Raw genomic sequence first — 68695 nt, 5'->3', positions numbered from 1 at the left:
TGAGCCTGTACCCAGACCACACGGTTCTGCATTGCTGGAAAGCAAAGATAGGAGCATGCATGACCCATTAAAATGTTCTGTTTTTTGGGGAGCAGTGTGGGATTTGCAAAGTAGACGAGAGACAAAAGGCAAAAAAGGGAGGCGGAAATAATAAATAACAGCACGGTCTGTTTTGCTGGTCTTGAACATGCATGCATATTATTGCATCAATTGCTGCATGCATGCATTAATATATCATTATTAGGGTGCAATAGCCACGTTGCAATCAGGTGTCATTTTTGGAAAGAGGGTTTTTTGGGGGTGGTTGGGGGTAAGGAGGGACGCCAAAGGGGTTGCAAGTAATGTGGAGTTTGAAAAGTGAAGGGTGAGGGGAAGCGAAAGAGGCGTGTCTTTGGCCTGAGGATGCCGTGCAAGAAAAGTAATGCAGGGATGTACCAAAATATGGAACGCTTCACGAATTTGCGTGTCATCCTTGCGCAGGGGCCATGCTAATCTTCTCTGTATCGTTCCAATTTTAGTATATGTGCTGCCGAAGCGAGCACAAATCTACCTCCGTTCCGTCTGGTATATAAAGGCTTCCTTAAAGAGAACTTCAACGTTATGGTGAACTAAAATGAATTTCCCTTTTATTTATTTACTAAATCTTTTGCTTATTTTATTATTATTTTTAAATCATCTTCTCGCTTCCGAAAGATAACTTGGCGCTTTGTTTCCAACTCATATGTGAAGCATGGTACATTCCTAATGGTGTCCAACCGCATTGAATTGTGGGGAGGGCAGTATGCAAATGAAGCCTGCTGTCGTCACCTCTCCTATGGGAACGCCCATTGGCTGGAGCTTTGGGGAATCCCTGGAGTCCTGCAATGTCTGCAGGGGCTTTTGGTTGGGGCTGTCAATCCTAATGCAAGACAGACCAGGCACTCATGCAGAGACGCAACAAGGAGTTTCCTTTGCAGCTGGTGCAACTGGGGAAAGCCTCTGGTGCAGGGATGGGGATGCAAGGGTCTTGCAAGAGGTTGCTGGACTCCCAGCAGCCCTGACCTTTGTGCATGCTGGGAGTAGGGAGTCCGAACAACAGGGCTCAATTGTAACTCCCCTCGTCCCTGACCACTGGGCATACTGGCTGGGGATTTGGGGCCAGAAACATCAGGAGGTCCCTGCAGCAGCCACAACTGCCGATCTATTGCAATGCTGTACGGTGCACAAGCACACCCACGCATACCGTTGCAGTAGAATGCAAAAAAAGCCCTTTGCAGTGCAATGCGAACACACACTCAGTGCAAGGCACACACATACTACGCACAACGCAAACACACTCCATGCAATGCTAACACACACCCTGCGCAATACACACACGTGTGCAATGCAAGCACACTCCGTGCAATGCACACACGCGTGCAACACAAGCACACACTCCGTGCAATGCAAGACACACTCCATGCAATGCACACACACCCTGTGCAATACACACACGTGTGCAATGCAAGCACACTCCGTGCAATGCACACACGCGTGCAACACAAGCACACGCTCCGTGCAATGCACACACACACTGCGTTCAATGCAAACACACACTCCTTTCAATGCACACACACACTCCGTGCAATGCAAATGCAAAACTCTCACGCGCTGCAATGCAACGCCACGCAAACACGTCCCGCGCAGCGCCGCGCCCTGCAAAGCCCGGAGCCAACTGCATCTTGCAAACGCGGCGTTCGTTGCATCAGCTTTTGCTTTTTTGCAAGGGAGGCTGAACTCCATCCCGGCCCGTAGCGCCGCCTCTTCCTCCAGCCCTTTGCTCCCCTCCTCCCCCCGGAGCTGACGCGTCTTCCTGGGGCGGTGCAGCCGGGGAGGCGGCTGGGCCGGGTGCCTTTCCAAAAACCTGGGGTGGTATCCGGGTCCCGGACATCAGGATCTTGTTGGCTTGGGGTTGCAATCCGGGCGAGCCATGGTGGTGCTGAAGGGGACAGATCCTGGCGGTGCAAGAGGAGGCGGCCACCAGGAGCAACCAGGAGCCCCCCTAAACCAGCCCTATGGGTGAGTAAGGGGAGCAGCCTTGGCACTGAATATCTGTGGCTATTATTTGGGGGGGGGGAGGAGATTTCAATTGATTTCTTTAATATAATAAAAGCATGGTGGGTTCAGCAACCTTTGCAAGAAGCTTGCAAGCAAACAAGGAAATGCAACAGCTGTTTCCTTCCGGGAGCAAGCAAGCTGATCCATCCCCTAAGATAGACTTCTCCTGTAACTGGAGGTTCCATTGCGGCGGCACAACTCAGGAAACGGGGTGCGGAGAGCCCTGCCGGATCAGACCCCGTTTGGGGGTTCCTGATTTGGAGAAGGGTACCCCATCACCTCCTGGCAAATAGAAGGGGAAGAAATGGAGGCAGGGAGAGATTTGACTTTCTTGGGCTCCATGATCACTGCAGATGGTGACAAATTAAAAGATGCCTGCTTCTTGGGAGAAAAGCAATGACAAACCTGGACAGCATCTTCAAAAGCAGAGACATCACCTTGCCGACAAAGGTCCGTATAGTTCAAGCTCTGGTTTTCCCAGCAGTGATGTATGGAAGCGAGAGCTGGACCATCAAGAAGGCTGATCGCCGAAGAATGGATGCTTTTGAATTCTGGTGCTGGAGGAGACTCTTGAGAGTCCCATGGACTGCAAGAAGATCAAGCCTCTCCATTCGGAAGGAAATCAGCCCTGAGTGCTCACTGGAAGGACAGATCCTGAAGCTGAGGCTCCAAGACTTTGGCCACCTCAGGAGAAGAGAAGACTCCCTGGAAAAGACCCTGATGTTGGGAAAGATGGAGGGCGCAAGGAGAAGGAGGCGATGGAGGACGAGATGGTGGGACAGTGTTCTCAAAGCGGCCAACATGAGTTTGACCAAACTGCGGGAGGCAGTGGAAGACAGGAGGGCCTGGCGTGCTCTGGTCCAGGGGGTCACAAAGAGGCAGACACGACGAAACGACTCAATAACAACAACAGCAACCCCTGGGGAGACCGTGAGCTTGGTGCGCGGGACGCAACGCGCAAACACACGCACACACCCGGCCGGTTTGGCTTACCTGACATTTCGAAGGCGCCTCGGAGCTGGAGGTTCTGCTTGGCAGATGGAGCCCTTCCTCATTGCCTGGCCTAAGAGGTACTGAAACCGTCTCTTGTGGCGGGTAGTTCCGCCGGCAAGACGGTACGTTGCAGGCAGCCTTTTGCCATGGTTTCACCAGAGCTGATCGGGGTTGTTAGATAACACAAACAAACAAAAACATACACAAAATGTATCTGGGAGCGACAGAGGAAAACATGACCTGCCTCGCTTACTCATCTCTGAATAAACTTCTTTGAATGATGTCAGCCGTCAGAGCCTTTAAAATACCTGCAAATGCCAGTTTTGGGGGAGAGCTTTGCGGCATCTAGTGGACTGCCGCAAGAGCTGTAAATTCTGCAAACCTGATCTTTATCCATAGAAATTGCAGAGTTGGAAGGGACCACAAATTTTGGCTCGAAGCATCCGTGAGGCTGGGTACGGCTGTCCTTTCCTTTGACGAAGTTCCTGCTTCAGGCCGGTAGTCAAACTGGTCGTGCCTCTTATTTGCAAAGTTGTTTGTTTGCATTCCTAAAAAAGGCTGAATCAACTTGACCTCTGTTAAACTAGCCAAGATTTACCATAACTGTGATAATTTATTATTATTATTATTATTATTTATACCCCGCCCTCCCCGGCCAGAGCCGGGCTCAGGGCAGATAACACCAATAAAATCACAGTAAAAACATAATAGGGGAAAAAGAAAAAAACCAATTTAAAGTACAAGTTAAAATACAATTTAAAAAATTTATGTTGGAAATGTAAAGAAAAGGAAGGTACTTTTTATCATGTGTGGTGGACCTGTCCCAAGGTAAAAGACTTCTGGGAAAAGATTTATAATGAATTAAAAGAAAATGATGAAATATACATTTATAAAGAAACCAGAGGCCTTTCTCCTTGGAATATTAGGTTCTGAACTGCCCAAGAAAGGTGCAAAGGTATTTTTGTATGCCACAACTGCTGCACGAATCTTAATAGCCAAAAAATGGAAAACACAAGAATTACCAACTGTGGAAGAATGGCAGATGAAGATGATGGACTTTATGGAGCTGGCTGAACTCACGGGGAGAATCTGCGACCAGAAGGAAGAGGAATATTAAGAAGACTGGAAGAAATTTAAAGATTATTTGAATAAATATTGTAACATTAAAGATTAGTAATTACTAGAAAGCACCAAATAGGCCTAGGATTAAATTAGGATTAAATAAATAAATGAGAAATAGAATGTTAAGAAAAGTTAAGAAATTTGATTATAATTAGAATATTGTTTTTGGAATAATAAATTGGAAAACTGCTACATTCAATTACAAGGAAATTCAGATGGAAGAGATTAGAGGAAGTCAAGTAATTTGTTGGATTTTTAATTGATTAATTAATTTTTATTGTCTATATGTTTGTGGTTGTATTTTTGGTTATCATTTGCTATATTTGTTTTATTTCCTTTTCCTTTTTGTTTCATTGATTATATTGTATGTGTGGCATTTGTAGGAAACTTAGTAAATATTATTGGGGGGGGGAAATAAATAAAAAAGGCTGAATCACTTGAGCTCAGTGTGTTTGGCAAGGTGGAACGGCGCTCGCTCCTAGAATACGACGCTTGTTTGCAATAAATCGGATTATTTCTGCTCTTTGCATTGATAAAAATGGATTGATGCAGGTCTCTTGAATTTGGGGGGGCTCTTTTATTTATGTGGGTCATGGCTGCAGAGAGCCTGCTGGTTTTTAAAACCAGTGAATTTTTAGAACCAGTGAAGGCGGTGAAGGTCCTGTGTGAGTGCCTGGAGGCGGTTGGAGGATGGATGGCGGCTAACAGATTGAGGTTTAATCCTGACAAGACAGAAGGACTGTTTTGGGGGGACAGGGGGCGGGTGGGTGTGGAGGATTCCCTGGTCCTGAATGGGGTGACTGTGCCCCCGAAGGACCAGGTGCGCAGCCTGGGAGTCATTCTGGACTCACAGCTGTCCATGGAGGCGCAGGTTAATTCTGCGTCCAGGGCAGCTCCATCTGGGACGCAGGATGAGACCCTCCCTGCCCGCAGACTGTCTGGCCAGAGTGGTGCATGCTGTAGTTATCTCCCACTTGGACTACTGCCATGCGCTCTACGTGGGGCTGCCTTTGAAGGTGACCCGGAAACTGCAACTAATCCAGAATGCAGCAGCCAGACTGGGGACTGGGAGTGGAGACTATATAACACCGGTCCTGAAAGACCTACATTGGCTCCCAGGATGTTTCCGAGCACAATTCAAAGTGTTGGTGCTGACCTTGAAAGCCCTAAACAGCCTCAGCCCAGTATATCTGAAGGAGCGTCTCCACCCCCATCGTTCTGCCCAGACACGGAGGTCCAGCTCCGAGGGCCTTCTGGCGGTTCCCTCATTGCGAGAAGCCAAGTTACAGGGAACCAGGCAGAGGGCCTTCTCGGTGGTGGCGCCCTCCCTGTGGAACGCCCTCCCATTAGATGTCAAAGAGAACAACAACTACCTGACATTCAGAAGACATCTTAAGGCAGCCCTGTTCAGGGAGGTTTTTAATGTGTGACATTTTAGTGTATTTTTGGTCTCTGTGGAAGCCGCCCAGAGTGGCTGGGGAAACCCAGCCAGATGGGCGGGGTATAAATGATAAATTATTATTATTATTATTATTATTATTAAAAATGCTTCGCTTCCCCTTTTTGCAGAAGGATCGAGGATTGTCTCCCGCCGCTGGCCAGCCCCACCACCAAGAGGTTTTCCCCGGCGAAGCGAAAGCAGTACTACATCAATCAAGCCATACGCAACTCGGATCTCATCCCCCGGGCCAAAGGGCGCAAGAGCTTGCAGCGCCTCGAGAACAGTTGAGTTCCGGGTTGGGGGCGCCTCTCTCTGCCCAGTGGGATCGCAGAAGAGTCGCGAGGGCTCCGGGGGTCATCTAGTCCAACCCGCAGGGGTCGAACCCTGGACCGAGCTGCTCTGAGCCGGGGAGAGCTCGGTCCGTAGAACACGAGGCTGTTATAAACACCAGGTTGCGGGTTCGAGTCCCCCTTGAGCTAAAAAGCCCCAGGCCGCTGCAATCGCTTGAGCCTGAAACTCAGGTTGCGAGTTCGAGGTTCACCTTGGGCGAAAGATTCCCGCATTGCACGGCGTTTGGCTACAGGACCCCCAAGGGGGGGGTCTCTTCTCCTCTCCTCGCAGTTCCCCTAAGCTAAAAAGCCCCAGACTGCTGCAATCGCTTGAGACTCCTAATCTCAAGGTTGTGGGTTCGATTCCTGCATTGGATCCTCTCCAATTCTGCGATTCTGCCAACTGAGCCGTGTTGCATCATGATAGGGGAAGCATTTTCCGGCCAGGGGGCCGAAGTCCGTTCTGCGGACGGGGCACCGGCCAATGGGGGCGGGGCCAGCTGCAAAAGTGGGAGGAGCAATATATGCAGATTTCGGCTTTGTACGGTAGACCCATTGCTAACCTGCAGAGGTGTATCGTGAATTCTGCTTTCCCCCTCCAGCACGTTATCTGATGACTCTCCTGGAGCAAGACGAATGCACAGGGGAAGACGGGGAGATCGTGCATCCGGCCAATCCGAGCATCTTCACCGAAGCCTGCAACAACAAGACGTACGTCAAGGTACGCGTTGTGGTCTCTTTTCGTTAAATTCCAGCTCTCTTCCTTGAGAGGCACAGCTCAGCTCAAGACAGAAGGACTGTTTTTGGGGGACAGGGGGCGGGCGGGTGTGGAGGACTCCCTGGTCCTGAATGGGGTGACTGGGCCCCCGAAGGACCAGGTGCGCAGCCTGGGGGTCATTTTGGACTCGCAGCTGTCCATGGAGGCGCAGGTCAATTCTGTGTTCAGGGCAGCTCCATCTGGGATGCAGGATGAGACCCTCCCTGCCCACAGACTGTCTGGCCAGAGTGGTGCATGCTCTGCTTATCTCCCGCTTGGACTACTGCCATGCGCTCTCCATGGGGCTGCCTTTGAAGGTGACCCGGAAACTGCAACTAATCCAGAATGCGGCAGCTAGACTGGGGACTGGGAGCGGCCGCCGAGACCACATAACACCAGTCCTGAAAGACCTACACTGGCTCCCAGTACGTTTCCGAGCACAATTCAAAGTGTTGGTGCTGACCTTGAAAGCCCTAAACGGCCCTGTATACCTGAAGGAGGGTCTCCATCTCCATCGTGCAGCCTGGACGCTGAGGTCCAGCTCCGAGGGCCTTCTGGTGGTTCCCTCATTGCGAGAAGTGAGGTTACAGGGAACCAGGCAGAGGGCCTTCTTGGTGGTGGCACCCGCCCTGTGGAACGCCCTCCCACCAGATGTCAAAGAGAACAACAACTACCAGACTTTTAGAAGACATCTGAAGGCAGCCCTGTTTAGGGAAGCTTTTAATGTTTGATGTATCACAGTATTTTAATATTTTTTTGGAAGCCGCCCAGAGTGGCTGGGGAAGCCCAGCCAGATTGGCGGGGTATAAATAATAAACGAGTCTGCATTCTGAATTCCGAAGTCTTTTTTCCGTGCCCGAGTCCGGAATTCGTCTTTCGAACTCGGGTTCCAGTTGGGAGTGACGGTGCGAGTTAAACGAGGGTTGTTGCTGTTTTAATAGCATGTATCAGATATGACACCTTTTTTTTTACATATTGCAACTTGTTTCTGCAAAACCTCAAAAGGTTTTTGCGTACAAAAGCGATCTTTTAATTGTTTCGCCTTATGTATCAAATCGTGTGAGCTGTTTTTATCGCTCGTGTCTTTTTAATTGCGAAATTATTTCGAGTTACCTTACAGGGAGCGATTGCCGAAAAGACTTAAATTGCACAATTGCAACCCTTCTTAAAAACCACCCACAATTGAACAACTCTTACTGTCAGAAAGTTGTTCCTGGTGTGCAGTTTGCAACTCATTCCTCATAACTCAGCCAACCTAAATAAATACATAAACCCTATTTTTAAATAAATACACAGACCCTATTTTAAATACAGTGGTACCTTGATTCTCAGACTTAATCCATTCCAGAAGTCTGTTCCAAAAATCCAATTTAAATCAAAAGCAATAACATTACAGCATATGTATCCTTGTTTGTTAAAAGCATTTAAAAACCAAACAACTTAGACTGAGTTTTAGCACATACGAAAAACTTAAAACTTATTTCCTTTGGACTTTAACTTAAATAGAAAACTACGTTTAGAAAGATTTTTCCTCCAAAAGCATTTTTAAAAAATAAAATAATCCGATTTAAATAAAAAAATAATAATGGATTTTTATGCATACCCTGGATAAAACCCACAAAACCCTGATATTCAGAGTCTTAAGTTTCACTTGGAACCCGCACAAACCACACTTTGGGTTCTCCAGCTTTCCCCCACTTAATCAACTCGAAAGTGGATTGATCTTCCGACGGGAAAATAAAAGTTAACGGCCCTGCGAAACGCAGCTCTTTTTCCCACTTCAGTCGCTGGGTTTTTGACTCGGGATGGGCAGAGAGGGTTGTGCGTTAATGGGATCCTCTCGTTTTTGTGTGTGTCTCTCTCGGCTAAGATTTGGAACGACTTCATGAACCGCTCCGGCGAGGAACAAGAGCGGGTTCTCTTGTATCTGGAAGAGGAGGCAAAGAAGAAGCAGAAGAGCAAACTGGCCGAAAAGGCAGATGTCAAGTGGAAAGGTACGGAGGGTTTGGCCTGGCTGTCTTGCAGGGTTGTTTTGCATTTCTGGTGCAAAAAAACCCCTTCCTTCCTTCTCTCTCTCTCTCTCTCTCTCTCTCTCTCTCTCTCTCTCTCTCTCTCTCTTCCTTCCTTTTCTCTCAGTTTCTTTTTCCTTCCTTCCTTCTCTCTCAGTTTCTTTTTCCTTCCTTCCTTCCTTCCTTCCTTCCTTCCTTCCTTCCCTCTCTTTCTCTCTCTCTCTCTCTCCTTCCTTCTCTCTCAGTTTCTTTTTCGTTTCCTTCCTTCCTTCCTTCCTTCCTTCCTTCCTTCCTTCTCTCTCTTTCGCTCTCCTTCCTTCTCTCTCAGTTTCTTTTTCCTTCCTTCCTTCCTTCCTTCCTTCCTTCCTTCCTTCTCTCTCTCTCTCTCTCTCTCTCCCTGCCTCCCTCCCTCCCTCCCTTCCAGTCAAGTAGGCACCTGTCTTCCCAACTCAAGTTTCCAGACCATCTTTGCTCTTGAAGGGCGTTAGAGAGATTTCTGCTTTCAGCCGAACCTCCATATGCAAGAGCAGTCTACCGTCGAACGCTCCCTGTTCAGGAGACTCCCTACCCTTCCTGGCAGTGCCGGATTTCCGTATAATCTAAACAAGGTAGAAGCCCCTGGCCCCTGTTCTTCCCCTTAGAACCGCCAAAGTGCAGAACTGGAAGGTACACCGCAGGGTCATCCATCTCAACCTCGCGCGATGCAGAAACCGCAGACCTGTTTTGCTCCTCTTTCCGTTGCAGAACACGCCGCTTACACCCCGCAAGAGTGCTTCCAGCGCATCAGCCGGCGCCTGAGGACCACGCTGAAGCGGAGCCGTATCCCGATGGTAGGTTTCGAACGCGGGGCCGAGGAAGAAACTGGCGCCTGGGAACCTTTGCTGTTGCAGCTTTGCCTGGGCGTGGGGTACAAATAATAAATTTGCTTTTTTGTTATTTGCCACTGCTTCTGTTTTTCCCGCAGGGGACCCTGGAGTGCTTCGAAGATGAGCTATTGGCCTTTTTCTCGACCAGCCCTCGTTCCGTCTACACGGCAATGATGGACAACAGGTGACAAAATGGTTTTCGCGCTGGGCGCCGCAGCCAGATGGGAATTGTAGTACAGAAGGCGATGCGCCACGTGGTGTTTGGGGTTCTTTTTCGTACTGATAAAGCCAACAACTGTTGGGAATTGGAAGTATCGAGAGTAAAGGATCTATATAGGATGGAAAATAGGAAATTAATTTCCTATTAATTATTTCCTATTAATAATTTCCTGTTGTATTATTTTATTGTTGTTAGCCGCCTTGAGCCCGGCTTCGGCTGGGGAGGCGGGATATAAATAAAATTATTATTATTATTATTATTATTATTATTATTATTATTATTATTATTAAATTTCCTGGCTTTCAATTGGAACTTAGCCTGATCTCTTATTCGCCTTCCTTCCCTTTTTATGAAGATTCCCCGCTCTGGGATCCCTTAGCTAATTCTCCCCTGGTCTCCTCGCTGGCCAAATAGGACCAATTTAGCCAGCCAGCTATTGTTTATTGAATGGGTTTCCCCCCTATATTGATTTTTGAATTCTGAATTTATTATTATTTATGCTTTATACTGTATTTTATGCTGTTTTTTGTTGCATCACAATTAAGTGTTTTAAATTTGTTGTGAGCCCGGTTTTCTGAACCGGGAAGGGCAGGATATAAATAAAAATATATTATAATTATTACATAGGATGGAGAGTAGGAAGTTAATTTTCGGGGGGGGGGGCGGGAAGTTGCCCAATGCAAGATGATAAGAAAGAGAAGTCAATATAGAAATAAGTAATGGTTTAAAACAGGCGGGGGGGGGTGTGATGCTGCAAATTCTTCCGTTCGCGAAGGTATATATCATATCGTTTTGTAAACGTACGGGCAAATCGACGTAACGGGAATTGAACGTAAGGGAAGAATTGGGAACGTAAGGGAAGAATTGGGAACATAAGGTAAGAATGGGGAACCAGAATTGTGAATTGAACCTAAGGAAAGAATTGGGAACATAAGGGAAGAATTGGGAACCAGAATTGTGAATTGAACCTAAGGAAAGAATTGGGAACATAAGGGAAGAATTGGGAACCAGAATTGTGAATTGAACCTAAGGAAAGAATTGGGAACATAAGGGAAGAATTGGGAACCAGAATTGTGAATTGAACCTAAGGAAAGAACTTGCAGAAAGGGATAAAAACGTGTTTTTTCAATCTCTTTTCTTGCAGCTTCGAACGGCTTCTCCTTCACGCCGTCTGCCAATACATGGACCTCGCTTCTGCCAGTAAGGGCTCCTTTCTGATATTATTTCGTATTTATTTTGGGAGGAAACTTGCTGGCCCGTGTCGAACGGGGCTATCTCTCCCTTCCAGAGAGGGCGAGGCCCTTCTGATCCGCCTTTGCCTTCCCTTCCGGCCTCAGTGGCTGGATGATAAGTAGAAAATAACTTTTTTATTTAAAAAATGGCAATTGGGAAGCCCTTCTTCCCCCCGCCCAACTCCCGCCCCCCCAATATCTCCTAAGGTTTTCATTCTACAGTGGTCCCTTGGTTCTCAAACTTAATCCGTTCCAGAAGTCTGTTCCAAAACCAAGGCAGCACTTTCCCATAGAAAGTCATGCAAAGCGGATTAATCCATTCCAGACGCTTAAAAACAGCCCCTAAAACAGCGATTTAACATGAATTATAGCATCTAACGAGACCATTGATCCACAAAACGAAAGCAAGAATCAATGTGCTGTACTATAAAATAAATAAGGCAGTATTGTAGATGATGATGATGATGATAATAATAATAATAATAATAATAATAATAATAATAATAATAATAATAATAATAATTTCTTACCTGCACTGATGATGGTCATTGTTTGGATGGGGGGCTTTTATCCATTTCTGCAGTCACACAACCAATCCATCAGTAGCTGAACTGGGTTCTGCACAGTCACAAAAAGAAATGAACCCGAAAAAGCCTCAAAAACAAAAACGCAAAATAAATAGCGAAAACAAAAGCACCTAACTTAATCCGTTCCAGATGTCTGTTTGACTTCCGAAATGTTCGGAAACCGAGGCGCGGCTTCTGATTGGTGCAGGCGCCCTGGAAACAATAGCCGGCAGCCGCGTCGGACGTCCGGCTTCCGAAAAACGTTCGAAAACCAGAACACTCACTTCTGGGTTTGCAGCGTTTGGGAACCAAGGTACCAGTGAATTTGCTCTTTTCCAAAAGGAAACAAGCAAAACACCTGTTTTTCAAGGTGTTTAAATAAACCAAAATTATTATTATTATCCTCATCATTATTATTACTACCAAACAAGCAAACAAAAAATTCCTTCCAGTAGCACCTTAGAGACCAACTAAGTTTGTTATTGGTGGTATTATTATTATTATTATTATTATTATTATTATTATTATTATTATATCGTCTGTCTTAGGTTCTGACTACGAAGGGAAACGCCAGATGAAAGTTAGCAACAAGCACACCATCTTCCTGCCTCCGGATCCGCTTCTTTCGACTTACCTGGAGCAAATGAGCTGATGGCGGTTCCGGGTTGTCTTCCGGGGGTCCGCCGCCCCCCCCCCCGCTTTGAAATTTCTGCTTCCGTTGGCTTTTTAAAAAAGTATTTAAAGGCAAATGAGTTTTGGCGGGGGAGGGCATCTCTCAGCAGAGATGCTGTTGGAAGATGCTGTCTGTGGTTGCCTAGCAACCGCCTCCCAGCTCGGGTACCCGGAAGATTGCAGGCTAGCCGATGCTTTTCTTACCAGCCCCTCCCTCAGAGTAGGAGCCTCCTGGTCCATTTCGGAGGCCCCGATTCTGCCTGGGAAGTCCTGGATGTGGGGGGCCCCCACCTCCATCACCCCCAAACCATGCAGAGCTTCGTTCACGACGAACCCCCAAAATTGGAACCCCCTCAAAACTGGTGTAAAAGTTTTGCAGTCGGTTTTTGTGGGGTTTTTTTGCAGAGAACCCCCCTTTTTGCCGTGCCCCACAAACAGCCATAGACCCACAAACCGGGGAGGGGGGTGTCACGGGGTCACCCCCAAACCCAATGTCATCATAGCCGGACTAGGGCAAACGTTTGGTAGTGAAAACGCCCCACGTTTCGCAGCGCCCCAAAAATGGAGCCATAGACCCTTAAACTCATTGGGGTTTTAGGGGGTGGCCCCCAGGTTTGAGGGTCTATTGCTCTGTTTTTTGGGGCGCCGCAAAACCTGGGGTGTTTCTTCTCCGCGAAAAAAAGGACCGCAAAACTTTGGCACCAGTTTTGAGGGGGGGGTCCTGGATTTTGGGGTTCATAGTTAACGAAGCTGTTTGGGGCTGATGGAAGAGGGAGACCACAAAGTTTTGGGGGGGGCCTGGGTGAAAACTTGTCCCTTTTTTAAGGCCGCACACCCCAAAAATAGGGTTGCATTGCGTCGTTCGACTCAGTTGGCCCAGGCCGCTTGATTTTTAAAACAATCCTTTGATTTTAAAATGCCGCCCGTGATTTAGTCTGCAGGCAATTTATAAAAATGCGTATATTTTTAATAGGTCCCTCCTTTTTTTGAAAAAAACGGGATTTAGAAATGGCTCAGTGCGAGTGGGCTACAACTCCCTGCAAATAAAAGTATCGCATCTCAAATTTGGAGCATTTGAAAAGGGGCGATTTCTTCGACCCTATTTGACAGTCGTTTTTTTATTTTGTGTTTTTGCAATACGAAAAAAGGGAAATCCTTCGCTTTTTGCTTTTTCGGGAAAAGCTTTCCTCTCCCCTGCAAGCTTTCTCGAAAGAACTACCATTTCGGTCGCTTTTGCAGTTGCCATTCTGACCTCCTGGAGATGTTTTTCTGTTTATATATATCCCTGGTTTTTGAAAAGCAAATGTTAGAGAGCTGGCGTTATAACGGCTGGCTTCAGCTTTGGCTCGGCTCGATTTTAAAGCAGCAAAATTTGGGTTTTCCCACAAGCGCCTTGAATTCTGAATAATTTTTTTTGGGGGTGCACAAGACCCTTTTTTTCAAGTTCAGCAGAGGGTCGGGTCCGCCTCACGGGGTGGTCGTGCCAGGAAACAGTCGCCAATTGGATCTGGCTTCTGGGCAGAGGTAGACTGCTCTTGAGACTGGAGGTTCTCTCTCTTAGTTTCAACGGGCTTTGTTTGTTTCTGTCTGAACGCTCTTTTATTATGGGATGGCGGGGGACTCAATGCCTCTTGGAAATTGGGTGCCTCCTGCAAAAGGAGGAAAAACTCTTCTAACTGGCCTTAACGGTGCTTCGATTCGTAATCCGAATTTCTCTGAACTTTGGGGGTAGGGTGGCATCCTGTCTGTAGCGAAACTACACCCCCCCAAAAAAAAACACAGCAGCCATCCGTTCTCAGCCGAACTGCCTCATTTTCTAAATGTATGAATGACAATTGCAGGTTTCGCCTTTTTTTTTGCCCACCCCCCAAGTTGTCAGAAGCCAGCTTGCATTTTGTAAAATGTAATATAGTGTATTTTTAAAGATAATAGGTGTGTGTCCGTACGTTTTATGGCCAATGGATTCGGATTTTTTTTCTGGTTTCCCCCCCAATTGCTATCTACTGATGAAATGACCCTGGCAAAACAACAATAATAATAATTATCCCATCTTCTTTGCCGCTGGTTCGTTCGTTCGTTTGGTTTTCCCCAATTTGCTCTGTCGTGCCATAAAGCGAGTTTTTTAAAATATTAAATTAAATTGAAACGTGTATCGCCGTCGGTTCCAAAGAAGTCTACGCAAGTTACTAAACCTCAAAAAGGAATTTAGCCGAGCCTGTTCCTCGGGAACGGATTCCTTTCCCTCCGTAGGGCAGGGCAGGGAAACCTGTGGTCTTTTGATTGTTAGAATCATAGAATTGTAGAGTTGGAAGGGACCTGGAGGGTCACCATTAATTGAATAAATTAATAAAATTAAAAATAATTCAGGCAAGGGGGCGACAGGGAACCTCCTCCCGGGATATCAGCCTGAGGGTCATTAATTGAATAAATTAATAAAATAAAAAAATAATACAGGCAGGTGGGCGACAGGGAACCTCCTCCCAGGATATCAGCTTGAGGGTCATCATTAATTGAATAAATGAATTAAATTAAGAATAATTCAGGCAGGGGGGCGACGGGGAACCTCCCAGGATATCAGCCCCACGGGTCATCATTAATTGAATAAATTTATAAAATAATACAGGCAGGATTATTTGGATCCTTTAAAAAGGGCAAACCTGGAGGAGGCTTCCCGCTGTACCTCTGTCTGATATACTGGTCTGCCCTTCACATGCTAGTTTGAATTCCTATCTGTACAGGGGGTCGATTTCTGACCTTGGGGAGCCTAGGCTTCAACCACTGGTAATCAATAAAAGATATGAGCCGAGATTTCTGCATTGCACGGGGTTGGTCTGGATGACCTTTGAGGGACCCTTCCAACTAGGAATCATCGGGAAATAGAGGGTCTTATAAATCAGTTAAATTATTGTCCTTTTCCCCCCGGCTACTGATCACATGTGGATTTTTATTTTGATCGTTGCATGCTCAGAAAAATATACCAAAGTTGAGTTTTTGTGTGAGTGTGTGTGGTTTTATGATTATCCGCAATGTCCCTTTGTGAATGTTCTTATGGAGAGTTGTTGCATTAATTGTGATTTTTCAGACTTTTTCCCAGAAGATGCCACAATTTCTGGGTGTTGTTTTTTTTGAAAGTGTCTCTTCTTCCTCTCGTGTTGCCACGATGGTGTCAAAACAGTGGGATTTTGCAGGGGGCAGCCAAATTAACTTGGCCCTAAGTCAGAGGAAACACATACTGAAATATACTTAGGGGGGTTGTTTGCAAGTTTGCAGGCTCCCCCTATTTGGGGAAAAACTCCCTTCCTGCAGAAATCAAATCTGCCAAGGAAACCACTGCCCAACCTTTCTAATATTCCACGTGCAAGAAGAATTTTTTTGGGGGGGGGCATTTGAACACAAAACACGCCCCCCAATACACACTTTCCTTGCACTACAACAGCGCAGAGACCTTCCTTCTGCTGAATGTACAAACCAACTTCACATTTTCCAGAAGAACAAAACGTCGTTCCGTGTAAGATGTTTTTCGTGTAAATAATAATTAAAAAATCATGCTTTTAAGAGCGGTGTTGCAGTATTGCTTTTCTTAAATGCAGAAAGGGGACTTGTTGGGGAGGTGGGCAGGGAGAAAGAATTGCATTTCCAAGCCGCAGACAGAAATCCAACAGGTGAGGTGGTGGATTTCTGCATTTAGGTCGCTGCTGATTTCCAGGAGCCTGGGAACGGTGGGAGTTGGGAGGCAGAAAGGGTGAGTGTAGCTTTCTCAGGTGGAGGGAAAGAAATCAAACTTGGTTTACCGGCCCTCCGGAAGTTGGGAACAAAGGCATGCGGCCCTTGTGCTGCGAAGGACCCCGACCCCACTCAGCCATCAACGACGCCTCCCAGGTTGCAGATGACACCAAACTGGGATGGGGAACAAATGCCGCATGAAGGCAAAAATGGGATTTAATATGACCTTAACAGATTGGAGAATTCGGCCCATGCTCATTTTAAGTTGGAGCGTAATAATTATTTCACTATGAATATACTTCTTCTTAATTGTATTTCACTGTGGGTTAAACCACAGAGCCTAGGACTTGCCGATCAGAAGGTCGGCGGTTCGAATCCCCGCAACGGGGTGAGCTCCCGTTGCTCGGTCCCTGCTCCTGCCAACCTAGCAGTTTGAAAGCACGTCAAAGTGCAAGTAGATCAATAGGTACCGCTCCGGCAGGAAGGTAAACGGCGTTTCGGTTGAGCAATGACTTAGATACACTGCATATTTTGTTATGGGCAAATGGCTTGAGATACCTATTAGGTCCCTCAATTACTATATAGTCAGATTGTTTATTTCCTTGACATCTGACGGGAGGGCGCCACCACCAAGAAGGCCCTGTGCCTGGTTCCCTGTAACCTTGATTCTCGCAGGGAGGGAGCTGCCAGAAAGCCCTCGGGAGATGGACCCCGGTGTCCGGGGTGGAGACGCTCCTTCAGGGATACTGGGCTGAGGCCGTTTAGGGCTTTCAAAGCCCCAACACTTTGAATTGTGCTCAGAAACGTCCTGGGAGCCAACGTAGGTCTTTCAGGATTGGTGTTATGTGGTCTCCACTCCCAGTCCCCAGTCTGGCTGCTGCATTCTGGATTAGTTGCAGTTTCCGGGTCACCTCCCAAGGCAGCCCTACGGAGAGCTCATATTATAAAAGGTACCTTCTCTTCCTCTAACTTTTCCATCTTTTCTTCCTCGTTTTTCCATTTGCTGGATTCCTCAATGCAAAGGTGTGTGCGAGAAGGCTTTAGATACAGGGGTCAGCAGAGTTTTTCAGCAGGGGGCTGGTCCACTGTCCCTCAGACCTTGTGGGGGGCCGGACTGTATTTTGTAAAAAAAGAAATGAATGAATTCCTATGTCCCGCAAATAACCCAGAGATGCATTTTAAATAAAAGGACACATTCTACTCATGTAAAAACACCAGGCAGGTCCCACAAATAACCCAGAGATGTATTTTAAATAAAAGCACACATTCTACTCATGTAAAAACACGCTGATTCCCGGACCGTCCGCAGGCCGGATTGAGAAGGCGACTGGGCCGGATCCGGCCCCCGGGCCTTAGTTTGCCTACCCATACTTTAGAAATTGCCCAGGCGCTTAGCCAAAGACGGTCAGTAAGAGGCAATCTGCAACAGAAATTGGAGGGTGCACATTGTCTCCCGTCTCGTAATGCGGGAAACTCAGCTAAAGCACCCCTTCCAACCCCTGATTTAAAAGGAAGGAGAGGCCACAGCCTAAACGTTCCCGAGTTTTCACAAGGACGTCGTCTTTGTGCAAACGTGGAGATTTAAAGGTTGGGGGGCGAGGAATGGAAAACAGAGATACGAACTAAAATTGGCACCTTTGGAGCACAGATGCTAAGCTTTTTTCCTGGCAGCGGCGAAATAAATTATCGAGTGTTTTCGTTTTCTCGGAACAAAGACCTTCACGCGATGATGCTCCAATTTCCAACCACTTTGGGAGCGAGCGAGGGAGTCAATTCTGGCTGCGTTTTGCCACTTAGCACTCTGCATAAGTGCTGGTCTCGCATGCCCTCTCTTCCCTTCGGGTCAGTGTGCACCCAAAACAAAAGTTGAAGTGTTTTTCAAGCACCTGGAAGCAGCAAACACGCCTCCTTCTTCACGGTGTTTAGGCAGAAAGCTGCGTTGGCTGAGAATGATTCAGTGCTTTGTTATGCTTCTCCTTTGGCGACCCCTCATAGCCGAGTAAAATTGACTTCCATGAACACGTGTTTTAACAGAGAGTCCGTAAGGGACTGTGGAGGCCAATTCTGGATCCACATGTCCTTCCACAGTGGGGACATAGGTTTCCGGGCGGGAGTTGATCCCGGTGAGGGCCTGCCAAGCGTGCCTTCCTCTTAGCACGTTTCTCCCTCGCGTCCTGAGTTCGAGTGTCTCCAAAGCCCACAACACCTTTGGTCAAGGCTGTTCTCCAACTGGAGCGCTCGCAGGCCAGTGTTCCCCAGTTGTCAGTGTTTATACTACATTTTTAAAGATTTGCCTTGAGACAGTCTTTGAACCTCTTTTGTTAACCACCAGCATTACGCTTTCCGTTTTTAAGTTCGAAATAGAGGAGTTGCTTTGGAAGACGATCATCAGGCATCCACACATGACCAGTCCAACAAAGTTGATGTTGAAGAATCATCGCTTCGACACTGGCGATCTTTGCTTCTTCCAGTACACTGGTATTAGTTCACCTGTCTTCCCAAGTGATGTGTAAATTTTTTTGGAGACACTGTTGATGGAATCTTTCAAGGAGTTGGAGATGGCGTTTATAAGTGGTCCATGTTTCACAGGCATACAGTAAGGTTGGTAGTACAATAGCTTTGGAAACAAGCATTTTGGTTTCCCTGCGAATGTCCCGGTCCTCAAACTCTCTGCACTTCAATCGGGAGAAAGCTGAACTCACAGAGCTCAGGTGAAGCTGGATTTCGGCATCAATGTTGGCCCTTGTGGAAATCGTGAATATTTCCCGCTGTAAAAACAGACAAAGCCAAGAAATGAGATAAAGTAAAGGTAAAGGGACCCCTGACCATTAGGTCCAGTCGTGACCGACTCTGGGGTTGTGGCGCTCATCTCGCTTTACTGGCCGAGGGAGCCGGCGTACAGCTTCCGGGTCATGTGGCCAGCAGGACTAAGCTGCCTCTGGCGAACCAGAGCAGCGCACAGAAATGCTGTTTACCTTCCCGCTGGAGCGGTACCTATTTATCTACTTGCACTTTGATGTGCTTTCGAACTGCTAGGTGGGCAGGATGCGGGACCGAACAACGGGAGCTCACCCCATCGCGGGGATTCGAACCACCAACCTTCTGATCGGCACGTCCTAGGCTCTGTGGTTTAACCCACAGCGCCACCCACGTCCCCCAGAGATGAGATGGAAAGGGGTAAAAGAGTATTGGGAAATGATCCATAATGGCTTGAGATAACTATTAGGTCAATAAATGACCATATAGCATATATTCAACGCAAAAAACAGCAGCAATTTGTTGTGGACAAAGTACAGCTGGACATATAAAGGGCCCCATTACCTTCAGTAGCTTAGGGCCTCATCAAACCGAAATCCGGCCCTGGGCATAACTCTGATTTTAAACACATTGTGCAGATGAGGTTATTAGCTTCCTTTGCATTCAGCTACACATATCAAGGAAGGACTTTAGGAATCACATCCATGCTAAATATTAAGAGCTGCTGGAAACTAAATAAATACTTTAAATCTTTTTCTGTTCAAGTCCTCGGGGTTTCCCCCTGTCTTGAGCCGATGCAGTTTCCTTCTATGTTTTTTGCAAATGTGCTTTCAGCTTCTATGGCAGCGAACTTGAATGAAACTTGACAGTCACAGAGAGAGCTTTTCCCAGCTGGCTTTGAATCTAAACTCCAAAAGGGATTTGCCCGTTTACCTCGAAAACGGAGGATGTGCGGAGCTTTTGCGAGCCACTGCCAAGCGGCTTGCTTTCGAACTTGGACGGAAAGTCATTAATCGGCACGTGGAATTTCAAGTGATATAAACAGAAAAGAATGTAAGTTGTTTTTGTATGCAACAACAGCAGCAAGAATATTATTGGCACAAAAAATGGAAGCAAGAAGAATTACCGACGAAAGAAGAATGGAGGATGAAATTAATGGACTATGCAGAATTAACAGGAAGGATTTGAAATCTGTGGGACCAGAAATTCACAGAAGACTGGCCTAAATTTACAGACTATTTGAAAAGTAATTGTGATGATCAGACCATGTTTGTAGGTTTGCAAGAAGTTTTGTGAGGAGAATTATTGGAAGTATTGCAAAAATGGATAAAGGGGAGGATGATTAGTTATGATAATTAATGGCAATATGAAGTTAAGAATTGCATAAGAAGTGGTTAAAACGGTGGATCATCAGAGGTGCTGATGGAAGTCCAAAAAAAAAAGATTGCATAGGTGGCGAAATTTTGTGGTTTGTACTATAATTTATATGTTAAAAAAATTGGCACGTGGATTTTCCTGAATCTGGTGTGCTTTGTCTGCAAAGCCGGAACGAAGAGCAAATGTCTGTGCCTTCCATCTCTCTCTCTCTATCTGCACGTGGCATAATAATTTCATGCCTTCCGTGCCTGCTGAATTAGCCCATCAGTCGAGTCCTCTCTAAAGGGGGTTGCCTGGTAGCAAGATCTCCCCCTCCCCAGGTGGAGAAAGAGAGAGGAAAAAAATAGAACAATCAGCCAATCGCCTGCTTGGAGACCCGAGAGGAGAAATTCTGCTTTTGCAAAGAGTAGGAGGGGAGCAATCGCTCCGCCACTTAAAACCCACCAGCCCTTCTTTCCTCCCGGCTTTCTCCAACTTGCAGGACGCCTGGGTCCTTTCGGAGCTGGGCGGTGGTCCCAGGTGGCTGGATGGTTGGACTGGCAACCCATTCAGATCGGAGCACCATTCCTGCGTCCCAAGATTTCCTCTGGGTCGGAATAAGAACCCTCTGCTCTGAAAGGAGCGTGCCCGTTTGATGGCATGTGTTGCTGACGGATGCCACCTTTGTGCCCGAGAACTGGTCCCTGGTGCGTTGCTGGTCCTCATTGAGTTTCAGGTGAGCATCCTGCATTCTGCAAGGAACCTGAGAAGCAGAGGACACTGCAAAAGGTGTGCAAGAAGGACTCTGGAGTAGGAGAGATGCAGGTCTCTTTCTGAGACTTCAGGGGAGGAGAGAGTCATAACTGTCACAGGATTGGCTCCTCTTAAGATGACGCCAAGCCAGGACGAGATCCCCAACGTGTCCCTCAGCCCCTGAGTCCGCCAGAGTTTCCTGGATCCCCATTTGAGGAGCGGCGCAACATCTCTCTCGCTTGGTGAGCTGTCCGAGGTGCTAAAAACTCTTGCCACCGGACGTCCCAAGCCCCAGTTCGGTGTCCCTCAGCCCTGAGTCCTCCAGAGTTTCCTAGATTCCCATTTGAGGAACGGCGCAACATCTCTCTTGCATGGTGAGCTGTCCAAGGTGCTGAAAACTCTTGCCACCAGATGTCCTAAGTCCCAATTCGGTATCCCTCAGCCCTGAGTCCGCCAGAGTTTCCTAGATCCCCATTTGAGAAGCGGCGCAACATCTCTCTCGCTTGCTGAGCTGTCCGAGGTGCTGAAGACTCTTGCCAAAGGACGTCCCGAGCCCCAATTTGCTGCTCCTGGCCGGCAGAGGCTGCTCTCGACGCAAAGCGGAGCCATGCTAGTGGGCTCCTCCGTCTCCGACCTCAACGATTCCTTCCTGTTCCCAAACAGCTCGGCCTGCAACGCAGGGCTGTGGTGCGCCAATGTCTCGGAGCCCCGGAGCCCGCCGCGCCTGGTGGACGCGTGGCTGGTGCCCCTCTTCTTCGCCGTCCTGATGGTGGTGGGTCTGGCGGGCAACTCCCTCGTGATCTACGTCCTCGCCAAGCAAAAGCAGATGAGGACGGCGACCAATTTCTACATTGGTGAGTTTGGTGAGAATAATGGAGGCACCTGGATGGGTGGGAAGGAGGGTCAAAGCTGCTAGGGCTACTAGCTGATGCCTGTTCTGTTTGCTGCTAGCCAGGACCGCTCTGCTGTGCATCCACGGTCAGGAGCAGTAATGCCCTGGGTTCAAATCTTGCTTGCAGGTTTCCAAAAAGCATCTGGTCAGCCGCTGGGAGAAAAGGTGCTGGCCAAGTTGGGCCAAGCAGTTCTTACACTCTTTTGGGATGTTCTTATTGTGGGAATGTTCAGGGATGCAGGAGAGGATATATTGTCTGATTATATCCTTATCCAACTTGTGTTAACAAGTTCCCCAATTTCAGCAGAGTAAAACATTCCCCTTTATTTTAAGTTTGCAACGGCAGCGTTTGCTCAGGCTCACTTAAGCCTCTCTAATAAATATTCTGGTAATTCCCCCTTATTCCCTCATAAAACAGAAGAGACGACACAGTCTTTTACAAAAGTACAAAAAGGAGTTTACTCACATTCTGTTCACAATCAGATCCCAGAAGGCAGACTTAAGCTTAATGAAGTAACATACATTTGGAGTCTATCTTATAAGAAGACATCCCTTTGTCCTCTCTTGGCTGGGAGCCAAGAGGGCATCTTTCGCTCAGTAGATGTTGCTTCTTCGATGCATGGAAGAGAGATGGAAGAGATGGAAGAGAGAGAGATGGCTGCCCCTGCCCTGTGCTTTTGTCATTACCTGCACAGGTGAGGCCACACCCACCTCTGGTCACATGTAGAGGAAGTCTGTCCCAGCCCAGAGGGAAACAGGAAGTTTACCTGCTGGCTGGACAAACATCCCTCCCCATGTCTAAACATGTTCACTCTAGGAATGTTGTACTTGACTGCTCTTGTGTTTCACATCCCACACTTATAGGATAGGAACCACTTTTTTTTTAAACCTGTCCAGAATCTTTCACCTTCACGAGATGCCCACGATTCCTGGTGTTATTAGAAAGGGAGAAAAACTTATAAAAAATTTTATTTTTCATTTTCAAACAAAAACAAACCAAGCATCAACTTCCCTTTCCTCTTCCATGGTTCATTTCAATTTTCTCTTTATTGCAACGTATTCTAATTATTCTTTCTCTTCCCATTTTCCCTCCGTTGATGATTTTGCTGCTAAATTTATTCTCATCCTACTAACGTTTCAAGTTGCTGACAATAACTTTTTCAAATGTTCCACCGTCCGTCCGTCCCCCCAATCTTCTTTAAAGACTCTTTCTTTGAGGACTCAGCTACATTAGATTTTTTTTTTGAAAAAATCAGCGTTATAAACATGCAACACCAGAGGGCGCAGGAGAGTAATAAAAAAATCTATGCTGTTTTTCCATAGCGGTTTTTTTCTTTCGTTATGACGATTTGATTTCTGACTTATTTATAGCATTTCTTCCCCAACCCCCTGTGTGTAGATCCGTCCCTTATTCTACCAGTTAAGCTAGCCATTTCTGAAAGGGAAGAAAACTTTCCTCTAGTCACTTTCGATGTAATTTCATGCTTTTCCTCTAAATGATAAAAACCTCCACGCTTTCCTTACAGCGAAGTTGCTCCCTTCAATTTATCTTTTCTTCTTCTTCTAAACTTTTTCCAAATTGTGCCCTTTGTCCAAACAGTGAACTTGGCCGTCACAGATATCATTTTCCTCGTCTGCTGTGTCCCGTTCACGGCTGTCCTTTATCCTCTTCCGGGCTGGATTTTTGGGGAGTTTATGTGCAAATTTGTCAATTACATCCAACAGGTGAGTTTGTGACTGCATGCAGGGGCGATCTGCCCCCCCCCCAAATCCTTTAAACCATGGTTAGGCAAACTAAGGCCCGGGGGCCGGATCCAGCCCAATCGCCTTCTCAATCTGGCCCACGGACGGTCTGGGAATCAGCGTGTTTTTACATGAGTAGAATGTGCCCTTATATTTAAAATGCATCTCTGGGTTATTTATGGGGCATACGAATTCATTCATTCCCCCCCCCCAAAAAAATATAGTCCAATAATTTCATCTGCTAGTCTGCCCTCGTAGGAAATCTAACAGCCGCCCTGAACCCCGGGCTTGGCTGGGGAGGGCGGGGTATAAATCATCATCATCATCATCATCATCATCATCATCATCTTTGCAGCTCTGGGCAAGCAACGTCCTAGCACCATCCAATTTTTCTCTGACCGATAACGGACTTAAGGGTCCCTTGATGGAGAACAGGGCTGTAAAGCCAACTCTGATTTTTGGGAATGAAGGCGTTGAAGCGTCTGTAATCCAAGGTGCCACCGTAGTCTCTGTGGGACTTCTAGCAACGGGCAGCTTCATAACGCTTCCAGGTTCATGGTCTTGAAGGAGGCTTTGCCAGAGATTTCATGCTACACAGCAGCTTCTAGACTCAGTCTGCATAAGTATGGTCAATGAAAGTTCTTCCCTCAAGGATAAGGGACAAGAATGGGTGTAGGGGACCTCTGTCAGCTATATGTTACTTATTAATTATTGTTTATTTATAAATTTAAGGGACGCAGGTGGCGCTGTGGGTTAAACCACAGAGCCTGGGGCTTGCCGACCAGAAGGTCGGCGGTTCGAATCCCCGCAATGATGGGGTGAGCTCCCGTTGCTCAGTCCCTGCTCCTGCCAACCTAGCAGTTCGAAAGCACGTCGAAGTGCAAGTAGATAAATAGGTACCACTCTGGCGGGAAGGTAAACGGCGTTTCCGTGCGCTGCTCTGGTTTGCCAGAAGCGGCTTACTCCTGCTGGCCACATGACCCGGAAACTGTACGCCGGCTCCCTTGGCCAGTAAAGCGAGGAAATCAGCCCTGAGTGCTCACCGGAAGGACAGATCCTGAAGCTGAGGCTCCAAGACTTTGGCAACCTCAGGAGAAGACTCCCTGGAAAAGACCCTGATGCTGGGAAAGATGGAGGGCACAAGGAGAAGGGGACGACAGAGGACGAGATGGTGGGACAGTGTTCTCGAAGCTACCAGCATGAGTTTGACCAAACTGCGGGAGGCAGTGGGAGACAGGAGTGCCTGGCGTGCTCTGGTCCAGGGGCTCACGAAGAGGCGGACACAACTAAACAACTAAACAACAACAACAAAGGCATTTGGGAACCAAGGTCCCACTTTAATAATAACCCCACCCTGTCTTCTTGGCTTTGCAGGTCTCTGTGCAAGCCACATGCATCACCCTGACCGCTATGAGTGTTGACCGTTGGTACATAACCGTCTTTCCCCTTCGAGCCCTGCGGCAACGCACCCCCTTCGTAGCGGCCACCGTCAGTGCCAGCATCTGGGTCGGTGAGTAGGGGGGCCGGCAAAGCATAGAGGACCCTTCGCTTTGCACCAAAGGGGGATCCCTGCCTGTTCACCTCGGCCCAAACCTTGGCCAGCGCCCTTGCCACCCATCTCCTGCGGGGCAAAAGTCTGGAACGGATTAATCCGTTTTGCGTGACTTTCTATGGGAGAGCGCGCCATGGTTTTGGAACGCTTTGATTCTGGGACAGACTTCTGGAATAGATTAAGTTTGAGAACCAAGGTACCAAAATGGATTACAGTGGTACTTCGGGTTCATTCTGGAGGTTTGTTCTTAACCTGAAGCTGTTCTTAACCTACCTGAAGCACCAGTTTAGCTAATGGGGCCTCCTGCTGACACCGCCACACGATTTCTGTTCTCATCCTGAAGCAAAGTTCTTAACCTGAAGCACTATTTCTGGGTTAGCGGATTCTGTAACCTGCAGCGTATGTAAGCCGAGGTACCACTGTATATAGCAGAACCAGACAGACCTCAGCCTAACACTCAAAACGGAGCACGTTCGGCATCCGAAAAACGTTTGCAAACCAGAACACTTCCTTCCAGGTTTGCAGCATTTGGGTTCCAAGTTGTTTGAGTACCAAGGCGTTTGAGAACCAAGGTGCCGCTGTATACAATCGATCTTCCGTATAGATTGCCCATTGCACCTTATCGGACCAGGAAGTCCATTTTGCTTTGCCGCAAAACCCAGCAGAACATCTTTTGCTGGAGGACGTTGCCCCACTTGACCTAAGATTTGAGCCGGTTCTGTCCGAGACTTCAGAACCGTTGGGTGAATTTGGGACCCTGGCCTTATCCTCCCGCAGGTTCCTTCGCCATCTCCACCCCGGTTTTGGTCTACAACCAGCTGACCGAAGGCTACTGGTTCGGGCCCCGGACCTACTGCAGCGAGACTTTCCCCTCTGTCACCCACAAGAGAGCCTTCATCCTGTACAATTTCCTGGTGGTTTACCTGCTCCCCTTGCTGACGATCCTCCTTTGCTACACCGCCATGCTGTACCAGATGGGACGCCCCACAGTGGAGACCTCAGAGAACCAGGTATCAATCGCATGACAATCTTACAGTCGCCATTATTCCACTACCACCGCTTGCAAATCAGGTTTATTATCAAAACGTTATAAGGAAAAACTCCACTCCTTTTCCCTTATGGGATATCCAAAAGCCCCTATAGAGTCCTTAAGTGGGTTCCCTATCGGTAGGAGGAAATAACAGAGGCCAAGCAGACAGCACAAAAGGAAAGAGGAATGGGGAGGGAAGAGGAAACAGAGCGAGCTCAGGTTCCAAAACTCTTCCACTTGTAATTTCTACAATCTCCAGATGTAATATCTGGTTATGCAATGTGAGAAATGTGAGGCTGGACCAGGCAGAACTTCCCTACGAGTTATTTAGGAAATAGAGGACATCTTTGCATGCTCTTGTTATAGGTAATAAACTGCTCCTTTTTCCCTTATGGGGTATCTGAGCGTGTCTAGAGTCCTTAAGTGGGTTTTCTATTGGTAGGAGAAAATAGCAGAGGCCAAGCAGAGAATATTGAGAAGCAAAGTGGCTAGTAAGCCTGATCTTTATGTTTGCGGTGCCAGAAATCGCTTCTGTACATGCCCAGAAACCGAAAATCGCTTCGTCGCAGGTGCGATTTTCAGCATCTGGGCATGCGCAGATGTGATTTCTGGCGTTGTGCTGCGCCGGCCCAGCCCATGAAGGATCTCTGTGGGAATGATCCGGCCCATGCCCGGTAAGCCTTGCCAACCTTTGGTTTAGGGTGGGCGCCACCACCGAGAAAGCCCTGTGCCTGGTTCCCTGTAACGTTGCTTCTCGCAGGGAGGGAACCACCAGAAGGCCCTTGGGAGAGGGACCCCAGTGTCTGGGGTGGAGACGCTCCTTCAGGTCTACTGGGCCATTTAGGGCTTGAAAGGTCAGCACCAACACTTTGAATTATGCTTGGAAATGTCTGGGAGCCAATGTAGCTCTTTCAGGACCAGTGTTCAGCGACGCGGACTTATAAAAAATATTGGGGGGGCCCGGGAAAGCTCATGAATAATAAATAAGCTCATGAATATGCAAATAAAGTGGCGCCGCCTCCTCGTGAGCGAATAGGGGAGAGCGTGCTGCGCCTATTAATCAGCTCCAAAGGAAATTGGGTGGAGCTTTTGCTCGGGAGGGAGGGCAGGAGGCATGCAGCCCGCCCCCCCTGTGCATTTTGGGCTGGGGGAGGGGCGGCGATGGCGCTCTGCTGGAGGGGCGCCGGAGATTATTGGGGGGGCAGAGCCCCCCCAAACGAATTTTTGAGGGGGCTCGGGCCCCCTCAAGCCCCATGGAGTCGGCGCCTATGCCAGTGTTATGTGGTCTCCACTCCCAGTCCCCAGTCTGGCTGCCACATTCTGCATTAGTTGCAGTTTCCGGGTCACCTTCAAAGGCAGCCGCACGTAGAGCGCATGGCAGTAGTCCAAGCAGGAGATAACCAGAGCATGCGCCACTCTGGCCAGACAGTCTGCGGGCAGGGAGGGTCTCAGCCTGCGTACCAGATGAATATTAAAAACACAATAAAACATCAGACATTAAAAATTTCCCTAAACAGAGCTGCCTTCAGATGTCTTCTAAAAGTCAAGTAGTTGTTTATTTCCTTGACATCTGATGGGAGGGGGCCACCACCAAGAAGGCCCTTTGCCTGGTTCCCTGTAACCACACTTCTCGCAGGGAGGGAACCGCCAGAAGGGCCTCGGGAGATGGACACTGGTGTCTGGGGTGGAGACGCTCCTTCAGGGATACTGGGCGATTTAGGGCTTGAAAGGTCAGCACCAACACTTTGAATTGTGCTCGGAAATGTCCTGGGAGGTAGGTTTTCAGGACCGGTGATTTGTGGTCTCCACTCCCAGTCCCCAGTCTAGCTGCCACATTCTGGATTAATTGCAATTTCCGGGTCACCTTCAAAGGTAGCCCCACGTAGAGCGCATGGCAGTAGTCCAAGCAGGAGATAACCAGAGCATGCACCACTCTGGCCAGACAGTCTCATCCTGCACACCAGATGGAGCTGGCAGACACAGAACTGACCTGCGCCTCCACGGGCAGCAGAGTCAAGAACGCAGAAGCCAAGCCGATCTGATTGCAAGTCCCCTTCTTGACTCCTCGCAGGTTCAACAGCTGGCCGAGCGCTCAGAAGCCATGCGGGGCAAGATATCGCGGATGGTGGGCACCATCGTCGTCCTCTTCGCCATCTGCTGGGGCCCAATGCAGCTTCTGATTCTGGCCCAGGCCTTCGGCACCGGTTTCCGCCGCAACTATTACACCTACAAGCTGAAAATCTGGGCTCACTGCATGTCGTACGCCAGCTCCTCCCTCAACCCCATCGTCTACGCCTTCATGGGCGCCAGTTTCCAGAGGGCCTTCCGCAAAGTCTTCCCTTTCGCTGCCAAGCGCCGGGTGGGCAGATGCGAGCCCGGCGCCAACGTAGAGATGCGGTTTGTCTCTTCGGGGATGTAGGTGCCTTCTCTGTGGTGTCCCCGACCCGAAAGGTTGCAAAAGCAAGCCTGGTGGCGTTCGGTTTTCATTTTTCTCGCTCTCCACGCGGCTGGGCTCGCTCGCTCGAGTCGCCTGGGGTGGTTTCCCTGCCGTTGCTGCTGTGAAGACCCTATGAGAAACCCGGGATCGGGGCAAGGAAGGGGTGGGAAAGGATTTTGCCAGAGAGGGAGGCGAGGGGGCTGTTTGGCAGCCGAGGGCCGCTTTCTCCACCTGGGGAAGCTTTCAGGGGCCAATGGGCGGAGCCAGAGGGTGAAGTGGGTGGGGCGATGGATTTGAAAACTCGCTTCTCTGCTAGGTCATCATTGGGGTTCAAGGACAACGCAGGGAATAATGGCCATAGCTGTCAACGTTTCCCTTTTCTTGCGAGGAATCCTATTTGGAATAAGGGTATTTCCTTTTTAAAAAAGGAAACATTGACAGCTATGAGAATGAAGGGTGTCAGCTGGGGACAGAGAGCGAACCCCATGGGGTGAATTGGGGTCCCAGACGTCTCCCCAATAATCTGCGAAGGGTCCAGGTCTTTGCAATTGTTCTTGGTGAGCGCTGAAGCAATCAGTGCCGGATTTAAGTATAAGCTAAACAAGTTCTAGCTTAGGGCCCCACTCTCTTGGGGGCCCCAAAAAAATTTAAAGGGAAAAAAACAACCAGGATGTGCATTTCCAAAATATAAGATAAAAAATGAAATAAAACCTACATGCAGCAACAGTGTTTTGTGTTGTGTAGGCTCCTGTGATGTAAGTCATGGGCCCCGCCTGCTCCCTAAAATATCACCAATTTACTCCTTTCTATATATAGGGTGCCGACATTCTGCTATTTATCATTATTAGTAGTTTGCATCATATGTTTGCACCTATTTCACGTCATAGCAAGTTTCCGGAAACCAGATGATGAGTCTTTGTAAACTGTGTTTCTAAAGGAACTTTTGTCATCGCCAAATGCCAAGGTGTTTGCATTGTTCAGTTTGTTGTGAATAAAAAAAATCCTTTTAAGTTAGAGCTGAATTATTATTTCACTATTAATATACTTCTTAATTGTATTTCAGTTCTGCAATTACTTTGATATACGTATGATGCTTTGGGGGGGTGCTCTTGAGCTACAGGGGAGGCAATTTCAATTTCAGAGGTAAATAGTGATGGGTTCTGGGTAGGGAAAGGGCTGTAAGGGAGGATGGAGGTAGGAAAAGGGTAGAGGGGTATCAGAGGTAGGAAAGGGGTAGAGCTCTGTGGCCCCTCTGCCCCTTTGCTACCTCTGAGGCCCCTCTACGCTTTTCATAGCTCTGTGGCCCCCCTACCCCTTTCCTGCCTCTGAGACGCCTCTACCCTTTTCATAGCTCTGTGGCCCCTCTACCCCTTTTCTACATCTGAGGCCCGTCTACCCTTTTCGTAGCTCTGTGGCCCCTCTACCCCTTTCCTATCTCTGAGACCCCTCTACACTTTTCATACCTCTGTGGCTCCTCTACCCCTTTCCTGCCTCTGAGACCCCTCTACCCTTTTCATAGCTCTGTGGCCCCTCTACCTCTGAGACCCCTCTACGCTTTTCATACCTCTGTGGCTCCTCTACCCCTTTCCTGCCTCTGAGACCCCTCTACCCTTTTCATAGCTCTGTGGCCCCTCTACCCCTTTCCTATCTCTGAGACCCCTCTACACTTTTCATACCTCTGTGGCTCCTCTACCCCTTTCCTGCCTCTGAGACCCCTCTACCCTTTTCATAGCTCTGTGGCCCCTCTACCTCTGAGATCCCTCTACGCTTTTCATACCTCTGTGGCTCCTCTACCCCTTTCCTGCCTCTGAGACCCCTCTACCCTTTTCATAGCTCTGTGGCCCCTCTACCCCTTTTCTACATCTGAGGCCCGTCTACCCTTTTCCTAGCTCTGTGGTCCCTCTACCTCTGAAACCCTTCTACACTTTTCATAGCTCTGTGGCTCCTCTACCTCTTTCCTACCTCTGAGACCCCTCTACCCTTTTCATAGCTCTGTGGCCCCTCTACCTCTTTCCTACTTCTGAGACCCCTCTACCCTTTTCATACCTCTGTGGCCCCTCTACCTCTTTCCTACCTCTGAGACCCCTCTACGCTTTTCCTACCTCTGTGGCTCCTCTACCCCTTTCCTGCCTCTGAGACGCCTCTACACTTTTCATACCTCTGTGGCCCCTCTACCCCTTCCTGCCTCTGAGACCCCTCTACCCTTTTCATAGCTCTGTAGCCCCATTACCCCTTTTCTTCATCTGAGACCCCTCTACCCTTTTCCTAGCTCTGTAGCCCCTCTACCTCTGAGACCCCTCTACACTTTTCATAGCTCTGTGGCCCCCACTTCCCTCAATTCTACCTCTGAGACCCCTCTACCTTTTTCATAGCTGTGGCCCCCACTTCCCTCAATTCTACCTCTGAGACCCCTCTACACTTTTCATAGCTCTATGGACCCCACTTCCCTCAATTCTACCTCTTAGTCCCCTCTACCCTTTTCATAGCTCTGTGGCCCCCACTTCCCTCAATTCTACCTCTGAGACCCCTCTACACTTTTCATAGCTCTATGGACCCCACTTCCCCCAATTCTACCTCTTAGTCCCCTCTACCCTTTTCATAGCTCTGTGGCCCCCACTTCCCTCAATTCTACCTCTGAGACCCCTCTACACTTTTCATAGCTCTATGGACCCCACTTCCCTCATTTCTACCTCTGAGACCCCTCTACACTTTTCATAGCTCTATGGACCCAACTTCCCTCAATTCTACCTCTGAGACCCCTCTACACTTTTCATAGCTCTATGGACCCCACTTCCCTCAATTCTACCTCTGAGACCCCTCTACACTTTTCATAGCTCTATGGACCCAACTTCCCTCAATTCTACCTCTGAGACCCCTCTACACTTTTCATAGCTCTATGGACCCCACTTCCCTCAATTCTACCTCTGAGACCCCTCTACACTTTTCATAGCTCTATGGACCCAACTTCCCCGAATTCTACCTCTGAGACACCTCTACCCTTTTCATAGCTCTGAGGGGTAGAGAGGCTACAGAGCTATGAAAAGTATAGAGGAGACCACAGAGATAGGAAAGTGGCTACAGAGCTATGAAAAGTGCAGAGGGGTCTTAGAGGTAGAATTGAGGGAAGTGGGGGGGCCACAGAGCTATGAAAAGTACAGAGGGGTCTCAGAGGTAGGAAAGGGGCCACAGAGCTATGAAAAGCGCAGAGGGGTCTCAGAGGTAGGAAAGTGGCTACAGAGCTATGAAAAGTGTAGAGGGGTCTTAGAGGTAGAATTGAGGGAAGTGGGGGGGCCACAGAGCTATGAAAAGTGTAGAGGGGACTAAGAGGTAGAATTGAGGGAAGTGGGGGGCCACAGAGCTATGAAAAGGGTAGAGGGGACTAAGAGGTAGAATTGAGGGAAGTGGGGGGCCACAGAGCTATGAAAAGGGTAGAGGGGTCTCAGAGGTAGACTAGCGGTAGAGGGGCCACAGAGCTATGAAAAGGGTAGAAGGGTCTCAGAGGTAGGAAAGGGCCCATAGAGCTATGAAAAGGGTAGAGGGGTCTCAGAGGTAGACTAGCGGTAGAGGGGCCACAGAGCTATGAAAAGGGTAGAGGGGTCTCAGAGGTAGACTAGCGGTAGAGGGGCCACAGAGCTATGAAAAGTGTAGAGGTGTCTCAGAGGTAGGAAAGAGGCCACAGAGCTATGAAAAGGGTAGAGGGGTCTCAGAGGTAGACTAGCGGTAAAGGGGCCACAGAGCTATGAAAAGGGTAGAGGGGTCTCAGAGGTCGGAAAGGGGCCACAGAGCTATGAAAAGGGTAGAGGGGTCTCAGAGGTAGGAAAGGGCCCACAGAGCTATGAAAAGGGTAGAGGGGTCTCAGAGGTAGGAAAGGGGCCACAGAGCTATGAAAAGGGTAGAGGGGTCTCAGAGGTAGACTAGCGGTAGAGGGGCCACAGAGCTATGAAAAGGGTAGAGGGGTCTCAGAGGTAGACTAGCGGTAGAGGGGCCACAGAGCTATGAAAAGGGTAGAGGGGTCTCAGAGGTCGGAAAGGGGCCACAGAGCTATGAAAAGGGTAGAGGGGTCTCAGAGGTAGGAAAGGGCCCACAGAGCTATGAAAAGGGTAGAGGGGTCTCAGAGGTAGGAAAGGGCCCACAGAGCTATGAAAAGGGTAGAGGGGTCTCAGAGGTAGACTAGCGGTAGAGGGGCCACAGAGCTATGAAAAGGGTAGAGGGGTCTCAGAGGTAGACTAGCGGTAGAGGGGCCACAGAGCTATGAAAAGGGTAGAGGGGTCTCAGAGGTAGGAAAGGGACCACAGAGCTATGAAAAGGGTAGAGGGGTCTCAGAGGTAGGAAAGGGACCACAGAGCTATGAAAAGGGTAGAGGGGTCTCAGAGGTAGCAAAGGGGTTGTGGGGGCCATAGAGCTATGAAAAGCTATTTAAAATTTTAAAAATCCGATTTAAATGGGAAAAATCCATTTTTGAATTAATTTATTTTTAAAAAAAACCTGTTGATTTTCATCCACCCTGCTTCGTAGGCCGTCTGCCCACCTGATGGATCCCATGCGCGTTCCTCTGCATCGTCTCTGTCTTAGAAACATTTTTTTTTTTACTTGTACATAGGACTTTTCAAAAGACCATCCCTCCTTTTTTATGTGGGTTTTTCCCCCCCACCTTGGGAAAGTTTGTCTCCTTTTCACAAGTCTACTTGCACACTCCGTCCCCACGAGATCGCCTCCAAGACCTCATTTGTACCTAACGAGGCAGCCACAATTTCCCAAATTCTTTCCCCCAAATTCTCCACCCTCCTTCCCGCGCCAGCAGAGAAGCTGCATTGTTTTTAAAACTCGATTTAAAAACTTCATTTAAAAACTCGATTGGGAGCCGCCCAGAGTGGCTGGGGAAACTCATCCAGATGGGCGGGGTATAAATAATATATTATTATTATTATTATTATTATTATTATTATTATTATTATTATCCGCATATAGACAAACTGCATTTCCTCGTCTCTTTGGATTTGAAGAGGCTGCTTGCTTTATCCCAAGGTCAATAATAATAATAAAGATCAAGCGAGAATCGAGCTATGATTTCTTCTATAGGAAGCGGCAGGGGGAGAGGTTCTCAGCCAAGGTACCAGATGGAGCTGGGAAGCAGAACTGACCTGGTTTTTATTTTTGTGGAACGGGCAAATGCTCCTTGTAGCCAATTCCCAAGCAGCTGGCAAGATGTGGTAGCTGGAAGCTTCCTAAGTAAACATGGCGGTGTAGGGAACCCGCTTAAGGACTCTAAACGGGCTCTTGGATACCCCGTAAGGGAAAAGAAGCAGGTTTTTTCTTCTTATAACAGTTGGAAGGGACCTCCAAAGGTCATCCAGTCCACCCCCCTTCGATGCAGGAACCCCAGCGGAAGAATCCATGATGAATGGCCATCCAAACTCTGCTTTCAAAAGCTCCAAGAAAGGAAGAGGTGCCAGCGCCTTATTATTATTATTATTATTATTATTATTATTATTATTATTATTATTCCACGGCCACCCTGGGCAGCTTGCAGTGCATATAAAAACACAATAAAACGCCAAACTTTAAAAACTCCCCAATACAAGGCTGCTTTCTGTGTGTTTGTGTGTGTGGTGCTTGCCGTTGTTAACACGACTTGTGTAGGGTTCGTCTATTAAGAGACATACGGCAAAGCATTACCCAAAGAGATATCTGTGGGGTTTAAGGTAAGGTGGAGTCCAGTGGGCGGGATCTTTGGGGTGTGCCGCGTGCCGATTGGCTGAGGGTGGAGCGTGACAGACAGGTGACAGGGCAGTTAAAGGATTTGGGCTTGGGAGAGGGAGGAGAACGGCTGGTTTGGGCAGTAAGGAGCAGTGGTTAGAGCAGGCGGGATAGGATTAGGGAGTTAAACCCATGCTACGAAACACACCAAAGCGTCCTAAACCCTGTTTAATGGGAGCAAACTTCGCAAAAACTCATTCTACTCTGGTTTTACTATAATAATAAAAAATTTAAAAATCCAACTTCTTTCTCCAAACCGCGTCTCATCTTTGGCCAGGCTATCGCGGACGTGGCAGAGTCCGTCAAGAGCGTCCTCAGAAGTCCATAAGTTAGGCGACCGCTTAAGTCTAGAAGGGGACCCTAGGATCATCTAGTCCAACCCGCTTTTGTGCAGAAATCTCCGTCCTTGCGGTTGCTAACAATTTGCCGTTATACAAAAGACAGAGTTCCTCGGTCCGTCGGGCTCAATGTATTGGAAGCCCAGAGATGGCAGGCAGGAACCCAGCGGGTGTCGAGAAAACCAAACCAAAGGGGGAGCTGGAAATTTGAACCCAAATCCCGTCTTGCTCTGACATAGTGGACTTGGGCAGGTCTCGAAGTCCAGTTCCTAAATTTGCTGAGCAGACTCTAGGAAATCCATTTTTGGGGCTCCAACAAGCTGATTTTCCTCCGAAGGGGCAGTTTGGACTCTGCAGACAAAATACTTTTTCGACAAGTCTCACCTTCGGGAAGTTACGAGGAATCTGCCCGGCTGAGGTCATCCAAAATTTGGCAGTTTTTAAGTCCTGGCCGGAAGCAAAACTGTTCCTTGTTATGTAAGGCTTCAATAACAAACACAATTTCCAAAGGGACGGGTGGATGGTTTTTGCCCAGTTATCTGAGAGATCTAAAAAAATATACTTTTGCCCAGAAAACGTTGACTTTGGGGCAGTCCTGCAAACGGACCCAGGTGAGTCTCAGTATCCTGGCATAGCAGTGACGCCCCCCCCCCGAGGCGTACAAAATAAATTAATGTCCCCGGTTTGTGCTGGAAAACGACCTCTGTGGGGACCGTGGAGCAGAGCTTTCCCTCGTCTTCTTCTCGTACCCAAACTTTCCGTTCTTTGTGGCCGCATATCTCTTGGGACATCACCTTTCCGACAGAGCAAAGACATCACCTTGCCAACAAAGGCCCATATAGTTAAAGCTCTGGTTTTCCCAGTCGTGATGTATGGAAGTGAGAGCTGGACCATCAAGAAGGCTGATCGCCGAAGAATGGATGCTTTTGAATTATGGTGCTGGAGGAGACTCTGGAGAGTTCCATGGACTGCAAGAAGATCCAACCTCTCCATTCTGAAAGAAATCAGCCCTGAGTGCTCACTGGAAGGACAGATCCTGAAGCTGAGGCTCCAAGACTTTGGCCACCTCAGGAGAAGACTCCCTGGAAAAGACCCTGATGTTGGGAAAGATGGAGGCACAAGGAGAAGGGGACGACGGAGGCCGAGATGGTGGGACAGTGTTCTTGAAGCGACCAGCATGAGTTTGACCAAACTGTGGGAGGCAGTGGAAGACAGGAGGGCCTGGCGTGCTCTGGTCCAGGGGGTCATGAAGAGGCGGACACCACTAAACAACAACAACAAAATAATTCTCCTCATAGTCTTTCTTGCAATGTTTCAGATAATCCTCCTTACGAAACTTCGTGCAGTCCTACTAGCGTAACCTGTTCATTACAATCACTTTTCAAATAGTTCGTATATTTACTCCAGTCCTCTAAGAGGCGGACACGACTTAACAACTCAACAACAACAGCAATCTCTTGGGACGAAAAGGAAAAGCTTGGGGCATTTTTGGTACCATCACATCTTTTCCATCTCGTCGCTTATCGTCTCCCAAAACGCCTTCTCTTTCCCACAATGGCACCACATACTGGAAAAAATATCCCACTTGCATTTCTAACCATTTTTAGGAACCTTCTTACACACCTCCATCGGCTTACTGAGCAGGGAGCGCGAGATCTGAATTCGATCGATGAAAATAGCAGTATTATTTTTTGTTAATACTCTCAGACAATACGGGCTGGAAGGCAAGTGGTGCTTGCAGCGGGCAGCTGACCTCTGCTATCCCTTCAACATGTGGGGCAGTTGGGGGGCCCAGTCGACGCCCGGTCAGCTTTGGAAATCTGCCGTGGTCCCGCAGCAGAGGCAGCCGGCGCAGCAGTTGTTTTGCGGCAAGTACGGCCGCGTCACTGCCTCGTGGCACAGGCCTGCGGGTTGTTGGGTGATGGGCTGGTCCTTGGCGGGCGACTTGGAGGCCGTCTCCGCCTCCGTCCTGGCCACGGCCCGAGGGTGGTCCTTCTCCGACTTGACCGCCAGGAAGGCCGCAAGATCCAGGTCCAGCATGGTGACCCCTCCGCGGGGAGCCGGCGTGCTCTGGCGACACTGCGGACAAGGGATCCAGCGCTGTTCGTTGGCCACGACGTGGAGTCGCCGAATGCAGGCCTGGCAAAAGGTGTGGCCGCAGTAGAGGCGCCGGGGAAGGCGGCCCGACAGGTCGTAGGAGCAGTAGCAAACGATGCAGTCCATCTTGGGGCTCCCGCGGCCCGAGAGGAGGAACTGGACCTCTGACCGCAGCTCAGCCACCTCCACACAGCCTTCGGGCTCCAGAGGAGACTGGGGTGTCCTGGGGGAAAGAGAGAGGTCAGTCAGGGCTGGCAGAGCTTCTAGGCACCCTGGTTTTCCAGGGACAGTCCCAGATTGCCAGAAGCTGTCCTGGTTTCTGAGTTGATGTCCTGCTTTTTCTTAGGACGTCCCTATTTTCACGGGAGAAATGTTGGAGGGGATGGAATAGGACGTCTCTATTTTCAGGGAAGAAACGTTGGAGGGGATGGAATAGGACGTCCCTCTTTTCAGGGGAGAAACGTTGGAGGGGATGGAATAGGACGTCTCTATTTTCAGGGAAGAAACGTTGGAGGGGATGGAATAGGATGTCCCTATTTTCAGGGGAGAAACGTTGGAGGGGATGGAATAGGACGTCCCTATTTTCAGGGGAGAAACGTTGGAGGGGATGGAATAGGACGTCCCTATTTTCAGGGGAGAAACGTTGGAGGGGATGGAATAGGACGTCCCTATTTTCAGGGGAGAAACGTTGGAGGAGATGGAATAGGACGTCCCTATTTTCAGGGGAGAAACGTTGGAGGGGATGGAATAGGACGTCCCTATTTTCAGGGGAGAAACGTTGGAGGGGATGGAATAGGACGTCCCTATTTTCAGGGGAGAAACGTTGGAGGGGATGGAATAGGACGTCCCTATTTTCAGGGGAGAAACGTTGGAGGGGATGGAATAGGACGTCCCTATTTTCAGGGGAGAAACGTTGGAGGGGATGGAATAAGACGTCCCTATTTTCAGGGGAGAAACGTTGGAGGGGATGGAATAGGACGTCCCTATTTTCAGGGGAGAAACGTTGGAGGGGATGGAATAGGACGTCCCTATTTTCAGGGGAGAAACGTTGGAGGGGATGGAGTTGTAGATAGAGACAGGGCGCCGGCGTTTTGCACCCGTTTTTTGCAGGTAGCACACTCTGAAGATAGCTTTCCGGGCTCCTTCAGTGGTCTAATCTCAAAGTCTTGATACCTATATTGATATTCAGTCTTATAGAGAATACTCTTTCCTGGCTTAAGAGACTGAGTTGCTTAGCTGGAGAGAGCTGGAGGAACTAGCCATACGGAGATGTTCTGCCGCAACTGGACTCTGTTGCAAAACGCGCCTGGCTACTGGCTAATTTCTAACACCGGTTTCATGCAAACACCGGACAGGAGAAAACTTACATTTCCTGTTGCAGAGGCTCCATCCTCGCTGTGTCCAGGTCCCGCCGGCAAACGTCGAACCCGCGGTCCGCTTTTGGGCGCTGGGTGGCCTCAGCGAGGCTCCTGGAAGCATCTCCCGTCAGCCTGCCGTCCGCTCATAATAGGAGGTTCACATTTCAGACGCCGTTTTGCCATTGTATCGGCTGCGAGGAAAGCGAACCAGCCGGGTAGGGTTACCCGTCGCCCTGGCCAACGACAGCCTTGGAAACACAATCGTTCGTTCCCCTTTGCCCGGCCGGCTTCCTGGGCTGAGATCAGTGCCAGATTTACGTATAAGCTAAACAAGCTCTAGCTTAGGGCCCCACTCTCTTGGGGGCCCCCAAAAAATTTAAAGGGAAAAATACACTGAATGTACATTTCCAAAATGTAAGATAAAAAACAAATGAAATAAAACCTGCGTACAGCAACAGTGTTTTGTGTTGTGTCGGCTCCTAGGATGTAAGTCATGGCCCCCGCCTGCTCCCTAAAATATCCCTGGTTTGCTCCTTTCTATATATAGGGTGCCTACATTCTGCATGGACTGGTTGCATGGCCACATGGGCAAATGTGTTGAGATACCTATGAGGTCCATAAATTACCATAGAACATATATTCAACACAAAAAACAGCGACCATTTGTTGTTGACAAAGGACAGCTGGACATATGAAGGGCCCCATTACCTTCAGGAGCTGAGGGCCTCATCAAACCTAAATCCGGCCCTGGCTGAGCTCTATATCTGTCATAGAATTGTCGACTTGCAAGGGACCCTAAGGGGTCATCCAGCCCAACCCCCAATAAGACAGTATTGTAGATGATAAAAATTACAATTACATTTCCCCCCCTTTACCTGCACAAATGATAGTCATTGTTTGGATGGGGGGCTTTTATCCATTTCCGTAGTCACACAACCAATCCATCAGTAGCTGAACTGGGTTCTGCACAGTCACAAAAAGAAATGAACCGAAAAAGCCTCCAAAACAAAAACGCAAAATAAAGAGCAAAAGCGCCAAACTTAATCCGTTCCGGAAGTCCGTTTGGCTTCCGAAATGTTCGGAAACCGAGGCGCGGCTTTTGATTGGCGCAGGCGCCCCGGAAACAATAGCCGACAGCCGCGTCGGACGTCCGGCTTCTGAAAAACATTAGAAAACCAGAACACACACTTCCGGGATTTTGGTGTTTGGGAACCAAGGCGTTTGAGAACCAATGTCCCACTGTAGCTCTGTTGGCTTGACTGTGGTGCTGGTAACACCAAGGTTGCAAGTTTGATCCCTGTCTGGGATGGCTGCATATATTTCTGCCTTGAGAGTGGGCCTTGCAGCGGGTTGGGATAGATGACCACTTGGTGTCCCTTTGCAATTCGACGTTTCTATGATGTATATGGAGCTCAGCCCAGGAAACTGGGTGTGCAGAGGAGAGCGCATGATTGTATTTATGAAGCTTATTGTTGATGGTAACCCTATCCAGCTAGATCGGCTTCCTCGCGACCGATACAATAGTGCAACGGCGGCGTTTGAAACTTGAGGATCCAACTGCTGCAGGAGGAAGGGAGGAAGGAAGGAAGGAAGGAAGGAAGGAAGGAAGGAAGGGAAAGAGAAAGAAAGAAAGAAAGAAAGAAAGAAAGAAAGAAACTGAGAGAGAAGGTAGGAAGGCAGGCAGTAAAAGAGAGAGAAAGAGAGAAGGAAGGAAGGAAGGAAGAGAGAGAGAGAGAGAGAGAGAGAGAGAGAGAGAGAGAGAGAGAGAGAGAAGGGAGAAAGGAAAGAGAGGAGGGAGGAAGAGAGCGAGAGCGAGCGGGCAAGAGAGAGAAAGAGAAGGAGAAGGAAGGAAGGAAAGAAGGAAGGAAGAAGACAGGCAGTAAAACAGAGAAAGAGAGATGGAAGGAAGGAAGGGGGGGGGGAGGAAGGAAGGAAGGAAGGAAGGAACTGAAAGAGACGGCAGGAAGGCAGGCAGAAAAACAGAGAGAAAGAGAGAAGGAAGGAAGGAAGGAAGGAAGGAAGGAAGGAAGGAAGGAAGGAAGGAAGGAAGGAAGGAAGGAAGAAAGAATTGGTCACTTAATAGTGACTTAAGAATCTATCCCTCTTCCCAGGAATCTCTGGGAATGGTAGCTCTTCGGGGGGGGGGGGGGACAAGGCGCCTCCTAAGGACTCTCAGCACCACTCTTAACAAACTACAACTCCCAAAATTCTTAGGGGGAAGCCGCTGCTGTCGTCCACTAGATGACACTGTTTGCAAACAAACAAACCAAATCTCCCCTCCCTCCTGTCTCTACCCCCCTCAGGCAATTAAAAATACTATCAACTGGATAAATGTGATTCCCCCCCCCCCAGCTGATAGTAGGCAATCCGTGTAACCTCGGAGCAGCCGCAGGAATTGCCAAGGAGGGAATCTTAGCATCACGGAGATGTAGAGTTGGGAGGGACCCCACCTGGTCATCTAGTCTGACCCCCTTTCAAGGCAAGGCAGGAATTGCAGCTGAATGGGCGTAATGGTCAGAGGAGGGACTGTATGTTGGGATGAACCCATTTTTTGGTCCTGTACGCTTCAAGGGCTGGCCAGGGTTTCTGCTTCTTGGGAGAAAAGCTATGGCAAACTTGTCTAGGTTTTGGCAGAGCAAACCGTTTAATTTTTCAGCGCCTAAATGATATCGAGCGTCAGAACAACTTGGCCACAATAAGGAAATTTTTCCCATGGCAAGACTATTTTCCACCTTCCCCTTTTGACTCTCTGGCACCCTCTCTGCATAATCTAGCAATTCCAAAATATAGACGCGCTTTTACTCTTGCAAGATTGAATGTCTTGCCCTCGGCTGGACTTGAGGGACGATGCCAACAGATGCCACACGAAAAATGTCCCTGTGGAGACAGTAGTCCCGAATCGGTGGCACATGCCCTTCTGGCTTGCCCTCTTGATAAAGACTTGAGGAATGAGATTATCCCCCCTCTTTTACTGCCCATTCCGGGTCGCCCAGCCACTGCCCCCGTGTCCTTCCTCTCGGCTGATCAAGATGAGAGAGAGAGAGAGAGAGAGAGAGAAAGAAAGGAAGGAAGGAAGGAAGGAAGGAAGGAAGGAAGGAAGGAAGGAAGGAAAAAGAAATTGAGAGAGAAGGAAGGAAAGAAGGAGAGAGAGAGAGAGAAGGAAGGAAGGAAGGAAGGAAGGAAGGAAGGAAGGAAGGAAGGAAGGAAGGTGTCCTTTCTCTTGGCAGATCAAGATGAGCAGGTGACGGCAAAGGTGGCAAGGCTTTTAGCTGGGGCAATCACAATAAGATCCACTATTTGACCATTAATTCAAAGCCCTAAGATGTATTTTATATAACTGACTTTTTATTTCTATTCTTCGTATATCGTATTCTTGTTTTATCGCTATGTCTGACGGCTGACGCAAATCAAGATTCATTCATTCATACATGGCTCCCTTTGCAGAGCGTGAGACTTTTCTTGATCTCAGGGCTGCGGGTTCGAATCCCAGGTTGGGCCAAAAGTTTCCTGCATTGCAAGGGGGTGGGACCAGATAGGACATCAGGGTCCCTTCCAACTCTTGGGCCACCCAGCAAAGGGCCCGGGACAGATGAACAGAATGTCCTCATCACAGAGCTAAACCCTGGAACTCCCTGCCACAGGATTTAAAAGAGGACGGGGCAGATTGGTGGAGGAAAAGGCTATGGAAAGCTCCAAGGCTCTGCTGAGCAATTCTTCTGAATTTCAGCTGCTGGAAACCGCAGGAGGGGTGAGCGGCTCTCGAACTCGGGCCCCGCATCTGGGTTGCCACCGCGAGAACAGGACGCCGGACTAGGTCTTACAAGGAGGGAAAATGGCAAAATAAACAAAACACCAAACTCATCCATTTTCGTTTCCATCCTGCAAAAGGCTTTATTTTTGCTAGATCCGTCCTTTCTCGTTGTGCAATATACATCTCATGGTTCCACACAATACATCTCACCCGAAAAGTCCCTCTCCTTCTCGTCGTTTCAAGCACATTATATTAAATTTTATGAAAAACCCCTTTTCTCTCTCCCCTTCCCCCCATTTAAATAAATACTGTCCTTCTTTCGCATTCCGCCCCCCAAAACAGTCCAGAATCCCTAATAGGAAATGTAGGCCTTTATTTATTTTTTCCCCCACCCCAATTTTCTTTAAAAAAATAGAAGTTACAATTTTACACAAAACATTCAATGCAAACAGAAGCGGTTCGTTAGGCTAAAACAAAAACGGGAAAAAATCGCAAAGGTAGGTCTTTTCCAGAACACTTAAATCTCCGTGCACGTATATCTCTCTCTCTCTCTCTGTGTGTGCAGTATTAGTGTTTTAACAGATAAAATGCTTTCAACGCCTTCTCTCATTCGCCCGGAAACATAAAACATCAAAGCCTGCGACGTTATATAGATTCTTCTTTTTGCACCGACATTCACAAGAATAAATATATTAAGCAACTTCTTTTCCCCAAACACAGTGTGAGGGTTCTAGAGGTGAAAAATACACATCTAAGCTTCCTTTTTGGAAAGAAAGAAAAAAATACATATATATTTGTGTGTGTGTGTGTGTTTATATCGAGTCGTTTATTAGCATACCATTTGGGTGGGCTGGGAGGAAAAAAAGGAAACTGCCTGTTTGGTTTTGTTCTTCATGACCCCTAAAATATCTTCCTTACTCCGCCGGTTGAGCCTCCACTCTGTTTCAAGTCTATCATGAAGACCAGAAACTTATGTCGGTTTTGATTCCCCAGACACGCATCTTATTGCTCAGAACTGGACTCTGGTTTTGGGGATTCTTGGAAATTCAAATGTGAACGTGGGAAAAAACGCTATCGGTCCCTTTTATCGGGGGTCACCCCAACACGGCGGCGCCTCTCATTTTGAACAACGCAACAGGCCAATATACTAACCACGTGTCGTCTTTTATTTATAAACCTCCGGGAGCTTTTGAAAAGTGCATTTTTCAGGACGTTCAATATTAGCACTGCCCTTTCTGTATCGCCAGTCAACAGAAAAAAAATTCAGATTTATTATTATTCTTACATATTTCCTCTCTTTGGGGATAGTCGAACACAACTCGAGGGTTGGGAGGTCTCCTTCCTCGATCCGCTTTCTTGCGAGTAAAGTGCATTTTGCAAAAGCCTCGGGGAAGAGTCGGGTCCGTCACACGACGTCTTTAAAGTGCTTTTCCGCACCCATAGCGGATGAAATGAAGACGAACCTCCGGGGTCCTTTGCCGCAACCCTGTTCCGAAAATGGGGTTTGTCAATTCTGTGGGGGGCAGGATCCCGGAGGATAAACCCCTTTCCCCTGTGGCTGACATATTTCGGCGGTGTTCGGGAACCACATCGACCCGCAGCCCCTCTTGCCTGGACATCACAGCAGAATAAAAACCCAAACCCTTTTATATAAAAGCACCACACTTTAACCTCCCAGGTCCTCTCCAACCCAGTGCAGAAAATACCGTATTTTTTGCTCTATAATTCTCACTTTTCCCCTCCTAAAAAGTAAGGGGAAATGTGTGTGCGTCTTATGGAGCGAATGCAGGCTGCGCAGCTATCCCAGAAGCCAGAACAGCAAGAGGGATTGCTGCTTTCACTGCGCAGCGATCCCTCTTGCTGTTCTGGCTTCTGAGATTCAGAATATTTTTTCCTTGTTTTCCTCCTCCAAAAACTAGGTGCGTCTTGTGGTCTGGTGCATCTTATAGAGCGAAAAATACGGTACATCTCTAGGGTTGCTGTAGCTCAAGAAGTAAAAAAGCAATTCCGGACATGTCGTGCTTCCGTGGGGGTATTCACCCCAAACTTCCTGGTTCTAAACTTGGACGTTTTGCCGGGTTTTCTGAAGTTCGACCCAGGATGCTATTTCCGCAATTTAAAATCCCGGACATGTCCTGGAAATCCGGACCTATGGGAACCGAAGCCCCAGGGCACGACTCCTGCTTCCTTTTAAAAGGCATGGCCCCAAAATGGTGGAAATAGCAATATAGTGGAACCTTGGTTCTCAAACGCCTTGGTGCTCAAACAACGTGGAACCCAAACGCTGCAAAGCCGGAAGGAAGTGCTCCAGTTTGCAAACTTCTTTCGAAAGCCGAACGTGCTCCGTTTAGAGTGCCACGCTTCCGTTTTGAGTGTTACACTGAGTTTTGTCGTGTTTTTGCTATTTATTTTGTGTTTTTCCTTTTGCGGCTCTTTCTGTTTGTTTTTGGGACTGTGTGGACCCCAGTTCAGCTACTGATGGAAGGATTGCTTGACTGACTGCGGTACATTGTTCATCACTTTCATTTTATGGATCAATCGCCTTGTTAGTTAGTAAAATTCCTGTTCAATGGCTGTTTTAGGGGTTGTTTTTAAAAGTCTGGGATGAATTAATCCAATCTGCATTGCTTTCTATGGGAAAGCAGTGCGCCTTGGATTTGGAACGCTTTGGTTTTGGAACAGACTTCTGGAACGGATTAAGTTTGAGAACCAAGGGACCACTGTACTGACTTTCCGAAACGCGCTTAGGGAGAAGGCAGGGGGCTAAATCTGGCTGTGTCCCGCTGCCTTCTACTCAAGAGCAGAGCCGCGGTCCCGATTCTGCCCTGCGCTTCCACGGCAACGGGCCTATCGGGAGCAGGGAAAACACAGAACGCAAACCACTGTATAATCTCCTTTTCCAGATTATCCCCCTGCACCCGAGAACAGAACACTGGGATTGAGGCTGAGTTCGAAAAGGACCATGAGGGTTATCGAATCGAAACCCCCCACGATGCGGGGATTTCGTGTTTCGAATCCACAACCCTGAGATCAAGAGTCTCGGTGCCATCTTTGCAGCTGGCAGCGGCGAGACCTTCCTGCCATGCGCCCCTGAGAGGTCCCTTTCTCTCTAATAATAATAATAATAATAATAATAATAATAATAATAATAATATCCCACCCATCTGGGCTGGGTTTCCCCAGCCTCTCGATCTTCTTAGCAGCACTAAGTCTCCGAAAGCGAAGCGTCGGAGATTCTTGTTCCGTCTACTGGCTGTCGACCAGAATAAGAGAGAGATCGGCCAGTCCCTGTTTCGCGCCCCCTCATTTCCGCCGGAGGGTCCAGCCCTCCCGGTTTGTGTTTTTAGCTGCCCCATGGCGTTCATATGGGGGGGAAACCCCCAAAACAAAAAGCTACCCACAATACGCTGCGGTGTCGCCCAACAGATTTCCCCCTCGACTCGAAGAAGTCCTCATCGGTCCCCTTTTCCGTCCGTGCCATGCTGTTGAAACGTGGGGAGAACGGGGACCTAATAATAATAATAATTATAATAATAGCGGTACTACACAAACGGTTACGGAACCCGCGGGTTCTGCGGCACGTGTGAAGGCGTGCTTCCGCGGGGACGTTGCAAATCAAAGCGGGAGAGGTTGATGCACGACGCAGCTTCTAGGTTCACATTCATTTCGCAAAAATAACGAGAAAAAGGGCTGCTTCCTTTTCTGAGCATCCGTCAAGGTGCGATTACATTCAAGAGCGACCGCGGGCGGAAAGGGGACCGCGGCTCCGGAAAGGTCTTGCGGCCGGCCGCTGGGTTTTAAAAACACATTTTCCGGGCGAGGGGTGAGCGTGTGTCCTTTTTTAGAAATTAAAAAAGGAGATGTTGTGATCCGTAATGCCCCACCTCCGCGTCTCTCGGCTCCGCCGTCCTCCAAAGTTTTTAAAGTTTTCTCCCTGCGGATTTTGGGCGTCTTAGCTGTCTCGGCCGTCGCTGTAGTGGAGTTCAGAGTTGAAGACTTCTTTGTAGAGGGGAGGAAAGTTCGTGGCGATCTCTGGGTGGACGAGGCGGAAAAATTCCAGTTTGTCCAAGTGCAAGTTGCAGATGGTCTTCATCAACGGGAGTTTGGAGATAATCTGTGATTTGGGGGGGCGGGGGAGGAAGGGATCATAGAATCGAATTTTTATTCCCAATACTGAAAAAAAGAAAAACTACAAACGTCAAATTCAACAACCGTATTCATTTTCTAACTTAAACCTGTTATATAATGATCTAAATTGAAATTCACCTAATTACTCTGAACTTCTCTTTGCTGTATACAAATACAACATGGTTAGAAAAATTTATATTAAAGCTTTTATATTATAAATAATATTTCAAATTCCCCTAAACCCCCCGTTCCCCATGCATGATCTTATTTCATTTTATTTTTACTTTTTCCGTCTTGTTGTGTTGTTATAATTTAACCATTGTTCAGCTGATTCTTTTATTATTTCCTTGCTTAGTCCTGAATGTTTTACACGTAATCTATTAATATTCCAGTTCCGGAACCATATTTATGAATATATGAATATAAGAATCGAATTTTTGGCTTTTCAGAACGTGGCAACCCTAATAATAATAATAATAGTAATAATAATAATAATAATATACTGCCCTTCATCAAAAGATTTCAAAGTTAGCTTGCAAGATAAAGCCTTAACTTTTGCTGATGAATTCAAATCGAAAAGATATAAGGATGTTAACGGACTAAGTTAAGTTTATAAGAATTAAGATTTGGAAAGTCGTTATAAGGATATGCATGGAAATTCAACCAAGGGGAAGCGAGGAAGTCACTTAATAATGTTAATAAGTGTAATTTTAATAAGGTTATGGTTTATGTTTGTTTGTTTGTGTGTTTGTGTATAATTTTGTGAAACTTAATTTAAAAAATTGGAAAATAACTTTTGCTAATGAAACTAGTTTGCCTTGTCTCTGTTGGAATATTGGGGCACTTTTTCGGTTTTTCCCCGCAGAAGAACCTCGAAACTGCCCCCTTCTCAGACCTATTTCGAAGGTACCCCTCTCCCCTCCCCAAATTTACCTTTGAGAGCCTGTCTTCGTTGCCGTTCTTCTTCTGGATTTCGTGCTGCAAAGCCAAGTAGATTTTATCCTGCAGCTTCTGTACCTTCTTGGACTCTGAGAGCCAGGGGCGATCTGGGGAACAAAACATCAGATTGTTTGGGTCGCCGCAAACTTGACCCAGAAAACCACGCTTTAAAGGAAGAACTTCCAAGAGCAGTTCGCTCGTGGGATGGAGGTTTTTAAGCAGAGGTTGGATGGTCATCATAGCAGTTTCCGGTGAGTCACTCACCAGGAGAGAGAAGGACGGCAGCTGTGAAGAGCGCAATCTCCTCATCGGAGAGCTGGAGCCGGCAAAGATTTCTCCCCAGCTCAAAGATGGCGTTGATGAGGTCATCGCAACCTGCGGCGAGAGAAAAAGCAGAGGAGTTTGGTCACCAGGAAAATCAGGAGTCGCCGTCTACATGTCTCGATGGGCTTGTCTAAACGGAGGCAGATTTATGGACTATGCAAAATTGGATAAATTAACAGGAAGGGTTCGAAACCTGCGGGATCAGAGATTTTTAGAGGACCAGAGTAAATATATGAACTATTTGGAAAGTAATTGTGATGAGCCGATGACGCTAGTAGGTCTGCAATAAGTTTTGTAAGGTGGAGTATTTGAAATATTACAAGACTATGAAAAAAAGGATTTGTGATGGGCCATTAAATGCAACACAGAAATTTAAAAATGCAGAATAAAGAAGGGAAAATCACCAGAGGTGTTGACGGAAGTCTAACATATTGTATAAGATGAGAAGGTATGTTGTACGACTGTTGGAACTGACATGTTAAAAAATCAATAAAAATGTATATATATAAAAAATAAACGGAGGCAGATTTTTCCCCCTGTCCCTGTTTCTTACCTAGAGACTTGAACATCTGCACCCCGGCGTATTTCCCCGCAAACAGCACCATGTTGTTCAGCGGGTTGAAGGCCCGTATCATTCGGATGAGGAGGACCTCGAGGCAGCCTGACCCAAAGAGGAAACGGCAGAGGAGGAAGAGGCGAGGAGGAGGGAGGAGGAAAGGTTGGCGGGCGGAAAGGAATCCAGACCACGAATCACGGGAATTGAACCCCCATAGGAAGGAAGAGGAGGAAGAAATCAAAACCAGGCGGATTTTGTTTGAGAATAAAGAAATGGGTGGAAGGAAAGAAGGAAGGAATAAAAAGAAGTTTAGACTCTAGGAATGTTCGTTTATCTAATTGATTTACAGGCTATAAAAAAGAACTCCCCAAGCGGTCCACATTAAAACTCTAAAGATCATAGCATGAACAAAATTAATTCCTGCTGATTCATTTTGTCTTTGCTTATAACTCAACTATTCTTCCAGGTGTTTCTCAAGATAAATAGTTGTTTATATACACATCCCCTCCAACGTTTCTCCCCTGAAAATAGGGTCGTCCTATTCCACCACCTCCAACGTTTCTCCCATTAAAATAAGGACGTCCTATTCCATCTCCTCCGTTTCTCCCGTGAAAATAGGGACGTCCTATTCCATCCCCTCCAACATTTCTCCTGTGAAAATAGGGACGTCCTATTCCATCCCCTCCAACGTTTCTCCCCTGAAAATAGGGTCGTCCTATTCCATCCCCTCCAACGTTTCTCCCCTGAAAAGAGGGACGTCCTTTTCCATCCCCTCCAACATTTCTCAAAGCTATCTATGTTTTGCAATAAGCGGGCGTGTTGTTGAGACTCGCCAGTCCGGCCGCCGCCCCTCACCTGCTTTGAGGAGGATGATCTGGTCGTTTTGACAAAGATCCATGAAGCCGTCGACGCGTTTGGCGAATTCCACGACGTATTGGATGGCGTTGGAGATTTGGACCGTGCACTCGTGCCACATGGCTTCACAGCTCTGCACGGGACATGGAAGGGAAGGGAAGGGGAAGAAGAGGGTCAAACTTTGCTTCCCGAGGCCCCAACAAGTCTCTTTGGCGCCTCCAGCGCATAAGATTTACAATGAAGCCTCCTTGTGCAAGAACAGTCTACCTCTGCTGGGGACAAACGACGGAGAGGGCGGTTTTCTCCACCCTCTCCTGCCACCTGGGTGCGTTGGTAGTGCCAAATCGACACAAAAGCTACGCTTTATTACACTAATTATTATTATTATTCAACTATCTGATGTTTAGAAGGCAGCCCTGTTTAGAGAAGTTTTTATTGACTGATGTTTTCATGTATTTTTAATCTTTTTTTCGAAGCCGCCCAGAGTGGCTGGGGAACCCAGCCAGATGGGCAGGGTATAAATAATAATAATAATAATAATAATAATAATAATAATAATAATGTATTTTTATTAAATATTTTCTTGATTTACAGAAGTATTATTATTATTATCATTATTTATTTTAGGGCGTCAGATGGCAAGGAGCCTCTGAACGTGGAAAGAGATTCAATCTCTCCTGATGATTTTAATCGGTTTTAGTACTTTAACTTTAGCGGCTGCGTGTGTTTTTTAATTGATTTTACTGTTTTGTAAACCGCTTTGAAGGATCTTCCTCTCTCTCTCTTTTGCAATCGAGCAGTGTATATGTTTTATGAAATAATATAGCGAAATAAGTTTTCTGCCCTCCCCGCCCCCAAAGCGTTTGGAAAAAGGAAAAGGAAAAGGAAAACAGGCATTGCCGCTCCAGTTTGACAATAATACGCCAAACGGACGCAGATCAAGATTTCTAATTTAGTTATGCTTTCTCTTGGCTATTATTGGATGGCAATTGAAAGTTTATTATCATAAAAAATGCCATGGTTTGTGGTCTAATGCTGAAAGGAACTTCTGGCGAGGGAGGGAGGGCATGGTTGCGGCGCTTAGTCGCCTCTGAGCACTCTCGCCTTCGCCAGAGGCGAGCGGCCGGCCCGTACCTTGTTCTGCATGTTCCGGATGTCTTCCTGAGAGTAGAGGATCCAGGCCAATCTTTTCAGCTCCTCGCTGGTGTACTGAGAAGTTTCCAGGTGGGATTTGACCACGTTCTGAGCCAGCCGTTCTGCAGAGGAAATGCACACACAACAACCGTCAAGATTTCTCCCCCTACGACTCTGCCAAACCGACCTTCCGAGTCATGTGCAAAACATCACAACTTTCCATGAAGCAAGGTCATTTTCTCTTTCAAACCGGGTGGCTGTAGAGTTGGTGGTTTGGCTAAGCCAAGAAGGCTGATCGCTGAAGAATGGATGCTTTTGAATTCTGGTGCTGGAGGAGACTCTTGAGAGTCCCATGAACTGCAAGAAGATCAAACCTCTCCATTCGGAAGGAAATCAGCCCTGAGTGCTCACTGGAAGGACAGATCCTGAAGCTGAGGCTCCAAGACTTTGGACACCTCAGGAGAAGAGAAGACTCCCTGGAAAAGACCCCGATGTTGGGAAAGATGGAAGGCGCAAGGAGAAGGGGACGACGGAGGACGAGATGGTGGGACAGTGTTCTCGAAGCTACCAGCATGCGTTTGACCAAACTGCAGGAGACAGTGGAAGACAGGAGGGCCTGGCGTGCTCTGGTCCAGGGGGTCACCAAGAGGTAGACACGACTAAACGACTAAACAACAACAACAACACCGCTAAGCCATATGGGACGCGGGTGGCGCTGTGGGTTAAACCTCAGAGCCTAGGACTTGCTGATCACAAGGTCAGCGGTTCGAATCCCCACGTTGGGGTGAGCTCCCGTTGCTCAGTCCCTGCTCCTGCCAACCTAGCAGTTCCAAAGCACGTCAAAGTGCAAGTAGAAAAATAGGTACCGCTCCGGCGGGAAGGGAAACGGTGTTTCCGTGCGCTGCTCTGGTTCGCCAGAAGCAGCTCAGTCCTGCTGGCCACATGACCCGGAAGCTGTACGCCGGCTCCCTCGGCCAGTAAAGCGAGATGAGCGCCACAACCCCAGAGTCGGCCACGACTGGACCTAATGGTCAGGGGTCCCTTTACCTTTACCGCTAAGCCATATATAAGAAGAAGCATGTCAAATGGTCAAAGCAAATCTCGGAGCGCAAAGGTAACCTGTGTGTTGGGAATGGGGTGAATCTGCTTAAAAGTCCATCCTATGTACTAACCGATCTCTATCCTGGAGACGTCCGAGGCCAAATGTCCGCCCTCGATTGAGCCGTGCGGGAAAAGTCCGGGCTCCAACATTAGCTCGTAGATGGACTCCTGCTTGATGAGCTTGGCGTCGCTGACGTCGATGCTGGACTGATCCGGAGACGGCTGGGCGGAGGTCAACAGGTCAAGGTTGTAGTAGCCGCCGCTGCCCTCCGGGGTCAGTGGGAAGTCGAAGAGGAAGCCGTCCGAAAGCATGGAGATGTCGTCCAGGTCGGACAGCCCGCTGCTGACGCTCGTGGTGTAGACCCTGGACATCGTCTCCGTCTCGTCCTTGGAGCCGCCGCCCTGCTCCTGGTTCTGCTGGTGCTTCTGGACCTCAGCGTAGAGGGAGTCCCGCTGCTTCTTGGACATGCGGCCAAACTTGACCGCTGCGAGACCAATGGGTGGGGGGAAGAGAGAGAGGAGGAGAAGGAGAAGAAGAAAGAGAAAAAGGTGAAGGAGAAGAAGTAGTAGAGGTCAGAAGTAGAGGTCAGAAGAAGGGCAGGTCAGAAGAAGAAGAAGAAAAAGTAGAGGTCAGAAGGAGGAGGAGGACAGGTCAGAAGAAGAAGAAGAGGAAGAAGACGAAGACGAAGGAGAAGAAGAGGAAGAAGAAGAAGAAGAAGAAGGAGAAGGAGAAGAAGAAAGAGAAGGAGAAGAAGGGGAAGAAGAGGAGGAGGAAGAAGAAGTAGTAGAGGAAGAAAGGGAAGAAGGGGAAGAAGAGGAAGAGGAAGAAGCAGAAGAACAAGAAGTCAGAAGAGGAGGTCAGAAGAAGAAGAAGGAGAAGAAGGAGAGGTCATAAGAAGAAGAAGGAGGAGGAGGAGAAGGAGAAGAAGAAGGAGAGGTCAGCGAGCTCTCTACGTCCTTTGACATTTTCGATTTTTCTTTATTTCCCTCCTTTCTTTCACTTTTCTTTCCCTCCCCCCCCCCCCGTTTCTTGGGTTGGCGACTCACCATCGCGAGACATGCCCAGCGCCAAACATTTCTGCAGCCGGCAATGTTGGCACCGGTTCCGGTTTGTCCGGTCAATGAGACAGTTCCTCTGCCGCGAGCAGGAATAGGTGGCGTTATTCTGTTGGCTTCTGCGGAAAAACCCCTTTGGGAGAGAAATAGAGGGTGGGCGTGAGGGAAACCGGCCGATACGGAGGAAGCTGCAGGGATTAGGGGAGATGAGGAGCAGAACATCCAAATTCTCTTTGCATTTAGAGGGGGACTTCCACCGTCCAAAACTCCAAAAAACCACACCAAACTAGCCTTTGAAATCTGCACCTCTCCGGGTTTTTCCAACGCAGGTTCTCCAACCCAAACAGGTACAACGCCTGAAAGACGTACAGTGGTACCTTGGGTTACATACACTTCAGGTTACAGACTCCGCTAACCCAGAAATAGTGCTTCAGGTTAAGAACTTTGCTTCAGGATGAGAACAGAAATCGTGCTCCGGCGGCAGCAGGAGGCCCCATTAGCTAAAGTGGTGCTTCAGGTTAAGAACAGTTTCAGGTTAAGAACGGACCTCCGGAACGAATTAAGTACTTAACCCGAGGTACCACTGTATTAGTAAAAAGCATGGATAGATTGAAAATAAAGGAATGCACAACATCTCGGGGGAAATAACTTGCATGTACATTGGTGCTTTGGTTCTCAAATGCCTTGGTTCCCAAACGCCAAAAACCCAGAAGTGGGTGTTCCGGTTTTTGAATGTTTTCTGGAAGCAGATAGTTTCCGGGGCGCCTGCGCCAATCAAAAGCCGCACCTTGGTTTCTGAACATTTCAGAAGTCCAACAGACTTCTGGAATGGAATAAGTTTGGCGCTTTTGTTTTCGCTCTTTATTTGGCGCTTTTGTTTTTGAGGCTTTTTCAGTTCTTTTTTTTTTTTTGTGACTGTGCGGAACCCAGTTCAGCTACTGATTGATTGTGTGACTGTGGAAATGGATAAAAGCCCCCCATTCGAACAATGACCATCATCAGTGCGGGTAAGAAAAAAAATTAATTTTTATTTTTATCATCTACAATACTGCCTTATTTATTTTATTGTACAGTACATTGATTCTTGCTTTCATTTTATGGATCAATGGTCTGGTTAGAGAGTAAAGTTCATGTTCAATGGCTGTTTTAGGGGTTGTTTTTAAACGCCTGGAACAGATTAATCCGTTTTGCATTGCTTTCTATGGGAAAGCGCGCATTGGTTTTGGAACGCTTTGGTTTTGGAACGGACTTCCGGAATAGATTAAGTTTGAGAACCAAGGTACCACTGTATTAGTAAAAAGCATGCATGGATTGAAAATAACGGAATCCACGACGTCTCGGGGGAAACAACTTGCATGTACAGCTGCAGTCGAAATTATTCGACTCCCCATTGCAAATCGGGGTGATTATCCAAATTTACAGGCTTCCTGCTGTTTGCAAAGAGCCAATCCAAGTTGCGTTTTCAGCCGGATTTGGGAGAATTGCTTGAAGGTTCTGTTGCATCGAACAATTTCCGTGGCTTTTGTTCAATTTGCTCCTTGCAACCAGCTGAAAAGTCTGTACATTTGGATAGTTGACCTGATGGGCGTTGAATAATTTCAACGGCGACAGCATGTGTATGTCGGGAGCAACATGTACTCAGGCGATGGAGGACTTTAAAAAAAATTATTATTGCACGCTTCTTTTCCTCTTCCCTCCTCCCAGCTTTTTCCTTTTGTGCCGTGCCTTTTGCATCGCAAATTTAATTTAAATTGAAAGCCTGCTCTGGGTTGTTGCTGATTTTGTTGTTGTTAAGAGCAGAGAGAAAAATGTTGCTGTAAATAAGCAAACACTTTGAGGGGTGCAAATTTCGCGCGGGGGACGGGCCCGATTTGGCAGCTGCCATCTTCCTCCTCGAAATCCCTCTTTCTTTCTCTCTCTCTCGCACACAAAACTCACTTTGCACCCTTCGCAGGTGATCACGCCGTAGTGGATTCCCGACGACTTGTCGCCGCATATTTTACAAGGAATAACCTCGATTTGCGCTGGAGAAAGAAGAGAGAGACAGAGAAAAACCACGTTAATTTTCCACCTTGGCAACAACAACAACAACAAATGCATTTTTGAAAATGTGCAACTTTTATTTAGAAAAGGCCCTTTGCAAAGGAGAGGTCTCTGCCCCAACCTGCTTAGCAGGAACCTGGGGAAACTTGAGTTCCCTAACTTTAAAAAAATCAAATACCGTATTTTTTGCTCTATAAGGCTCACTTTTTCCCTTCTAAAAAGTAAGGGGAAATGTGTGTGCGTCTTATGGGGCGAATGCAGGCTGCGCAGCTATCCCAGAAGCCAGAACAGCAAGAGGGATTGCTGCTTTCGCTGCGCAGCGATCCCTCTTGCTGTTCTGGCTTCTGGGATTCAGAATATATTTTTTCTTGTTTTCCTCCTCCAAAAACTAGGTGCGTCTTGTGGTCTGGTGCGTCTTATGGAGCGAAAAATACAGTAATTACTTTTCCTGGTCTGGGAGGGCTGTAACACACCCAATACATGAGCCCCCAACCCACCTATATCTGCCAACCAAAAACCTGTGGCCATCTCCTTGAGTTTATTAATCGCATCTTACATTTAGCTACGGCTCGGGGTGAGGCTAGGACAGGGCCCTAGAACAATTGTGTGCAGATCTCCCCCACCTATTTCCCTACCCCGGAAAAAATAAATAAAAAGCACTGATCGCCCAGGATTTTGGAAAGCAAGACGGAGAATCGCCACGAATATTCAGATCAGACAGCAAGAAGAAGAAGAAGAAGAAGAAGAAGAAGAAGAAGAAGAAGAAGAAGAAGAAGAATTTATTTATAACCCCGTCCATCTGGCTGGCTTTCCCCAGCTGCTGGCTTTCCCCAGCTGCTCTGGGCGGCTGCCAACAAAATATTAAAATACAGTAATTGATCAAATATTATACAATGCAATAATTCAACAGAAAACGCAGCCACGCCACTTCCCTCCCAGTAGAGGGCAGTCGGGGACTGTAAACAGATTACACAGACTTCCATCTGCCAACGAGTAAACCATCCCATAATTGCGCTGGCCGTGTTGGCTGGGCGGATGTGATTCTAATCTAATCGATTCAAATCGCTAGTCAGGAAGACTTTTGATTTAAATCATTCTTTTTACAGAAAGACAACAATCTCAGCTAAAGCATCGTTGACAGAGGACCATGCAGCCTTTCTCAACCTGTGGGCACCCAGATGTTGTCGGACTACAACTCCCATCCCCCCTAGCTAGCAAGGCCAGAGCTCAGGGATGATGGGAGTTGGAGTCCGACAACATCTGGGGACTCACAGGTGGAGAACCGCTGAGCTAAGAGGACAGAGGGGAAACTCTTCCATAGAGTCTGCATTAGGCGCTCCAGATGTTTCGAGACTACAATTCCCATCATCCCTGACCACTGGTCCTGCTAGCAAGGGATCATGGGAGTTGTAGGCCAAAAACATCTGGCTGAGGAAGCCTGGTGTAAGCTGAGCTTAAGGCAGCCTTTCTCAACCTGTGGGTCCCCAGATGTTGTCAAACTACATCTCCCATCACCCCTAGCAAGCAAGGCCAGAGCTCAGCGATGATGGGAGTTGTAGTCCGACAACATCTGGGGAAGCGCTGCACTTGAAAACCTCCAAGGATCAGCCACCTGATATTTGGTTAGAATCTCCTTCCTTGTCACTTGAAGAGGCGGGTTCGAGTCCTGCCCTACGGAGCAGGAGAAAACAATGGGTCTCCTCTCAGTCTCCACTTTTCCCAGGCTGAACATCCCCAGCTCCTTCGACCGTTCCTCATCCGGCTCGGTCTTCCCTCCCATACATCCAGAATTTCCCAGACATCGCCAGTAAGCAGCGTCCGGGCGGGAATCACTGAAATATCCGGGCAAACGTATGGCTGCCCATGTCAGATTTGGGCAACTTTCATTAAAAACAGGCTCAAAAAAAGCACAACCTCATTCCCTTTTGTCAAGATTTTGCAAAAACAGCCAAAACTTTGTGTTTCTGATTTTTCCTTTTTTGAAATATGGCAACCCTAGACTATCTGGGCTGCCCTCTAGCCTGGTCCATCAGGCCTCTCTTATGTCAACTCCCGCCATCCCATAATGGCTGCTGGGACTTGGAGTCTCCTGTTTCATGTTTCAAAGGGGCAGGATTTGCACCCAGAGCAACTGGTTAGGGTGTTGTAAATTACAGACGGGAGAAAAGAAGTAGAAGCCTGAGGATTTATTCTTTTCGATTTTGATTTGAGTTCCTACTGAAATGAGGCTGCATTTTAATGTTTTAACGTCGTATTTTAATCTTGTTTTTAAGTTGTATTTCAATCAGTTGTTTTTATACCTGGTGTCAGCCGCCCTGAGCCCAGTCTTGGCTGGGGAGGGCAGGGTATAAATAAAATTTTACTATTATTATTATTATTATTATTATTATTATTATTATTATTATTATTTTAGGATGGGGGGAGTCCAGAGCTTTTGCTGTGGAGCTAGGCTCCGGCACAACACAGGCTCTGTGCACGTGCAGAGTGCCTTTCCCACCCCACAAGAAACTGCACATCACACAAAAGTCCTTCTGAAAACAGCAGAGGAAATTCTTCCAGCCTCGACGCAGGAGAAATACTTTCCACTCGGGCGTAGCTTGTTGTCGAGCGCAAGAGTGAATCACTTCGAGAAGGAAGTGGTGAAATATATATATAAATATATTTTAATCACTGTCTCTTCCTTCTCTTCAAAGAAAGCTTCCTATTACGAGATCCTTCCAAGCCGGCCCCGCTGTTGCCTCGGCCACCGGGGACGTCGTTCTGCAAAACGCGTGCGCCCATTTCACAGGCGGCAAAACTGAGGCAGGAACTGAAAGCCCGCTGTATTGTATGTACATTGCTCTGTATAAGTTTTGGTACTGGTATTGCTTGTTTTGCTGTTTTTCATTTTATTTCTTTTTTCTCTGTTCTTTGCTGTTTTTATGTTCTGTTGCACTGATGTGCTACAAAATAAAATAAAAATTTAAGGAAAGAAAAGAAACACACACACAACCGCTCGGTTTCCCAACATTTCCCCAAAGCCTCTGTTGTTTTTGTTGTTACCAAAGGTCTGAAACTTCCCCAAGGTTATATAACTGCCATCTGCTAAACATATCTCAGACATGTGGCCAGGATCCGAGGAGGGAAGGCGGGGCTGCCCAAACCAGGCTCAACCATTGGCTCCTGGCCCCCGGATCGTTGACTCACGGCCCGTGGCCATTGGCCGCCAAACCCGTCCGTCAGGCCCGCGTCAAAGCACGCACGAAGTCACCCTGTCCTACTGACATACTTTCCTCTGCAAAAAAATAAAATTGAAGAAAGCAGTTGTGTAACAGGCATGCATCAGTCAGCTGTCTTTATGACTCCTCCCGAAACAGTGGGGAGACGAGGAGCGGCTTGCAAATCTTTTTTTTTTATTCAAAATTAAAACAAAACGTATTATCCAGAAACATATAATCCTTATTCCCCCCCCCATTTTTCCTCCCTCCCCGCCCAGTAGTGATGTATGGAAGTGAGAGCTGGACCATCAAGAAGGCTGATCGCGGAAGAATGGATGCTTTTGAATTCTGGTGCTGGAGGAGACTCTTGAGAGTCCCATGGACTGCAAGAAGATCCAACCTGCCCATACTTAAGGAAATCAGCCCTGAGTGCTCACTGGAAGGACAGATCCAAGACTTTGGCCACCTCATGAGAAGAGAAGACTCCCTGGAAAAGACCCTGATTTTGGGAAAGATGGCGGGCACAAGGAGAAGGGGACGACAGAGAACGAGATATGGTGGGACAGTGTTCTCAAAGCGACCAGCATGAATTTGAGCAAACTGCAGGAGGCAGTGGAAGACAGGAGTGCCTGGTCCAGGGGGTCACGAAGAGGTGGACACGACTAAACAACTAAACAACAACAACCCCACACATATGTACAATCCCACCACATATGCTAAAATGTCCCCTCCTTTTCCTTACACTTCCAACATATATTTGAACTAGTTTTGTACATTTCCCCTAACTGCACTAGTGTACCATCTGTACATCATCTTGCAAATCTTAACATTTCAGCGTGCGGAAAAGCATCCCAGAGAGGTCAAAACGCTGCTCCAAGCTTTGGAAAAATTAAGAATATTATTCTTAAAAAGATGCACGGGAAACGAGGAGGGTTAAGGAAAGGTAAAACGGAACCTCCTTCTCGTCGCGCAGTCTACCTCGGGGAAGAAGGAACAAAATGGGCAGCACAACGCAGGATGGGATTCTTGCCAAGACGCACAGACGCTGTTGGGGGTGGCACCTAACTGGGTCCTATTACTCGGGAGTAGGCCTGATTTGGCCGTGTCCATTCATTGCAATTTCTGCCCAGAGCGTCCACATCCAGAAACAGTCTACCCCACCAAGAGCAACTCAATAGTGGGGTGCCAAGGAGAATTCGGAAGCGATTCTCTTCCTAGGTCAGGCATAGGCAAACTTGGCCCTCCAGATGTTTTGGGACTACAACTCCCATCATCGCTAGCTAACAGGACCAGCGGTCAGGGATGATGGGAGTTGTAGTCCCAAAAGAGCTGGAGGGCTGAGTTTGCCTATGCCTGTCCGGGGGCAACAGTGACCGTAAAAAAGCAGTGGATCTTGGAGATACGTGGGTTAATAATAATAATAATAATAATAATAATAATAATAATAATAATAGACGCAGTATTCTGCCTCCATCGGCGCCCATTCATGAGCATGCACACAGAGATACCTGGTTCCCCCCACTATCCAGAAGTTTAAATTTCCAAGAAGGAGGTGGAGGACGAATCATAAAATGGGATAGTCGGAAGGGATCCTGGCGGTCATCTAGTCCAACCCGCTGAAATGCAGGAAACTCAACTAAAGCACCCACTCCTTCAATCCTGGCGAGCTGCGGTTCATCCCTTGAAGGACACATTCATGTAAAAACACGCTGATTCCCGGACCATCCGCCGGCCAGGATTGAGACTGGGCCGGATCCGGCCCCCGGGCCTTAGTTTCCCTACCCATGCATTAAGCCAAGTCCTGTGTTCAAATTATGCCTACTCATGGCCAAGAGGCTGGCGTCTCGTAATATCTACACCCTCTTTTGTTTACAGCTGTGGCTAAGGATCGGGGCAGATTTTGTTCTCTGCTGGCGGGTGGGGAGGAGAGAGAAACATGAGGCAAAGTGAGAGCTGGGAGGATGAGTCGGCGGGCGAGTTGCCTGGCACACCCTTGACTGCGTGTGCCAACTCCGGAGGAATGCGGTTCGTCCGCCGCAGCCGGCTGAGGGCACTGCCTGCTGCCAACAAACCTTTTTGGGCGTGCCGGATTTACGTATAAGCTAAACAAGCCATAGCTTAGCTCCTCACTCTCTTGCCTCCCCCCCAAATTCACTATTAATATAGGTAAAGGGACCCCTGACCGTTAGGTCCAGTCGTGACTGACTCTGGGATTGCGGCGCTCATCTCGCTTTACTGGCCGAGGGAACCGGTGTCCAGCTTCCGGGTCATGTGGCCAGCAGGACTAAGCCACTTCTGGCAAACCATAGCAGCGCACAGAAACACCATTTACCTTACCGCCAGAGTGGTACCTATTTATCTACTTGCACTTTGATGTGCTTTCGAACTGCTAGGTTGGCAGGAGCAGGGACCAAGCAATGGGAGCTCACCCCATCACGGGGATTCGAACCACCGACCTTCTGATCAGCAAGCCCTAGGCTCTGTGGGTCAAATGTAAAGGTAAAGGGACCCCTGACCATTAGGTCCAGTTGTGGCCGACTCTGGGGTTGCGGCGCTCATCTCGCTTTACTGGCCGAGGGAGCCGGCGTACAGCTTCCGGGTCATGTGGCCAGCAGGACTAAGCCGCTTCTGGCGAACCAGAGCAGCGCACGGAAACACCTTTGATTGAGGTTCGGTTGGCACCAACATTGCCGTTGAGAACACAACCTCCTTTTCCCCTGAGACTCTGACACATAACCCCCAGAATGCAGTTTATTGTGTTTAAAACTGATTTTTAATATCTGGCAGCTTGCATCACTGCAACACCCCCTCCGATCTACGGGCACAGCGAGGTTCCCATACCGGAAAAAAAATCAAATCAAATCAAATGCACACAGTGTTCTGTAGGCAGCACTTTCAAAACTTAGGAAATTTATTTAAAAAAACACTCATTCTTGTGCGCAGGGGTCCTTTTGCGCCCCGTAAAGAGTGGAAGCACGCGACCGATTTTAACGCGCGATCGAAATAACGATACAAGTTTGAAAGGGAATAAAGGAACACTGACTTCCCCCCTCCCCTTTTTGCATAAAATAAATGATATTTAGCGGAATACACAAGGAAGGTTTTGAAAGGGAAAAAGTTACCTTAGCTAAGTAAAACACGTCCCCAAACATTATCTGTATTTCAGTTGTATAAATAGCTTGCAAGATACCGTATTTTTCGCTCTATAAGACGCACCAGACCATAAGATGCACCTAGTTTTTGGAGGAGGAAAACAAGAAATAAAATATTCTGAATCTCAGAAGGCAGAACAGCAAGAGGGATCGCTGCGCAGTGAAAGCAGCAATCCCTCTTGCTGTTCTGGCTTCTGGGATAGCTGCGCAGCCTACATTCGCTCCATAAGACGCACACACATTTCCCCTTACTTTTTAGGAGGGGAAAAGTGAGTCTTATAGAGCAAAAAATACGGCAATTCGTTGTTGTTGTCGCTACTTTGTTTTTTATTGTGACAAAGTAATAATAATAAATAAATAATGTTGGCTTTTGCCACACCGCCCAGGCATCCGAAGGAACAACCCGATGTTGATTGCAAGTGGGAAAGGAAGAGAGAGAGAGAGAGAGAGAGAGAGAGAGAGAGAGAGATGCGCAGAACAGCAACTCATGCAGAGACGCAGCAGGGGAACTCCTCTGGAGGTTTTGGCGCAGATCTCGGTGCCGGGCGCAACGGGACCCATTGATTGGTCCAGATGTGGGGCAGGGGGTGGGAGAGACACAGCAGAAAGGGAATGAGGACAGGAAGATCTCATATGACCAGCCCCTCAGGAGTTACCCCCCTCTCGACTTCATTAAACTTCGGGAAGCGCCGGGAACCCAGGGGAGAGACACAACGTCCTTTCCGTTTCCGCACGGGCCGGCGTGGTTAATTAACTGGCTGAAATCTCGGGGGCAAATGAGGTCACCGGCCCACGATGCTTTGCAGAGGATGCGGTCGATGCCGCGGAATGAGGGCAACACCAGGAAGCTCCAATTAGGATCCGGACCCCTGCTTACTCCCCCGAAGGGGGAAACCGGCGGGGATCCGGGAAGGCGAGAGTCAAGGGGTGGGCCGAAGAGGAGGGAGGAGGAGCAGCGTCCCAGCCGGGGCGGAAGAACGACTCAGAGCCCTGTTGGTTCCTGAGGATGACGGCGCTTCTCTGTAGCCACGCCCACGCTGTGCCGAAACCCTGCCCATAAGGGGCCGCGCTCCCTTCCGGCGGGTACCACCAAAGCGGTGCTTGCGTAATATAGGAAAATGCCGCTTGTGGACCCAAGGTGAGCTAGATCAGGCAAAACAGATTCCTCCAAAGGAATCGCAGAATCGTAGGGTTGGCTGGGGTTAGGGGCGGAGAAGCAAGATGCACAGGCTGAGGTTCAAGACAAACTGGGGTTAGGAGAGAGATGAACTGGGGTTAGGGGAGAGACGAACCGGGGTTAGGGGAGAGAGATGAACCAGGGTTAGGAGAGAGACGAATTGGGGTTGAGAGAGAGACGAATTGGGGTTGAGAGAGAGACAAACCGGGGTTAGGGGAGAGACAAGCCAGGGTTAGGAGAGAGAAGAACTGGCGTAAAGAGACAGACGAACCGGGGTTAGGAGAGAGACAAGCTGGGGTTAAGAGAAAGTTGAACCGGGGTTAGGAGAGAGATGAACTGGGGTTAGGGGGGAGACGAACCGGGGTTAGGGGGGGAAGACGAACCGGGGTTAGGAGAGAGATGAACTGGGGTTAGGGGGGAGACGAACCGGGGTTAGGGGGGGGAGACGAACCGGGGTTAGGAGAGAGATGAACCGGGGTTAGGGGGGAGACGAACCGGGGTTAGGGGGGGAGACGAACCGGGGTTAGGAGAGAGATGAACTGGGGTTAAGAGAAAGATGAACTGGGGTTAAGAGAAAGATGAACTGGGGTTAGGAGAGAGACAAACCGGGGTTAGGAGAGAGACAAACCGGGGTTAGGGGAGAGACGAACTGGGGTTAGGGGAGAGACGAACCGGGGTTAGGAGAAGCGAACCGGGGTTAGGAGTTTCAGCAGAAGGAGGATGGTGACGAAGACATGGAAGGGAGGAGAAGACGGAACTCTCTGAACCTGCACACAAAGGCTTGGACTCAAAATTTGTTAAATAAGGAGGAGGAAGCGGGGGAAAGGGGGTAGAGGCAGAGAAGGGCCGCTTTGAGAGATGGGAGGGACGTTGGGGGCCGTAATCCCACAGGATCACACCTGTGCCTGCTGCAGGAATAAACCGAATTACTGCACCTAGGAAATCCCACCCGCGTACAGAAATCCCGAAAGCCTCATTGCTTCTCTCGCCCCTTTTCTCTTCCTGAAAAGTGTGCCTTCGTTCAGACTGGGAATGACACGATTTAACTTTCCTTTTGAACCATGTTTCTAGCCCTCAAGCGTCGCAAATGTCCCGTTTCTGCCAAACGCGAAGGCTGCAGAGTCGGACTGCCTGAGAGCCTCCTTCTCTTCCCTACCTCCTCTTCTGGGACGCGATGCGGCGCAACCCCATAGGGACTAGAAACTTGGTTTTGAAGCGGAGATTCCCAAATCCGTGATGTCTAAGTTTCGGGTGGCAAAGCATCGAGTGACCCCAACATATTGACATCGTATAATGGAATAAGATAAGAGCCTCGTGGATCAGGCCAGTCTCCTCCTCCACAGACCTTGGAGATAGCTCAGTCAGTAGAAAAATGAGATTCTCCACCTCAAGGTCGTGGGTTCGAGCCCCACGTTGGGCAAAAGATTCCTCCACTTCAGTGGGGTTGGACTAGATGACCCCTGTGTCCCTTCCCTTCGCCCAGTTCTCTGCGAAAGCCGTCTAGTTTGGTGGCCTCAAGTAGCAGGGAGTTCCACAGCTCAAGGATGGACGAGTCCTTTCTTTTATCTGCCCCGAATTTTCCAGCATGGACGTCCAAGATTTCTTGGGGTTATGAGACGAGGAGAAAAACCTTTCTCCATGCCAGGCCTCATTTAATAAACTTCCCAATGGTGCAAGCTTTCCTCGTATCGCAGTTGCCCCATTCCCAGAGATTGTTTCGGCTGCCCTTGCGTAAGAATTTGCATGATTTGTGCAAGTTGCAGAATTCCCGGCTCCTGCGCAGGATCTGCAGAAAGCCTCGCCTGTTAAGATTTCCTTGCAAATCGTTTCTCTCGCTCTTCTTCCTACGCTGCTCTCTGACGTTTTAACAACAACCTTATCAGGTAAACTGGGCCAAGAGAAAGAAGCGTCGTCGAGCGCTCTAGCCACTACGCCACGCAGCCTTGGAAAAACCCTCCCCAAACTCAAACCTCCATCAGCTATTGATGACCGTGAGCAAAATATTACATTACAGTGGCATCTTGGTTCTCAAACGCCTTGGTACTCAAACAACTTGGAACCCAAACGCTGCAAACCCGGAAGTGTTCCAGTTTGCGAACTTTTTTTGGAAGTGGAACATACTCTGTTTTGAGTGTTACACTGAGGTCTGTCTGTTTTTGCTATTTATTTTGCGTTTTTGCGGTTCTTTTTTCGTTTTGTTTTCGTGACTGCGTGGAACCCAGTCCAGCTACTGATGGATCGATTGTGTGACTGCAGTACATTGTTTTATTGCTTTCATTTCATGGATCGATGGTTTCGTTAGATAGTAAAATCCATGTTCAATTGCTGTTTTAGGGGTTGTTTTTAAAAGCCTGGAACATATTAATCCGTTTTGCATGCCTTTCTATGGGAAAGCGCGCCTTGGTTTTGGAACGCTTTGGTTTTGGAACGGACTTCCGGAACGGGTTGAGTTTGAGAACCAAGGCACCACTGTATTTAGTAAGGCCACTGTCCATCCAGTTCAATATTCAAAAAATGTATTTTATAAAGGTAATTGTTGAAGTGAAATACAATTAAGAAGAAGTATATTAATAGTGAAATACAATAAGAAGAAGTATATTCATAGTGAAATAATTCTTCAGCTCCAATTTAAAATGATCTTTTATTCATAAACTGAATAATGCAAACACATTGGCATTTGGCAATAGCAAAAGGTCCTTTAGAAACACAGTTTACAAAGACTCATCATCTAGTCTCTAGAAACTTGCTATAACATGAAGTAATAATAGGTGTAAATATATGAAGCTACTAATAATTATAAATAGCAGAATGTAGGCACCCTATATATAGAAAGGAGCAAACCAGTGATGTTTTAGGGAGTGGGGCGCTAAACTATAGCTTGTTGTTGTTGTTTAGTCGTGTCCGCAACTTCGTGACCCCCTGGACCAGAGCACGCCAGGCCCTCCTGTCTTCCACTGCCTCCCACAGTTTGGACAAACTCATGCTGGCAGCTTCGAGAACACTGTCCCACCATCTCATCCTCCGTCCTCCCCTTCTCCTTGTGCCCTCCATCTTTCCCAACATCAGGGTCTTTTCCAGGGAGTCTTCTCTTCTCATGAGGTGGCCAAAGTCTTGGAGCCTCAGATTCAGGATCTGTCCTTCCAGTGAGCACTCAGGGCTGCATTTCTCCAGAATGGAGAGGTTTGATCTTCTTGCAGTCCATGGGACTCTCAAGAGTCTCCTCCAGCACCAGAATTCAAAAGCATCCATTCTTCGGCGATCAGCCTTCTTGATGGTCCAGCTCTCACTTCCATGCACCACTGCTGGGAAAACCAGAGCTTGAACTATACGGACCTTTGTTGGCAAGGTGATGTCTCTGCTTTTTAAGACGCTGTCTAGGTTTGTCATTGCTTTTCTCCCAAGAAGCAGGCGTCTTTTAATTTCGTGACTGCTGTCACCATCTGCCGTGATCATGGAGCCCAAGGAGGTAAAATCTCTCACTTCCTCCATTCCTTCCCCTTCTGGGCCCTAAACTATAGCTTGTTTAGCTTCTATGTAAATCTGGCAGTGGTTTGGGGTGACGAGAGATGATGTATATCACAGGGAGGAAACTTTATTTTTGGGGAAAACTCTGCTGTTTAAGAGACTTGCAAGCTCTGCCTTTCCTGACTCTCGCTCTCTCCAGATTTTCTTTTTCCGGGTTTCTGATTCCCCCTCTGCCCCCCTCGCCGCTACACACACACACACACCCCTCGTGCGTAAACACGCATTCCCCGCCGCAATGACAGATCTAGGTCACTGGAGCAGCTCTTAATAAGAATACTTCTGCCACGCTTGCCTCTGCAGAGAACCGAGGCCTCGAGCGAAGCCGATTTAGAGCAGCATCGCAGGTCCTTGCAAAAGCAAGGAAGGAACGGAAGCAGATGGTTTCTGGTGTTCAGGGCAAGAGAGGCGGCAAAGACGTTTGCACCAGAAGTTTGGGTTTCCGACTGGAATTTTTCCTGCACCGCAAAACCGGAGACGGCGGGCAAAAACAGAAACCCGGTACTTTTTCCAGAGGGGGAACAGACCAGACCAGTCTCCATCGTATTCCTGGAAGCCCACTTTATAATCCCAGGGCAGAAAAATAAAGGATTAGACCAGGACTGAGGCTCTCGGCCCGGTGTTGTCTCCGTGGGGCCCGGTGTGCCAGAGCCATAGCTGTCAACTTTCCCCTTTTCTTGCAAGGAACCCTATTCGGAATAAGGGAATTTCCCTTAAAGAAAAGGGAAACGTTGACAGCTATAACCCGAGCACCCACAAAATTCCCCACGGAGGGGCTGGGCGCCCACAAAATTGGGTACCAGGGCAATACAGCCACGGTCTCAGGGCCAAGTTGGCACTCCTGGTTGTCAACGCTGGCAGGCAGCATCCCTTAGGAGTTTCAGGCAGGGTTTTCCCCCAGGTCTACGTGGAGATGCAGTAATAATAATGAGGAGGAGGATGTAATTACTTATATGCCAAAGGCTGATCGCCAAAGAATGGATGCTTTTGAATTCTGGTGCTGGAGGAGACTCTGGAGAGTCCCATGGACTGCAAGAAGATCAAACCTCTCCATTCTGAAGGAAATCAGCCCTGAGTGCTCACTGGAAGGACAGATCCTGAAGCTGAGGCTCCAAGACTTTGGCCACCTCAGGAGAAGAGAAGACTCCCTGGAAAAGACCCTGATGTTGGGAAAGATGGAGGGCACAAGGAGAAGGGGACAATGGAGGACAAGATGGTTGGACAGTGTTCTCGAAGTGACCAGCATGAGTTTGACCAAACTGCGGGAGGCAGTGGAAGACAGGAGGGCCTGGCGTGCTCTGGTCCAGGGGGTCACGAAGAGGTGGACACGACTAAACAACAACAACAACATCGGGACACTCTGGGCAGCTTCCAACACAAGTATTAAAACAATTGACACAGAAGAGCTAGTACAGTGGAGCCTTGGTTCTCAAACTTAATCCATTCCGGGAGTCTGTTCAACTCACGGAAGCAGGCATAGGCAAACTCTGGTCCTCCAGATGTTTTGGGACTACAACTCCCATCGTCCCTGAACACTGGTCCTGTTAGCTAGGGGTGATGGGAGTTGTAGTCCCAAAACAGCTGGCGGGCTGAGTTTGCCTATGCCTGCCCGGAACCATTCAGAAACCAAGGCGCAGCTTCCGATTGGCTGAAGGAGCTTCCTGCAGCCAATCAGAAGCCATGCCGGCCATCCGGCTTCCAAAAAACGTTCTCAAACCAGAGCACTCACTTCCGGGTTTGCGGCGTTGAGGGAGCCGAACCGTTCGGGTACCAAGGTCCCGCTGTAATCAATGCAAAAAACGACAAAGGGGAAACCAGAAATCCAAACAAGGATTCAAAAATAAAATAAAATACAGGAAAATAATGCACTTTATAGATAGGGACCTGGGACTTTTTGCCTCCAAAGCTTCTCACTTCAAAGGGTTGATGGCGAAATATTGGGGTTCCCCAATTGGGTGCTTGTGGACCTTGCAAACACCTGCCTTTGCCCGCCCAGTTATAATACATTTTTGTTAAAAATTAAGGGCTTCTGGGTTTGGTTTGGTTTGGTTTGGGGCTGGAGGGTTTTTTCCCCTGGGGTGGGGGGCTGCCTGCTTCTTGAGGGTTCCCCACTTGGCGCAGGCATAAGTTGTGCAAGATGGAGTTGTTTTTCCCCTGTGCATTGTGCCTGTTTTCCCTTCTGTGAAATGGGCAGAGGCAGCGTCTTAGATTCCCAAAACGTCACCCTAAGATGCTTGAAGGCTCGGTTTGAAAAATGTTCAGCTTAAGGCTGCGCAGGGAGTGTCCTTAAGCAGAAAGCCACATCACAACCTCGCCCTGGGGGCCACAGGCAAGGGAGGGGCAGCGGGGGCAACATTTGATAATTTTTACATCTGTAAAATTACATCAGGGACACGGGTGGTGCTGTAGGTTAGACCACAGAGCCTAGGGCTTGCCGATCAGAAGGTCGGCGGTTCGAATCCCCGCAATGACGGGGTGAGCTCCCGTTGCTCGGTCCCTGCTCCTGCCAACCTAGCAGTTCGAAAGCACGTCAAAGCACAAGTAGATAAATAGGTACCACTCCAGCGGGAAGGTAAACGGCGTTTCCGTGCGCTGCTCTGGTTCGCCAGAAGCGGCTTAGTCCTGCTGGCCACATGACCTGGAAGCTGTACGCTGGCTTCCTCGGCCAGTAAAGCGAGATGAGCACCGCAACCCCAGAGTCGGCCACGACTGGACCTAATGGTCAGGGGTCCCTTTACCTTTTCTACATCTGTAAAAGTTCCTAAGCAGGCCTCTCCCACCCTCTCTATCCTCCTCCAGGGACTCAGCCAGCCAAAAACATCTGGACCAGTGATGGGGGGCAGGATGGGTAGACTCCAAAGACCAGATATAAGGTTGGGTTTTTTGGGGGGGATTATTTGTCCCCCTGAGCCTCAAAGAGCCCTCCATCTTTGCCTGAATTCAACTTTAACATTTTCCTGGGAGTTGGGACCCACTGAACCCCGCCCCCCAGCCCTGATGGCCCTGGAAAGAAAGTTCCAATCTCCCTCGGGGAAAAAGGTAGATTTATAGAATCGTTGCTTTGGAAGGGGCTCCTTGTCACTTGAAGACACGAGTTCGAGTCCTACCCACCAGAGCAGGAGAAAACAAGCTTGCTCCCTCGTCCAGTAGATATCTGAAGGTGGCTACCCTATCCCCTCTTTTCCAGGCTAAACATCCCCAGCTCCTTCGACCGTTCCTCATCAGGTTTGGTTTCCAGACCCCTTGACCATCTCGGTCACCCTCCTCTGCCCATCTTCCAGCTTGTCCACCTCCTTCTTAAATTGTGGTGCCCAGAACTGGACACAGTAATCTAGGTGTGGTCTGACCAGGGCAGAATAGAGAGGGACTACGAAATTAAAAGACGCCTGCTTCTTGGGAGAAAATCAATGACAAATCTAGACAGCATTTTAAAAAGCAGAGACATCACCTTGCCAACAAAGGTCCATATAGTTCAAGCTATGGTTTTCCCAGTAGTGATGTATGGAAGTGAGAGCTGGACCATCAAGAAGGCTGATCGCCGAAGAATGGATGCTTTTGAATTCTGGTGCTGGAGGAGACTCTGGAGAGTCCCATGGACTGCAAGAAGATCAAACCTCTCCATTCTGAAGGAAATCAGCCCTGAGTGCTCACTGGAAGGACAGATCCTGAAGCTGAGGCTCCAAG

The 68695-nt window shown here is 48.2% G+C and overlaps 4 protein-coding genes and 1 non-coding gene across 7 annotated transcripts; 2 read left to right on the top strand and 3 right to left on the bottom strand.

Annotated features, from left to right (window-relative positions):
• Window positions 1–435: 435 nt before the first annotated feature.
• LOC128405928 (U6 spliceosomal RNA) lies at window positions 436–542 on the bottom strand. Its single transcript, XR_008328378.1, has one exon. It is a non-coding gene; the product is annotated as a U6 spliceosomal RNA (small nuclear RNA).
• Window positions 543–1812: 1270 nt separating this feature from the next.
• R3HDM4 (R3H domain containing 4) lies at window positions 1813–12894 on the top strand. 3 transcript variants are annotated; one of them, XM_053372962.1, is made up of 8 exons: window positions 1813–2037; window positions 5761–5915; window positions 6564–6682; window positions 8589–8712; window positions 9472–9557; window positions 9692–9777; window positions 10958–11013; window positions 12160–12893. In XM_053372962.1, exons 1-8 carry the CDS (start codon window positions 1949–1951, stop codon window positions 12261–12263), a joined length of 819 nt encoding a protein of 272 aa, XP_053228937.1. In that variant the 5' UTR covers window positions 1813–1948; the 3' UTR covers window positions 12264–12893. The 3 variants fall into 3 exon arrangements, with proteins under 3 accessions (XP_053228937.1, XP_053228938.1, XP_053228940.1); XM_053372963.1 differs by lacking the exon at window positions 9692–9777 and having other exon boundaries at window positions 9472–9634; window positions 12160–12894; XM_053372965.1 differs by lacking the exons at window positions 9692–9777; window positions 12160–12893 and adding an exon at window positions 11762–11887.
• An 8372-nt stretch (window positions 12895–21266) lies between these two features.
• On the top strand, window positions 21267–28520 carry KISS1R (KISS1 receptor). Its single transcript, XM_053372972.1, has 5 exons — window positions 21267–21726; window positions 23365–23489; window positions 24882–25017; window positions 25837–26069; window positions 28161–28520. Exons 1-5 carry the CDS (start codon window positions 21480–21482, stop codon window positions 28506–28508), a joined length of 1089 nt encoding a protein of 362 aa, XP_053228947.1. The 5' UTR covers window positions 21267–21479; the 3' UTR covers window positions 28509–28520.
• A 7889-nt stretch (window positions 28521–36409) lies between these two features.
• Window positions 36410–38108, bottom strand: LOC128405871 (RING finger protein 224-like). Its single transcript, XM_053372872.1, has 2 exons — window positions 38086–38108; window positions 36410–36941 (listed from the first exon to the last, which is right to left on the bottom strand). Exons 1-2 carry the CDS (start codon window positions 38106–38108, stop codon window positions 36428–36430), a joined length of 537 nt encoding a protein of 178 aa, XP_053228847.1. The 3' UTR covers window positions 36410–36427.
• A 7134-nt stretch (window positions 38109–45242) lies between these two features.
• Window positions 45243–57162, bottom strand: LOC128405870 (nuclear receptor ROR-beta-like). The gene is made up of 10 exons (XM_053372871.1): window positions 57150–57162; window positions 53859–53944; window positions 51912–52053; window positions 50936–51349; window positions 49764–49885; window positions 48630–48762; window positions 47772–47879; window positions 47159–47269; window positions 46889–47001; window positions 45243–45941 (listed from the first exon to the last, which is right to left on the bottom strand). The coding sequence occupies exons 1-10, from the start codon at window positions 57160–57162 to the stop codon at window positions 45780–45782; spliced, it is 1404 nt and encodes a 467-aa protein (XP_053228846.1). The 3' UTR covers window positions 45243–45779.
• Window positions 57163–68695: the final 11533 nt, after the last annotated feature.

The sequence above is a fragment of the Podarcis raffonei genome, chromosome 18, assembly GCF_027172205.1.
Source record: "Podarcis raffonei isolate rPodRaf1 chromosome 18, rPodRaf1.pri, whole genome shotgun sequence".
NCBI lineage: Eukaryota > Metazoa > Chordata > Lepidosauria > Squamata > Lacertidae > Podarcis > Podarcis raffonei.
Note: the sequence above shows the minus strand (reverse complement) of the source record. Positions and strands in the feature narration are given on the sequence as shown.

What these genes read in the sequence shown, in the direction of transcription:
- R3HDM4 (XM_053372962.1), top strand. Translation starts at nt 1,949, where the DNA reads ATGGTGGTGCTGAAGGGGACAGATCCTGGCGGTGCAAGAGGAGGCGGC. An exon ending in AGCGGAGCCGTATCCCGATG is followed by an intron (nt 9,558 to 9,691) that starts GTAGGTTTCGAA and finishes TTTTTCCCGCAG; the next exon opens with GGGACCCTGGAGTGCTTCGA. An exon ending in ACGGCAATGATGGACAACAG is followed by an intron (nt 9,778 to 10,957) that starts GTGACAAAATGG and finishes CTTTTCTTGCAG; the next exon opens with CTTCGAACGGCTTCTCCTTC.
- KISS1R (XM_053372972.1), top strand. Translation starts at nt 21,480, where the DNA reads ATGCTAGTGGGCTCCTCCGTCTCCGACCTCAACGATTCCTTCCTGTTC. An exon ending in GGCGACCAATTTCTACATTG is followed by an intron (nt 21,727 to 23,364) that starts GTGAGTTTGGTG and finishes TTGTCCAAACAG; the next exon opens with TGAACTTGGCCGTCACAGAT. An exon ending in TGGAGACCTCAGAGAACCAG is followed by an intron (nt 26,070 to 28,160) that starts GTATCAATCGCA and finishes GACTCCTCGCAG; the next exon opens with GTTCAACAGCTGGCCGAGCG.
- LOC128405871 (XM_053372872.1), bottom strand. Translation starts at nt 38,108, where the DNA reads ATGGAGCCTCTGCAACAGGAAAT. An exon ending in GAGCCTCTGCAACAGGAAAT is followed by an intron (nt 36,942 to 38,085) that starts GTAAGTTTTCTC and finishes TCTTTCCCCCAG; the next exon opens with GACACCCCAGTCTCCTCTGG.
- LOC128405870 (XM_053372871.1), bottom strand. An exon ending in TCACCTGCGAAGGGTGCAAA is followed by an intron (nt 52,054 to 53,858) that starts GTGAGTTTTGTG and finishes TCTCTCCCAAAG; the next exon opens with GGGTTTTTCCGCAGAAGCCA. An exon ending in TGCCGTCCTTCTCTCTCCTG is followed by an intron (nt 47,002 to 47,158) that starts GTGAGTGACTCA and finishes TTTGTTCCCCAG; the next exon opens with ATCGCCCCTGGCTCTCAGAG.